This window comes from Melanerpes formicivorus, unplaced genomic scaffold (genome assembly GCF_026170545.1).
Source record: "Melanerpes formicivorus ecotype bairdi unplaced genomic scaffold, bMelFor1.0.p_v2 SCAF_111, whole genome shotgun sequence".
In the NCBI taxonomy this organism is placed as follows: domain Eukaryota; kingdom Metazoa; phylum Chordata; class Aves; order Piciformes; family Picidae; genus Melanerpes; species Melanerpes formicivorus.
Genome location: NW_027142463.1, coordinates 552,254 through 624,342, shown reverse-complemented (window position 1 = coordinate 624,342; position 72,089 = coordinate 552,254). Strand labels below are relative to the sequence as shown.

General features: G+C 41.1%; 1 protein-coding gene across 4 annotated transcripts; it reads right to left on the bottom strand.

Annotated features, from left to right (window-relative positions):
* Positions 1-32,377: 32,377 nt before the first annotated feature.
* On the bottom strand, positions 32,378-66,721 carry VSTM2A (V-set and transmembrane domain containing 2A). Of its 4 annotated transcripts, none has more exons than XM_068166923.1 (5): positions 66,086-66,715; positions 63,182-63,348; positions 62,279-62,329; positions 59,842-60,178; positions 32,378-45,173 (listed from the first exon to the last, which is right to left on the bottom strand). In XM_068166923.1, exons 1-5 carry the CDS (start codon positions 66,159-66,161, stop codon positions 45,085-45,087), a joined length of 720 nt encoding a protein of 239 aa, XP_068023024.1. In that variant the 5' UTR covers positions 66,162-66,715; the 3' UTR covers positions 32,378-45,084. The 4 variants fall into 4 exon arrangements, with proteins under 4 accessions (XP_068023024.1, XP_068023025.1, XP_068023026.1 ...); XM_068166924.1 differs by having other exon boundaries at positions 45,081-45,295; positions 66,086-66,721; XM_068166925.1 differs by lacking the exon at positions 32,378-45,173 and adding an exon at positions 45,302-45,433 and having other exon boundaries at positions 66,086-66,721.
* Positions 66,722-72,089: the final 5,368 nt, after the last annotated feature.

The window sequence follows — 72,089 nt, the reverse complement described above, 5'->3', positions numbered from 1 at the left end:
GAGTTTTTCTGTGCTGATGTGAGTCATTAGTCTTTCAGCCCATTATGTAGAATGCAGTAAGTAGAACCTCAAATTATTTTTAATTGGCAATGCTTCATCTGTGTCTTGTGCTATCCTACTTCTCAAGAACTTGCACAGATCTCCATTTAATTGCTGACGCTTCTTCGTGTTCTGTTTGGTGCTCCTCCTGTCTTAGGAGTCCAGGGAATGAGTTAGAGTTGCCAGCACCTCAGAAGTTTTGGCTTAAACTAATAGTTTTCATTTTCTGGATTAACCTTTTATTCCCTGGCAGTCATGTTGGTACTTAATTTTCAGTGCAAAAGTGTTGTACAAACCAATCTTACTTTGTTTTCCTTCTCAATTGAGAAAAACATCAGTAGCCAAATGCAGAGCCTGGATAACAGCTGATCAGTAGGGTTATGTCTTGCCAAACACTACCCCAAGCTTGATAGAGAACAGTTAATTAACACACACCTGTGAACAGATATTATCCATTTTCAGTGATCCAGACTGTAGGTTTGAACAGGTGAAGAAATAACAGAAATCATGGAATCATTGAATTGTTACAGTTAGAAGGGACCTCAAAGATCATCCAGTTCCAACCCCCCTGCCATGGGCAGGGACACCTCACACTACAGCAGGTTGCTCAGAGCCACATCCAGCCTGGCCTTAAACACCTCCAGGGATGAGGCTTCCACCACCTCCCTGGGCAACCTGTGCCAGTGTCTCACCACCCTCATGGGGAAGAACTTCTTCCTAACATCCAATCTGAATCTACCCATTTCTAGTTTTATTCCATTACCCCCAGTCCTATCACCACTGACAGCCTAAAATATCCCTCCCCAGCTTTCTTGTAGCCCCCTCCAGATACTGGAAAACCATAATTAGGTCTCCTCAGAGTCTTCTCTTCTGCAGACTGAACAATCCTCCAGCTCCAGCCCTCTGATCATCCTTGTGGCCCTTCTCTGGACACCTTCCAGCACCTCCAGATCCTTCCTGTAATGGAGGCTCCAGAACTGGACACAGTACTCCAGGTGGGGTCTCACCAGAGTAGAGGGGGAGAATCATGTCCCTTAACCTGCTGGCCTCACTTCTCTTGCTGCAGCCCAGGATGTGATTTGCTTTCTGGGCTGCAAGTGCACACTGATGGCTCTTACTGAGCTTCTCATCCACCAACACCCCCAAGGCCTTTTCTTCAGGGCTGCTTTCCAGCCAGTCCCTGCCCAACCTATATCGGAGCTTGGGATTGCCTCGACCCAGATGCAGGACCCTGCACTTGGTCTTGCTGAACCTCATGAGATTGTCATGGGCTCAGCTCTGCAGCCTGTCAAGGTCCCTCTGGACGGATCCTTCCCTCCAGTGTGTCTGCTGCACCACACAGCTTGGTGTCATCAGCAAACCTGCTGAGGGTGCACTCAATGCCACTGTCCATGGCACCCACAGAGATGTTGAACAAGCCTGGGCGCAGGACTGATCCCTGAGGGACTCCGCTTGTCCCTGGCCTCCACTGGGACATGGAGCCATTGACAGCCACTCTTTGGGTGCGGCCATCAAGCCAGTTCCTTATCCATCTAGTGGTCACCCATCACACCCATGTGTCACCAGTTTAGAGACCAGGATGTGGTGCAGGACAGTGTCGAAGGCTTTGCTCAGCTCCAGGTAAATGACATCAGTTGCTTGCCCCTCATCTATTGATGTTGTCACCTGCTCATAGAAGGCCACCAGGTTGGTCAGGCAGGATTTGACCTTGGCAAAGCCATGCTGACTGTTCCCAATCACCTCTTCACTATTCTTTTGAGTCAGCAGTGCCTCCAGGAGGATCTGCTCCGTGATCTTTCCAGGCACAGAGGTGAGACTGACTGGCCTGGAGTTCCCTGGTTCCTCCTTCTTACCCTTTGTGAAGATGGGGGCAATGTTTCCCCTTTTCCAGTCTGTGGGGACTGCCCCAGACTGCCATGACTTTTGAAATATAATAGAGAGGGGTTTAGCAACCTCCTCTGCCAGTTCTCTCAGTACCCCTGGGTGTATCCCGTCGGGTCCCATGGACTTGAACACTTTCAGGTTCTTCAGATGATCACGAACCTGATCTGCACTTACAATGGGCAGCTCTTCCTCCCCGTCCCTGGCTTTGACTTCCATAACATCAGGAGTGTGGCTAGAGGCCCTTGCAGTGAAGACTGAGGTAAAGAATTTATTGAGTACCTCAGCCTTTTCCTCATCACATGTGACCATGTCACCATTTTCCTTTCTGAGGGGGCCCACACCTTCCCTAGTCTTCTTCTTCCCATTCATATACCTGTAGAAATTCTCAGTGCTCCCTTTAATCTCCCTGGCTAGATTCAATTCAAACTCTGCTTTGGCTTTCCTAACCAGGTCTCTTGCTGCTCGGGCAGCTCCCTTATCTCCCCCCTGTTCTACCTGTCCTTCCCTCCACTTCCTGTAGAGTTTCCTTTTAAGTAATAGTGTGTCCAGCAGCTCCTTGCCCATCCAGGCAGGCCTCCTAGCATTCTTTCCTGCTTTTCTCTTTGTTGGTATACAGAGCTCCTGGACACAGAGGAGGTGGTCCTTGAATACTGACCAGCTGTCCTGGGTCCCTCTTCCCTCCAGGGCTTTGTCCCAACGTTCTTAAACTCAGTGAAGTTCTACCACCTGGTAGGCTGGCCTAACTAGTGATGAGCACAGAGCAGAATGACCTCCCTGCTCCTGCAGGCCACACTATTCCTGATCCAGGCCAGGATGCCATTAGCCTTCTTGGCCACCTGGGCACACTGCTGGCTCATGTTCATCTGCTGTCAACCAGTACCCCCGGGTCCCTCTCTGCCTGGCTGCTCTCAGCCGCTCTGACCCCAGCCTGTAGCACTGCCTGGGGTTGTTGTGGCCAATGTGCAGAACCTGGCACTTGAATGTGTTCAATCTCCTGCCCTTGGCCTCTGCCCATCTGTCCAGCCTGTCTAGTTCCTTCCGCAGAGCTCTCCTACCCTCTAACAGATCAACTCTTGCTCCCAGTTTGGTGTAATCTGCAAATTTACTGATGATGGCCTCTACTGATGATGTACTTTACCTTCTTTAACATGCATACTGATTTTACATAAATCCTAAGGAGAAAGAATGTCTTGAGTCTGAGGAGAAGCCATTCTGTTGGATTTTGCTGATTTAATATATAAAAAAAAACCCAAAGAAACAAACATTTAAACAACAACAGCAATACTAAAACAAAACAAACAACAAAACAACCCAAACAACAATGGTCAGAGCACTGTATATAGAGAATGAGTCTGTATTTCAGTCTGAGACTTCACAGGGCTTTTGACAGCAATATGAGACAGTCTGGTGCAAGGCCACCATAAAAAATACAATTGTTAGAAGCAGTTGTTAATTAATAAATTGTTACCAACATTTTATGCTTAAATGGAGGAGAAAATAAAAGGAGAGAAAGCAGGATGCTGCCTTCAGAAATGAATTCTACCTAAACTGAAATCTTTAACCTCTGAAACCTACCTTTTCAAAGTCTTCCATTGTAATCCATTCACTTTCATTCCACTTTGGTACCACAAAGATGTCTCAGGGGAGACCTTATTGTTGTCTATAACTACCTGAAGGGAGGTTGTAGCCAGGCAGGGGTTGGTCTCTTCTCCCAGGCAACCAGCACCAGAACAAGAGGACACAGTCTCAAGCTGCACCAGGGGAGGTTCAGGCTGGATATTAGGAAGAAGTTCTTCACAGAGAGAGTGATTTGCCATTGGAATGTGCTGCCCAGGGGGGTGGTGGAGTCACCATCCCTGGAGATCTTCAAGAAAAGCCTGGATGAGGCACTCAGTGCCATGGTCTGGTTGATTGAACAGGGCTGGGTGATAGTTGGACTGGATGATCTTGGAGGTCTCTTCCTACCTGATTGATTCCATGTTTCTATCCTATGAAATCTTACTGTTATCTCAAACTATTCTTTGTGACATTTTATTTTCATCAATGTTTCCTAATGGTTGACTTTGAGTATTCCAAGAGACACATCCCAGGTGGGAAATCTTAGACTAGTAGATTTGGGGTTAATCTGGAACAGATACATCCATCCTCATTGTTTCCAGCCTGCTCAGCACTTGCGCAACCATGTGACTTCTGGTCAGTCATCACACTGGGACCAGCCAGCAGTGGCTCTACAAGATGCTCTTGTTGAATCTTCTAGGCATGTTTCACCACTGAGCCTGAGCCTCTTCAGGCAAAATATAGTTTCCTTTACCCAAGAAGGAAGGGCAAGGAAGTCTGATCGCTCTGTGCAGTTAGTGAATCAGCTTCAGGAAGAAGACAGGTTAGGGTGCTCTGAACTGGTTTCTGAAGCAGTATCTTCAACAAAGATGTCTTGTCTCTGGAGTGGTGCCTGAGTGCTTTCTGTGGTTTGTAAGGCAGATGGTGTTTATCAGTCACACTATGTTTTGGAAGCTGCAGGAATTTTTGGACCTTGCTGGTTGCATGCAGCAGTCTGTTTTGGGACAACACTTGGATCTGTTTATGTAGCTTCTGCCACATTTATTCTCTTGGCAAAGGAGCTGGTTGATATGTGTCAGAAGGGGGGCCAGCTGAGCTGAACAGGAAGCTGGAAGTAGAATTGGAGAGATGTTTCTTAGGTCCTCTGCAGCTAGAATTCTGATGCAGTGTGCATATTTCTCTTACTTGCTGCTTATTAGAGCAACACCCTGTGTATGTGCCCTGCACTGGAATGTAAGCATACTTGACAGTCCTGTGAGGGGAGGTGTGCTACCGCTGCACATTATAATGAAATACAGTTACAAAACAATGCTTTTGCAAGCAGCTGTGACTGTACTACAGACTAGATTTTGAGGGTTCTAAAAATCTTTAATATCATTCTTACTCTGTGGTGTATTGTAAACGTTCTCAGCTTTCATGAAGATTCAGCTTTTCTGTCTCTTTGCTTTATGAGTAGACACAGAATGTCTATTTATTTTGCAGCAAGTATTTTAAGGCTTCTTACAGATTTACCTGATGATTCATCTCAGTTTTAACATTTTACTGAGTTAGCAGATCCAGTAAGGATCTGATAATCTGATTAATCAAAACCTAGAGTCTTTCAGATTTCTAGATTTCAGGTATCAGCCTGACCTCAGTGCCAGGCAGGATCATGGAACAGGTCATCTTGAGTGCAGTCACACAGCACTTACAGGATGGCCAAGGGATCAGGCCCAGCCAGCATGGATTGAGGAAGGGCAGGTCCTGCTTCACTAGCCTGATCTCCTTCTATGTCCAGGTGACTGCCTGGGGGATGTGGGGCAGGCTGTGGATGTAGTCTGCCTGGACTTCATCAAGGCCTTTGACACTGTCCCCCACAGCAAAGTCCTGGGCAAGCTGTCAGCCCCTGGCTTGGACAGCAGCACTCTGAGCTGGGTTAGGAACTGGCTGGAGGGCTGAGCCCAGAGAGTTGTGGTGAATGATGTCACATCCAGCTGGCAGCCAGGCACCAGTGGTGTCCCCCATGGATCAGTGCTGGGCCCCAACGTGTTCAATAACTTTATTGATGATCTGGATGAGGGCATTGAGTCCATCATCAGTAAATTTGCAGATGACATGTTAGGAGCAGGTGTTGATCTGTTAGAGGGTAGGAGAGCTCTGCAGAGGGACCTTGCCAGGCTGGACAGATGGGCAGGGTCTGAAAGCATGAGATTGAACACATCTAAGTGCGAGGTTCAACACATTGGCCACAACAACCCCAGGCAGTGCTACAGGATGGGGTCAGAGTGGCTGAGAGGGGCCAGTCAGAAAGGGACCTGGGGGTAATTGTTGATAGTAGGTGGAACATGAGCCAGCAGTGTGCCCAGGTGGCCATGAAGGCCAATGGCATCCTGGCCTGGATAAGGAATAGTGTGGCCTGCAGGAGCAGGGAAATCATTCTGCCCTGTACTCAACACTGATTTGGCCACACCTTGAGTCCTGTGTCCAGTTCTGGGCCCCTCAGTTTAGGAAGGATGTTGAGTTTCTGGAAGGTGTCCAGAGAAAGGCAACAAAGATGGGGAGGGGTCTGGAGCACAGCCCTGTGAGGAGAGGCTGAGGGAGCTGGGGTTGCTTAGCCTGGAGAAGAGGAGGCTCAGGGGAGACCTTCTTGCTCTCTCCAACTCCCTGAAGGGAGGTTGTAGCCAGGTGGGGCTTGGTCTCTTCTCCCAGGCAAGCAGCATTTGGATGAGTTCTTTTGAAATGTGTTACCTAGTGCTGGAATATTTGTAACTTGCTCTACCTATGGCCTGCTTGTTTAAAAAACAAAACTCCATACAAGGAATCATGTTCTATCTAGTATCTGCCAGCGGGTTTACATGGGACTGCTTCTCTGTGGGAAGCTTGCATGTTTTGGCAATCTGCGCAGTATGTTGTTTTACATCTTGTTGAAGGAGTATCTGCAAAAGTTTGACTAAATCTGTTGAAGTGGTTGGAGGCATTCTCTATAGTCACTAGCTTAGATATTAGTTGCAATAAGTAAAATTCCAGAGAGATTTGAGTAAAAGATAAATAATTCAGGGGCTGGATACAAAATGATAACAATAGATATGTTAATGCAATCCCATTGGTGCATTGAAAACCTTGCATCTTCCATCAGAGTTTGTTCTCTTTGCTGGCTTGCTCTTTGCTGCTCCACTTTGGCTTTGGGCTGTGTTATCCTGCCTCTGGCCTTGGGCTTCTCTATTTTGCATTTTTAAAGGCACAAGGGAGGTGCTGAGAGGGAGCCTGTGGTCTCTATAGCTGTCTTGGGGCCCTTAGTCCCCAGCAGGGGACAAAGACCTGAATCAAAGGTCCTGTGCTGTTGCTATGCTACGTAGACTCGTAGACTCAATCAATAAGGTTGGAGGAAACCTCAAAGATGCACACACACATGTATATATCTTTGTAGAAACACCCTCTGCACATGCTTATTGCTTTTTTATGCTATTATATTTACTCTCTTTTGTAAATACAATTTCATTTTAAATCCCAAGTTCTGACTGTGGTGAGATTTTGTCTCTGGGGCAGGTTCCCAAGAAGGAAGTTATTGGGGGGATCTCATTTAACCACTAACATTAGATTTTGGTGCCCAACACAGGGCTCGATTGGTTTTTTGTTGATTGATAGTCAGAATAAGGAAGTAAAAAATGGAATTGCTCTGGCTGTTATGGCCTGTGCTGACTTTGATTCTGACTTTACTGGTTTTATCAGTGTTTTACCTCCTCAGTACAGTTTCATATTTGTGCATTTCTTGCAGACAAAAAAAAAAAGTGCTTCAAGCCATGATGTGATCATTGTCACTGAGGGAGTGATGACCATAGAGACACACTAACATTTTAGCAGGCATTTTATGCTTCACTGTTTAAGGGGTATGTTCTCTATGTGAATAGATGCTCCAGATGGCTGGAAGTGAAAGGAAATCTTATAGAATAATAGAATCAACCAGGTTGGAAAAGACCTCAGAGATCATCAGGTCCAACCTGTCACCCAAGACCTCATGACTGCTAAACCATGGCACCAAGTGCCACATCCAATCCCCTCTTGAACCCCTCCAGGGATGGTGACTCCACTACCTCCCTGGGCAGCACATTCCAACAGCTAACAACTCTCTCTGTGAACAACTTGCTCCTCACCTCAAGCCTAAACTTGCCCTGGCACAGATTGAGACTGTGTCCTCTTGTTCTGGTGCTGGTTGCCTGGGAGAAGAGACCAACCCCCACTTGGCTCCAACCTCCCTTCAGGGAGTTGTAGACAGCAAGAAGGTCTCCCCTGAGCCTCCTCTTCTCCAGGCTAAGCAACCCCAGCTCCTCAGCCTCTGCTCATAGAGCTCGTGCTCGAGGCCTCTCATCAGTCTCATGGTCCTTCTCTGGACACATTCAGGATGAACATTAGGTTGTATGGGTTTTATTGAACTGAAATTTTACTTCCTAATGTTAAGACACTAAGAAATATTTCTATAGAATTTTGCAGGTGTCTAAACTGAAACTCATGTTACACTAGATGTCTTCTAAAGGACAAAAAGTAGACAAATCCTATATATGCAATGTAAACAGTTTCTTCTCTGTGCAATTGAAATCTCAACTGACTAAGTGAATAACCTTTACTGCTTCAAATTTGTTGCCGGAAAGTAAAGAAAAAGCAAACAAAAAATAAAATCTACAATAGTATTACAGTAAAATTACAAAAGCATAGACTTTGTATTATCAACACTTTTCTTTGCTGGTACACTCACCCTGCCACTGGTGGTGGAAGCCTCATCCCTGGAGGTTTTGAAGTCCAGGCTGGATGTGGCTGTGAGCAGCCTGCTGTAGTGTGAGGTGTCCCTGCCCATGGCAGGGGGGTTGGCACTAGGTGATCCTTGAGGTCCCTTCCAACACTAACAGTTCTGTGATTCTATGAGCATACATACTGTTGGGATCCTGAGTCCCTTGCTGGGAGCCATATGATGTTAATGCAAATTTCCTCCTCCTCACTGTAGGATCTGCTTAGAATAATTTTTATATGTTTAGTAACACATATTTCAAACTTGGCTCTGCCTCTGTGGGTTTGTAAGTCTATGTTAAAGCTGTATTTGTTAGACAGGAAGTGTATTGTGCGTGCTGGATACTTCTTATTGTTCTCTTTGTTATTCTTAGATGGTTTTGCCCAGCTCCAAGCCTGCACTCCTTTAACTGACCACAGGCTTACTTATAGCTCTGGGATCTCTAGAGCCATCTTGTGTCTCTTAGCATCTCATGCTTGTGTTCCTCTGCTTTGCACTCTAAGTGCCTGCTTTTAAAGCCTCCTCTGTTATATGAAGCCTGTATTTCTCTGCATTACACCATTGTGTTAAAGCCATGAATATTTAGCTCTGCACAGAATACTCAAGGAAAAGGCATGCAAAAAATCCCCAAGAAACTAGGCATAGCCAGCTGGGGGGGGGAAGCAATTATAGCTAACTAGGCTGAAACAAAATTCCAGCACAATGCATTTCTGAGGCCTTCCATATCATGAGAAAGCTCATGGACTATTGCTAGCAATGCTGTATTTATTGGACTGTGGAGCTATGCTGCCTTATTTCTAAGGGGGCTGTTCATGGAATCCAGTGAAGGATTCTCAGGTTGTTCTTCATCTGAAGAGACAGATGTCTTTTACACATTCTAAAACGTTGATTTTCTGAAGTGCAGGCATTTGCTGAACTTGTTCTGCTGGGATGGAATAAACTCATTACCAAGCAGGATTTGTTTCCTTAGCCATGAGTATTTGTATGCCTTACTTGATTCAGATCAGAATGGCTCTTGAATTTATAAAACTGTCATTTGTTGATGTATTTCATATGTAAAACAGTCTTTTGTGAAGTATCTTCTACATCATCCAAGCCACAGTAATAAATGCTTATATAAAATCTTCCTTATCTAAAATATCTTAGAAAATAAGCAAGGCAAAAGTTGGAAAGTTTTTGCTTTTAAAACATGTGATTGAACAATGTGTACTTACAAGCATGTGTAATTACTCTTACAGAAGTTTTAGTCAGTCTTTGAATGACATTACTTCAAACTCCATTAACTGACATGAAAAGTTTTTGCAGCATATGCACCAAGCATCTGAATCATAATACTCTCCAAGCTCTATGTTATAAGGGGCTAATATAATCCTCCCCTCCCTCTTCCCCCTCTCCTGTCTCTCTCCCCACCTGACAGGGAAATAACAGAAGGGAGGTAGAGTTTTAGTTGAGATCAGTGGGGGTTTAGCACTCTGTTGCAGGGACATCATGTTGCACCAAATGAGACAGGGGGAAAATAAAAGGAAAATACCCAACAGAACTCATACAGGTACCCACTCTAAGACCCCCACATGAAACTGAAACCAGAAAGAATCAGAACACCCAACCCTGGCAAAGGAACTTTATAAACTATATAACATGCCTTGAGTCTCATAAATCCTGCCAGGTCCCCATCCTGTAATGAAGCAAGCATTGCTCAGAATGGTGTAGGATATATATGTGATTCAGCTTAAAACAATACATTTTCCACTCTTAGCCTATACCACCTGAGCCATGCTCAGCAGCAATTACAAGTATATAACATAATTTACTGCATATTCTCACCCAAAGCAATTTTTCATTGGCCATTGGAATGTGCTGCCCAGGGAGGTGGTGGAGTCACCGTCCCTGGAGGTGTTCAAGAGGGGATTGGATGTGGCACTTGGAGCCATGGTCTAGTCATGGGGTCTGTGTTGATAGGCTGGACTCGATGATCCTCGAGGTCTCTTCCAACCTTAGTGATACTGTGATATTGTGGCACACAGTAAACTTCTCCATCTTTCTGCTTTACACAGCAGGTGCAGCCTGAATCACTCTTCTCTCCCTTTTTGAAAATGGGGGTTATGTTTCTCCCTTTCCAGTCTGTGGAGACTTCACCGGATTGCCAGGACTTCTGGAATATAATAGTGATTTAGTGACCTCATGGGCTAATTTCCTCAGTACCTGTGGATGCATCCTGTCAGGTCTCATGGGCTTGTACACTCTCAAATTCTTCACATGGTCACTGAGCTGATCTTCAAGTACAATTGGCAGTTACTTCTTCCAACCCCCTTCCAATATCTTCTGTGATTTCGGGAGTGTGGCTGGAGCCCTTGTCAGTGAAGACTGAGGTAAAGAATTCACTGAGAACCTCAGCCTTCTCCATGTCATTTGTCACCAGCTCACCTGTTTCCTTTCTGAAAGGGCCCACAAATTCCTTAGTCTTCCTTTTGCCATTAATGTACCTTTAGAAACTTCTACTCCCCTTGCACTCTCTGGCTAGATTTAATTCTAATTGAGCTTTATCTTTTCTAACCAGGTCTCTTGCTGCTCAGGCAGCTTCCTTACATGCCCCCATTCCAGCTGTCCTTTCTTTCACTCCTTGTAGAGTTTCTTTTTGTCTGACAGCGTGTCCAGGAGCTCCTTGCTCATCCAGGCAGGTCTCCTAGCATTCTTTCCTGCCTTCTTCTTTGTCAGGATACTTTGCTCCTGGACACAGAGAAAGTGATCCTTGAATATGGACCAGATGTCCTGGGCCCCTCTTCCCTCTAAGGCTTTGTCCCACAATACTTTGGCCAGCAGATCCCTGAAGCCATCAAAGTCTGCATGCCTAAAATCCAGGGTTGCAAGCCTGGGATACATCCTCCTAGTTGCCCTGAGGGTCTTAAATTCTATCACTTCATGGTCACTGCAGTCAGGGCTATCCCTGAGCCTCACATTGGTCACCAGCCCTTCCCTATTGGTGAGAACAAGGTCCAGGATAGCACCTTTTCTCTACAATTTGGAGGAGGAAGTTGTCATCTGTGCATTCCAGGAATGCTGATACCTAGCTGTGTTGTCCCTCCAGCAGATTTCAGGGTGGTTGAAATGCCCCATGAGGACCAGGGCCTGTGAGCATGAAGCCACTTCTGTCTGCTTTTGTAGGACCTGGTCTGCCTGGTTCTGCTGGTCAGGTGGCCTGTAGAAGACCCCTACTGTAGAGGGCATAGATAACTAATTCTGTTAGGTAGATCTACCACAGGAGCTGGAAGCAAACATATATTAAAAACTGAGACTTACTGAGTATTACTTTATCTAGCATTTAAACTAGTATTAGAACTTCTTGTCTGAAGGCCTAGACGACTTCTTAATCCTGCTCTTATGACTAATTTCATATCACATTCTTTACTCAGCATGCAATGAATTCAGTTCTGCATTGAATGCTTGCAGTCAGCTCATTATTACTTTTTTCTGAGTCTTGTTAGCACTCCTTAGGTATTCACATTGTTCACATCTATTCTTCTCCCTCTTATTCTTTTTTTATTGTTTCTCTCTTAAAAGAAAAATATTAACCCCTACAATCTTGCTTTGTAGGGTAGGAAAGTGAGGGCTTCCCCCCCCCCCCCCAATCTTTCCTGTAGTGCAGGAAAGCCAGCAGGTTGCAGCCTGTTAGACAGTATTTTATTATAGTTACCCTCAGAATATGAAGTACTACCTGGGGACATAAAAACACTCAATCAAAAAATTGTATTGGATGGGCTGTGGCAGCAAAATGACTGAAAAATACCTTGGAATCTGCAAAGTTAAACTGATCGTCACAGTGACAAATGACTGCTGTAAGGTCAATGAAAATTTTACCTTATTTAGGAGGCACAAGTGTGGGACTTAACGTTATGTCTTTGACCCAAAGTAAGTAACTACTCTCCCTCTCTATGTAAACTATTGACATAAGGCTAAATTCAGGATAATGGAGACTCCAGCACATCCATGGTGACAGAGGGTCAGAGGTTTTTCTTTTAACCTCTCTACATGCGTACTTATCAGTCAGTATCCAGACACAGCTGCAGAACAAGGGGACACAGTCTCAAGCTGGGCCAGGGGAGGTTTAGACTCGAGGTGAGGAGGAAGTTCTTCACCGAGCGAGTCATTCGTCATTGGAATGTGCTGCCCAGGGAGGTGGTGGAGTCACTGTCCCTGGAGGTGTTCAAGAGGGGATTGGATGTGGCACTTGGTGCCATGGTCTAGTCAAGGGGTCTGTGTTGATAGGTTGGACTTGATGATCCTCGAGGTCTCTTCCAACCTTAGTTATACTGTGATACTGTGAGCAGTACAATTCAGGGTTCCTTTGCCAAAGGGATGATGACCTACAAAAAAACACTGCTGGTTCAAAATGCTACTAAACGTCTGGCATCCAAACTTCAAATCCCCATGGAGTGACATGAATCCAAGGGAATGGGGTCCTGATAGGTGTGCACATCTCTCAGGCTGTTGGTGTCCTCAATCCTCTAAGCTATTTAAATTCTTAGTGCTCACTGATTTCATTGAAGGTTATTCTTTTACTATAACATGCTTTCAGTAAGCTCAGAGAAAACTATGTTATTAAAGTAAAAATTAAATTCCCTACATCTTTGGTTACAAGCAGTATACGCAAAACTTCATGTCCTGTTTACTATGCCTGTTTACTATGTGCAACCAGCAGCTGCTCATTAGTAGTCAGGTGGCTTCACTGGTTAATGTCTTTTGGGACAAAGACTGTAAAAATGTAAGTGAGCAGGCCCATTTTGCATTTTGGCTCTTCATTGTCCTCTACAAGCACTGTGTTCTACCTTAAACAGCTCTGCTTGCATGTTATGCATCGGAGGAGTCTATCCTGCCTGTATTCCAAATGCTATGTGCTGCACGATACTAACACTGCGAAAGCTGCTTGGAAAACTACACAAATATATTAATGAAGATTTTATGCTTTGCATTATGACTTTCAAAATGTTATTTATCAGCAGGCCACTGAACATTTTGTCCAAGTAGTAGATCCTATGATATCATATAAACTGAGGAAAGAATGCTTACAAAAACTTTTCTTATTCTTTAACTTGTACAACATTCTTCTTCTGCCATTTTCATGGCTCTGTAAATTCTGTCACTTACCACAGCGTTTTCTGCCAGGAAATGAAGTCAAACAAAGCTTATTTTTCATGTGATATAGAAGGAGCAGCATATTTTCTAAAACTCTTGTGAAAAGTATCATAATATAAGAGTGAAGTTTTTATCATATGGAAGTTTCTTAACATTTACATTGATGGAGTAGCCAGTCACTAATGGTGACCTGGGGGTACTGGCTGAGAGTAGGCTGAACATGAGCCAGCAGTGTGCCCAGGTGACCAAGGAGGCCAAGGGCATCCTGGCCTGCATCAGGAATAGTGTGGCCAGCAGGAGCAGAGATGTCATTGTGCCCCTGTACTCTGTACTGGTTAGGCCACACCTTGAGTCCTGTGTCCAGTTCCGGGCCCCTCAGTTTAGGAAGGAGGTTGAGACACTTGCATGTGTCCAGAGAAGGGCAACGAGGCTGGGGAGGGGTTTGGAGCACAGCCCTGTGAGGAGAGGTTGAGGGAACTGGATTTACTTAGCCTGGAGAAGAGGAGGCTCAGGGGAGACCTTCTTGCTGTCTACAGCTCTCTGAAGGGAGGTTGTAGCCAGGTGGGTCTTGGTCTCTTCTCCCAGGCAACCAGCACCAGGACAAGAGGACACAGTCTCAAGCTGCACCAGGGGAGGTTTAGACTCGAGGTGAGGAGAAAGTTCTTCACCGAGTGAGTCATTCGTCATTGGGGGATTGGATGTGGCACTTGGTGCCATGGTCTAGTCATGAGGTCTGTGGTGACAGGTTGGACTCAATGATCCTCGAGGTCTCTTCCAACCTTAGTTATACTGTGATACTGTGATACTGTGGATTTTGTTTGTTGTGGTTTTTTTCCTGTTTTTCTTTCTTCAGTTTTGTGATGATAGAGGTATGCACATTTTTCGACTAAGTAGTTACTATATAGTAGAAAACAAAAAATGGCCTTATAGATGACTTTCCATTACTCTATTAGGCACAAGGAATGTACATGCAAAAGAATCTAACGGAGGAAATGTGGTAAAAGTTCCTCTGCTTAGATAAATTACACGGGTGTCAGAGTCTATTTTGGCTTTTCCAAGAAGGCTAATACAGAACTGATACAAGAATTAAGACAACATTTTATTTACTAGAATGTTGTGTGAGCTGAAGGAAATGACTCCTTCACTGCAGGAGTGTTTAAATTTGTGTGTAATGCTTCCCAGACTGATGTTTTACAGAGGCAGTAAATTAAAACTGAACTCCTGCTTTGTGTATCGCAAATCATATAAAGATATTTTGACATTGTGTTTAGGAAGGGGCTTAAACATGCAAATCAATCTAAGGAGAGGTCACTTTGTTGAAGTAGTGGAAAAGAAAGCCTCATGAAAATTAGGCAATGTATTCATAGTCGTGTACTAGGACTAGTGCTTAGCTGTAGCAAGAACCTTTGATAAATTATGTTTAAAGGGATTAGGTAGAAAAAGTAACTGAGACCATTAGCAGAAAGGCTGTAATTATGCTTTATTTGTCTTTTCAGAGATGGTTCCCAAACCTGTACTTCATTCATATGCTGTCTCCTCTTGCTGTGTCATATATGTCTCTTTGTCTTGCACCCTTTGAAATGTATCAACTTTATCTGTGTCAAGGTTCACATAGTCCTTTCCTCTGATTAGCTTGTGCTTCCACTCACCATGGAAGACAAATCCTTCCTAGAAATGATCAGTAAAAAGCATTTCCGTCACATGGAAAGTACTGGGGGTTTTATCTGTTATTGTAGTCTCTTCTGTTCAAAAGTGATAGGACAGAGGCCCCCACCTTTGTTTTCACTTTTTAAGCAAAATGGTTTCAAATATATCTTAGTATACATAAGAATATTTTGCTTGAGTAGTATTAACATTACAGTGTATGTTTTCCTCTGGTGGCTGTTGAAGACACTCCTTCACACTTCCTGCTCTCTTTTACCCCAGCTAAATGGATACATTATACTGAACACATGCCAGTTGTTCATTTCACCCTGATTTTCTGGTGTGAAATATTCTGCAGAAATCCTCCTCTAGAAACCTCTTTCAAGTAATGGTTTTGGATGAAGCCACTTTTTATTTCAGGGGAATGTTTCATGAATGCAGTTTAGCTACAGTATTCAGAAATTCCTGTGAGTATTAAGAAAGGAAATAGATTCTCAAGTCTGTTTATGGCCCCTTGCCTTCACTGAGATTCTGTAAATGACTTTATTCAACCATAAATAACCAAAGGAACATTTTCCTACAGACACGTCTGTGCCACTGATGAGCCGTTAGTTTTTCCCCTCAGGCTTCTGTGGTGGTAGAAGGTATGTCGAGAGTGATGCAGCTGACCTTCATCACTCCAGATGAGTCCTGTACCAGCACTGGCCTCATTAAGGACCCAGAGTCATTATCATTACAGTGGCCATGGAACAGATTGTCAGATGAGGAATATGTGCTCTCTACAGCCCCATTTACACTGAGTGGAAATTGCGTACTATGATTGTAAATTAATTCCGAATCCTTATACATGTGAGACTTTCTAGCACACTCTGGAAAGTGTAGTTAATTTAATACTTACCTGCTCAGGACACTCTCAGTAAGAAAATCTGCCACTTCAGTGTTATCCCATGAATACTTGAGCATAATCATTCACATTTATTAGCAAAGACTGCTGCTCAATGGGGAGAATCAGTTCTTTTAATGAATAAATCTTTAGAGGAGAATGACAGTCAGGGTTTTGGCTGCCTCATGTGAGATTGACTCTGCTCACTTTTTGCAGGCCTTCCTGTCCTTCCGTCACTGTGATGCAGAGCAATATATGCTGAACCACTGTGCCAAGTGGCCCACAGCTGACTTTGCTGTCACTCCTTGTTCCCTATCACAATACTGAAACAGCCCTTCTCAGGTAAAAAAACCAACACAAATATCAACATGACTGACTGTGAAGCTCTCCAAAAAATAATACTTTTGAAATACTGTTTGTTATCCAATAAACTGTCATACTGAAGAATTCTGCTATTAGGTTTTACACAGTGGTCTTTGTTCTCTGCTCTTGCTGAATGCTGCCAGCTGTGCATTTTATAGCCTGGTAACAGCAGCCATTTCTTGGGTTTACACTGGGTAGATCCAGATGGGATCAAAAGCTGGGTACATAAGCCATCTTCTTTTTGCTCAAGGCAAGGCTGTCTGTGTAGTTTGTTTTTGAAAGTGTGTTAGTCATCTGCCCATTCACTACAGGAGTGACCTTCTAGGTTGCCAAGACTTATTCTGGCTGAACTGAGGTTTATTGATCCATACCTTTTTAGACTCTCAGTGATCCAGACCAGGTTATAATCTTTACTACCCACTCAGTAGTAGTGTAGTGATACATTTTAGAGTGGGAAAAGAACTTCTAGTTCAAAATGTCTCTGAGAATAAACAACCTCAAAACTCAATCTCTTCAGTTACAGGATTTTTTATGGTTTTCTTGGGGGAAAGGGATCAGAATCCTAACATTTTTCAAAACAATTTCTGAATCAAGATGAATAAAATACAAAAGATAGACAAATCAACAGTAGCCCTGAGAAACTGCTCTGCACTGGGATGAGAAAGGGATGTATGAGAGAGAAACATGGAGATAGTGTAATATCTGGGTTTTTTAGCTTAGAGAAGTCTCTGGGGTGACCTTGTAACATGCTTCCAGCACTTACAGGGAATGTGCAAGATAGGAGGGACTGTTCATCAGAGGCTGTTGTGAAAGGATGAGGAGGAATCATTTCAAACTGACAGAAAATACATTTAGATATGAGGACAGATACAAGATTTCATACATAAGGAAGACATTTTTTACTGTGAGGGTGATGAAGAGGTTGCCCATAGAAGCTGTGGATGCCCCCTCCCTGAAACTGTTCAAAGCCAGGTTAATGGGGTTCTGAGTAACGTGATCCAGTGGAAGGTATCTGCCGACAGCAGAGGGATCTTTCAGGTTCCTTCCAGCCTAAACCATTCTATGATTTTTCTGAATCTCAGACATTTTCTGACCATAAATGGCTTAATAAAATAGCTATTTTCATAAGACAGGGTGAAAAGAGATAGCAGGCAACTCATCTATCTCTCCAGATGCTGGAAATCCCACTTTTGTGCAGCACTGGATGGACCCCAGAGGGGTTTTCACAGTCTGTACAGATCTTGTCTGTAGTTGAATCACAGCTGCACACTGGGGAACCTGGCAAATGATCCTCCTCCAGTTCATAATATTCTGTGGCAGTATGATCTGCATAGTGGGAGCAATATAGCACACATCCACATGACAGAAGCTATTTAAACAGAAAAAGGTATGTTGACAATAGGCAGTTATGTTTGCTGACAGGGACAGCATCATACTTCCATTCAAAGTGAAAATTGTTTTGAACAGTGCTGCTGAAACCACACAGGGGAGATTTGTTTAGGGTTATATTGATTTAGGGTACTCAGAACAGGGCAGCATATTTTAATGAGAATTGCAAAGTGCTCTAAAGCCTCAGTTTCTGAGCCCAAATTATTTCCTTTTTTTATTTTTTTTTTCTTTCTATATCATATTAAATCCCAGCATTTATATTGTAGGCTGTTTTGCTCCAGAACTGCTTCTGCTGATGCTGGAGAACCTGTTGTGAGAATTGTGCTCCTTCTCAACATGAATAAAATCACACTGATGCTGCAAAGTATGCATGCTGGTTGACCAACGTCTGTGCATTCACTTTCACTTTAAACATGGACTCATTTTTGTTCTTTCCTTCCTATACATACATAGGTATGTACTGTTACTTGCACACAAGCCCCTCTGTGGTGATTGACATTGTGAGGATCTGAAATGTACAGAGGGATAACATCTGTTTTCCGTGCTGTGCATTAGGAAGGTTTCTAAATTAGACTAAATGATCACAGAAGTGCCATTTAGTCTTCATCAATAAGTAGCTGCTGTGTTATCTCCAGTTGACTTTTAATGCTGAAATTCACCTCACGTCCATAACAGCTTCATTTTTCTGCCCTTTAGGTTTTCACTGTTTTGTTAGAACGGGTAAAGTACTTGTGTTGAAGTTATCAAATAGTTCTGAACTTTTATAGATTGGATGCACTTGTAAAGTCTGAATACTTTCTGGAACTTAATTTCCATATGTAAATTCCACATTATATCAAATTACCAAATAATACTCTTCAGGAAATTTTACTGCTACTTTTTCACTATTCAGTACCCATAAGAAACATAAATCTTCTCCTGAGACTCACATGAGAAAGTCAATACCTTTAACTAGTTTGAATTTCCTTAGGTACGTCTTACTTGCAAGATATCTGTAGTTGTAGATCCTGAAATGGTGGCCCGGTTGCCTCTCCTAAAGCTTACTTCAGAAAAATTACTGACAGGTCATCTCATCCAATTCAGTGGACTGAAGAGGAAGGCAAATCTTTGTAATCTTGAGAATGGACAAACACTGCTTGGCAGGGCCACAACAACAGTAAGAGTCACTACAATGACTCTGAGGAACAATGAAAAAGTCCAGCTCAGTGGACAACAAGGACTGTCCATGCTCAGCAGGGACCAAAACAGGGTCAGAGTCACAACAATGAGCATGAGAAAAAATGCAAAGCAATTTATTGTTTTCTCTAAAAACTACCAACAGGTGTTGCAGATAAAAGCACTTTGGAAGAGGACTTCTTTCTTTATCAACTGCTTTAGAACAAACTAGAAAAGAGGAAAGAGAGGAGAGGGAAGGGGAGAGAAAGAGATTTCACCATCCTTGGATCCAGTGTTGTTGTCTTGATCTGGGCTCTTGATCAGCAAAGATAACAAAGGATCAACAAAGATAAACTCATGCCCTCACCTTTACATATATTAGTTGGTCCAGGACCATTTTCAGGATGGTAGCTGTCTTGTATCTCCATGGTTGAATGTTCAAGAGAGTTTGGTGAGGGATGACAGAGTAATAGATGTGAATCAAAACCAGGCCTGCCATGTCTGGGAATTGAAACTGAGCTAGAAATTTCAGGGAGGCAAGAGTAAAACCAAAGTCTGACCTGTCAGCCAGTGAGTGTTCAAACTGATGATTCACACCATGTGGGGGAGTGGGATAAAGAAAGGCAACTTGCCTCTCAGTCACAGGCTCAACCCATCTCTCTCCTAATTCCCTTCTTACAATGTTTACAGCTCAAGCTGTTTGAGACAAGACAGGACATGACTCTTCTCAGTCTCAGCTACAGGCACCACAGCTTATGGAAGGACGATCTGGTTAAGTATTGCTGTAGAAGCCTCTAAACAAAGCAAACAAACAGCTAAGTACTTTACTTCACCTATTGCAATAGAATATATGCTCCTTCAAATTCAGTGTAACTCTAGGTCCTGAACTGTTCATTATTAGTTAAAATAGAGGAACCTTGACAGGCTGGAGAGGTGGACCCAAGACAACCTCATGAGGTTCAGCAAGACCAAATGGAAGGTCCTGCAGCTGGGTCAGGGCAATCCCAAGCACCAATATAAGGAGGGAATTTTTAGGCTGTCAGGGACTGATAGGACTGAGGGGAATGGAGCAAAAAATACAAATGGGAAGATTCAGATTGGATGTTAGGAAGAAGTTCTTCCCTATGAGGGTGGTGAGAGACTGGCACAGGTTGCCCAGGGAGGTGGTGGAAGCCTCATCCCTGGAGGTTTTTAAGGCCACACTGGATGTGACTGTGAGCAACCTGCTGTAGTGTGAGGTGTCCCTGGCCATGGCAGCGGGGTTGGATCTAGATGATCCTTGAGGTCCCTTCCAACTCTAACAATTCTGTGATTCTATGAAAATCATATATTTAGAGTTCAGCGCAACAGCTGAGAAAATCTGGGGCTTTTTGCCAGTTGTGTTTATGCTCAGAAAATAACACACTGATTTTTACAGCCCATTTAGATTCTATTTCTGTATAAAGTAGAAAGCAGTAAAAGAATAATTACTTTACTATCAGAAAACAGTTGACTTAAATTATTATTGCATCATTCTTGGGGCTTTTAAATAAAAGAATAAAGAGCTCTTCATGATTTCACAAAGAGATACAGGAAGCTTTTGTGAATACACAGTGCACTTTGTGTCTCATTAACCTGTTCAGTAATAATCCTGAAATTCTAACTAATTATCAAAAGGCAGAATGAGGTACTGCTTGATAGTAGGCTGAACAAGAGCCAGCAGTGTGCCCAGGTGGCCAAGAAGGCCAATGGCATCCTGACCTGCGTCAGGAATAGTGTGGCCAGCAGGAGCAGGGAAGTCCTTCTGCCCTGTAGTCAGCACTGCTTAGGCCACACCTTGAGTCCTGTGTCCAGTTCTTTGCCCCTCCGTTTGCTGAGTTGCTGGAAGGTGTCCAGAGAAGGGCAACAAAGCTGGGGAGGGATTAGGAGCACAAGGCCTGAGAGGAGAAGCTGAGGCAGCTGGGGTTGCTTAGCCTGGAGAAGAGGAGGCTCAGGGGAGTCCTTATTGCTGTCTACAACTCCCTGAAGGGAGGTTGGAGCCAGGTGGGGGTTGGTCTCTTCTCCCAGGCAACCAGCACCAGAACAAGAGGACACAGTCTCAAGCTGTGCCAAGGGAGGTTTAGGCTGGATGTTAGGAAGAAGTTCTTCCCAGAAAGAGAGATTGGCCCTTGGGATGTGCTGCCCAGGGAGGTGGTGGAGACACCATCACTGTAGGTGTTTCAGAAGAGATGGATGGGGTGCTTGGTGCCATGGTTTAGTTGATGAGATGGTGTTGGGTGATAGGTTGGACTCAATGATCTCTAAAGTAACTTCCAGCCTGGTGAATTCTATTCTAATTGCTGCAATAACATTTGTTGAACTTCAAGAACACCAGAATATCATTCTTGATGTGCTTGACTGTATTAAATCAGATTTAGGAGAAAAATACAAATTTAATTAATCAAGCTAAAGTTAAAAGATACAAATTCAAGAAAGCAAAGCTATTTTTCTTCAAGCATTATATAAATGAGAGGAAAAAACCCCAACATTTATAGGAAGATATGATTGGAGAGGAGGTGTTATATATCTGGTGGCAGAACACACAAGTTATAGAGAACTCCTGCGAGTTAGGACATAGCATAAGATGAATAATATAAATTTAGTGACAGTAAAAGAATAATACCTACTGTGGTGGGTTGGAAATGCCCCCCAATACTGTACTGCCAAACCAGCCCAGTTGGAAGCAAATGAAGCTGTGTTTACATGCAAAACTACAATCTGCAGTGGAATGTGATGCATATGTAAAAAATACCCAGTATTTACAGGTATTTACAAACAGCACAAGAAATCCCCTAGCCAAAATCCAGGGGAGCTGCGAATAGATTCCCTCTCCCTGTCCCCCCTGGACACAAAGAAACAAGAGAAAAGATCAGTGACTTATCTTGTTAGATTGCTCAGCCAGAACAAACAACACTGCCAAGGTCAGCAAAGCCAGGCAGAAGTGAGTTAGTGTCTCCCAGAGCAAGGAAACCTGAGAGAAAGATAACACACCTGTCTGTGTTTTAGGGAAGAGATCTCTCCAATGGGACTGCTTGGCACTCATCGTTATTTCCCTTTTTACACCCAGTGGTGATGTATTTACATTTTACCACTTCCTGTTCAAGATCTGTGGAAAATTTTGGAGGTACAGCCTAAAACTACCACACCTGTATTTGTACCATGACAGAGAAAATGCACATTTAATAGTGAAGAATCTGGTGGGAGCTGTGTGAGATTATGAACGTCTGTGACTGGGTAAATCCTCCCCATGGTCCCAGCTTTGGAACGCACCGTCACAGTTAGGCTCAAAAACTGGCTTGGCTAATGCCAATACATGCAGCCAGGATTATCAAAATCTGGAGTGGCTGCAAAATCCAAATTATACAATTGAATTAAGGCAGGCCATTCTTCCAGTGATGATGTCAAACAAGCACATAGCTGTTGCAGATTTGTAACTACAGAAGTAGACACAGAAGCAAACCAGAGCTGGAAATCAGTCTTTAAGGTCAGAATCTTAGCTCTTGTTTGTTAAGAATGACACCCTGTAGTTGTGATTGTTCAAGACCTTTGACATGGTCCCCACACCATCCTACTCTGCATGCTGCTGAGATGCAGATTGTGATGCGTTGTCCAGTTCTGGGCTCCTCAATTTAAGAAGGACATTGAGGCACTTGAAGGTGGCCAGAGAAGGGCTGGGGAGAGGTCTGGAGCACAGCCCTATGAGGAGAGGCTGAGGGAGCTGGGGTTGCTTAGCCTGCAGAAGAGGAGGCTCAGGGGAGACCTTCTTGCTCTCTACAACTACCTGAAGGGAGACTGTAGCCAGGAGGGGGTTGGTCTCTTCTCCCAGGCAAGCAGCACCAGAACAAGAGGACACAGTCTCAAGCTGTGCCAGGGGAGGTTTAGGCTGGGTGTTAGGAAGAAGTTCTTCCCAGAAAGAGAGGTTGGCCTTTGGAATGTGCTGCCCAGGGAGGTGGTGGAGTCACCATCCCTGGAGGTGTTTAAGAAGAGCCTGGATGAGGCACTCAGTGCCATGGTTTAGTTGATGAGATGGTGTTGGGTGACAGGTTGGACTGGATGATCTTGGAGGTCTTTTCCAACCTGGTTAAGTCTATTCTATAAGGATGGTCTTCTTCAGAGGGTGGTGCTCAAGGGCTTGAAGTCCAGATGGAGAGCAGTGAGACATGGTGTCCCTCAGGGGTCCATTCTAGGACTGCTTAGTAGTTTTATCAATGCTATAGACAGCAGAATCAAGTGCACCATCAGCAAGTTTGCAGAGGACACCAAGCTGTGTGGTGTTGATGAGGGACAGGATGGCATCCAGAGGGACCTGGACAGCCTGGAGAAGTGGCCCAGATGAGCCTCATGAGGTTCAACAAGAGCAAGTGCAGGGTTCTGCACCTGGGCCTGAACAATCCTCACTATCACTACAGACTGGGGAATGAGGTGATAGACAGCAACTTTGCAGAAAAGGACTTGGGAGTACTGATGGATGAGAAGCTGGGCACGAGCAGACAGTGTGAGTTTGTAGAATAGAATAGAATAGAATAGAATAGAATGGAATGGAATGGAATGGAATGGAATGGAATGGAATGGAATGGAATGGAATGGAATGGAATGGAATGGAATAGACCAGACCAGGTTGGAAGAGACCCTCAAGAAGGCAAATCACATCCTGGGTTGCATCAAAAGTAGGGTGACCAACATATCAAAAGAGGTGGTTTCTGCTACTTTGCTCTGGTGAGACCTCACCTGGAGTACTGAGTCCAGATCTGAAGCTCTCAATACAGGAAGGACATGGACGTGGTGGAGAGGGTCCAGAGGAGGGCCACAAAAACGATCAGGAGTTGGAGCACCCCTGCTATGATGACAGGCTGAGGGAGCTGGGGGTGTCAGCCTGAAGAAGAGAAGGCCTACAAGAAGGATGGAGAAGGACTGTTTCCAAAGGCCTGCAGGGATAGGATGAGGTGCCGTGGATTCAAACTACAGAAGAGCAGGTTTAGATTTGATGTTAGGAACAAGTTCTTTGCCAGGATGGTGTTGGAACACTGGAACAGGTTTCCTGGGGAGGTGATTGGTGCCCCAACCCTGGAAATATTCAAGGTGATGCTTGACAGAGCTCTGTGCAACCTGATCTCGTTGAGGATGTTTGTGCTTACTGCAGAGGGGGTTGGGCTAGATGACCTTTGGAGGTCTCTTCCAACCCAGACCATTCTGTGATTGTATGATTTTATGAATGTATTCAGTTATTACTGCTGATGACTGAGGACTAGACTTGGGACTCACAGATCCCAGTATAAATTTGCCAAACCCCTGTTGGTTAAAACCCCAGGGGAAAAAGGAAAAAACAAAGTAAAAAAAACTGCAATTTTCTCTCTCAGTCCTACTGTGATCCAGTTGGTGACTTGGTGGAAGTTTTATTGCTTACATTAAATTGATGTTGTTTCCCTAAGTCAAGTCTGTCATTTGAGCATGATTGCAATTGGTGAGTGAGCCCTCACTGTCCTGTGTCTTAACCCTTGAACCTTTGCTTTTATTTTCTCCTCCCCAGCACACTGCAGGAGTGTAGGAGTGAGCAAGAGGCTGCATGGTGCTGTCTTGCTGAATGGGTAGGCTCAAACCAGAACATGATGTTACAGACCTCGTAAGGTAGAAATCACAACATTTAGACAGCAAGAGAACAATGATCTCTCTCTTTCTCATCAGTATGCTGCCTATAAAAGAATAATATCATTTCAGTCCAGTTTATAGAATTACGAGAGTGGTGGGAAGCTGCATAAGATAAAAGAAAGATTCGAATAGAAAGACATCTCTCCCTTGAATTCAAAGTTATTTCTGTTGAATATGGTCTTCTGAATATTATTTGGTTTCTCAAAGAGAATTCTCTGCATGTGATTTTCACCTGTTTAATTTCCTGTAATGTGACATATAGTAGGAAAACCATGAAGCTACTGATGGAAAATAAATATTCTGATAGCATTCAAAATGCTACTCTCGTTGTTCACAGTCAGTAAAGGTCAGTGAATGCCTCATTTGGAGAGTAAGAAATAATGATATATCTCCTAAAATGTTAGGATTAAAGGAAATGTTCAAGTTCTGGAAAATTTTGCTGAGATATGCTGTCAGGGATTGTATATAACTGTCATGCTGGCAGATGGTAACAAGAACATTCTCAGGAATGCTCTGCTGAACGATTGATATACTTGCCTGATTCTCCTCTCTTTGCAACTGTCTCAGTCCAGAGAGGGAAAGAGCCTCAGTTCTTTTGAACATTGCCCAGTTATGACATTGGAGGCACAAATAAAGTCAAAACACCAACAACCAAGCTATTTATTAACAGAATAAAGTGGACAGAACAGAAGAAGAGAGTGAGAGAGGGAAAAAATAGAGAGAGAGAAGAAGGAGTGAGAAGACGAACACCCCTCAAGATGGTTTGAGTCTGTGAAGGAAGGCTGCTGCCACTTTGGCTTGGAGGAGATGTCATGCTTGTTGGCTGTGCTGTCTTCTGCTGGAGGAGGGGAGGGAGAGATCCCAAAGTCCAAGACCAAGTCCTTCTCTGAGCAGCCTCTTCAGCTCCATGAGTTGCAGGAGGCGGAACTTAGGACACAGACAGAGGGTTCCTCCTGCTCTGCTGCCTCCAGGCTACATGGTGATGTCTTTTCTCCTGTGTCTGTCCTTTTCTCTCCTTGTACTTTCTTCTCTGTTTTTCTTCTCCTGAGCAGGCACTGCTCAGGTCTTTTATACAATTTTTTAGTGGCAGGTTTTTTTAGGTATGTGTCCAGGTGGTGAATCCATTGTCCTTTTCACCATCCTCCCTTCCCAGGGTAGCTGATGGGTAGAGATGATCTTGTCTGTGCACATTCCAGAGAGTCCTTATCCAGTGTCGTCTTCTACATTACACATTTCTGTTGCCAGAGGGTCTTTTCATCCCACCCCCACCCCTTGGCATCTATTGTCTGGGTAAGGAACAAAGGTGATTTTATCTTTGTTGATTCACATCAAGAGAGAGATTTAGCCTCTTATAGCACCCTTATCTGTTCCACTTTTCTCCAGATGCATGTCCAAATGACTATAAAATGTTCTATGAAATGCTGGAATTTATTTCTCACAGCACTCAAAGATGATGTGCAGCAGACAGATACAAACTGCCACTCAGCACTACAGGGACAGTTCTCTCTGGTGATCTTTGGCAGAATGTTAGCACGGGTGAGGAGCAGGGGACATTAGTCATGGAATCATAGAATCAATAAGGTTGGAAAAGACCTCAGAAATCATCAAGTCCAACCTAGTCACATGAAGAAATGTTGCTGGGTTAAAAATAAAAGTTCATTTTACTTCCAGAAGAACAGAAGAGGAAAGCATGCCTTTCCCACCTCCATGTGGTTGTGTAAAGAAAACATCTGCAGAAGCTTTCTCCTTTCATGTGTTGAATAGCTGAGCAAATATGGAAGGTGATAGTGGGAATATTGGATTTAGATGGAATTCCTAAAGTTAGCCATGCTATGCTATTTTCCTTTGGCAGATGGATGTCCTGACACCTCAAATAGTATCAAGTTTATAAGCTAGTGAAGATAACTTTCATTAAAAAAGAGAAAGAAGCACAGTATTATAAAGTGTTGAAGCAATGAAAAAAATCTCCTTTATTTGCCCGTGGTAAAGCAGTGGTCTTTAACTGAACAACTCTGTGGAACAGCATAGCATAGCATAGCATAGCATAGCATAGCATAGCATAGCATAGCATAGCATAGCATAACATAGCATAACATAGCATAGCACAGCATAGCATAGCATAGCATAGCATAGCATAGCATAGCATAGCATAGCATAGCATAGCATAGCATAGCATAGAATAAATCAAGTGGGAAAAGACCTTTGAGACTATCCAGTCCAACCTATCACCCAACACCATCTGATCAACTAAACCATGGCACCAAGTGCCCCAGCCAGTCTCTTTGTAAACACCTCCAGGGATGGTGACTCCACCACCTCCCTGGGCAGCACGTTCCAATGGCCAGTCTCTCTTTCTGGAAAGAGCTTCCTAGCAGCCAGCCTAAACTTCCCCTGGTGCAGCTTGAGATTGTGTCCTCTTGTTCTGGTGCTGGTTGCCTGGGAGAAGAGATTATGTCATTGGCTTAACAGAGCAGGTTTCAGTAATATACTGTGTATTGGAAGAGACTTGTAAATGTGAAAGGGATAAGTGACTGATTAGGTGAACTTGGTTAATACTCAGGTGCAAATAGGAGAAATATGCTCTCCATACCACTGGTGAATAGGATTTTTTAAATGTTTTTTCCCTGTAAAAATGAGCCCAGCAGGCAGGCATACACTGAAGGGAGGTAACAATGTGCCTGAATCTGAGTAGGTTACAGATTGTTAGAGTATGGGGAGTTTTAAACAGTATAATGTTTGTACTGAGTTGCATTGCTTTGGTTTTGGGTTTTTTTCTGTACTGTTGGTAGATGTAGCATTGTCTGTAGACATACAAGTCTGACAGCTGTCTAGGTTCCTGTAATGCTTACAGGTGAAGTGACCCTTACTTTCTTTGAAGAGAAGGAAGTAATAAAAGAAGGCTGTGAAAATCCTATTAGAAACCTCCCATCAACAAATTTCTTGATCCCTCTGAAGCCTTTCTGGTTTTGAAACTGTAGGTTTTGAATGCCTTTTGTGTTTTCCTAACACTTTTTAAACTGAAAAGAGGCTGCAGCAAGGTGGAGATATCTTCTCCCAAGTAACAGGTGATAGGACAATTGGAAAGAGCTTCAAGTTGCACCAGGGGAGGTTTAGGTTGGATCTTAGGATAAGTTTTTTTCTCTGAAAGGGTTGGAAAACATTTGAACAGCCCAGGTGGAGTCATTGTTCCTGGAGATATTTAAAAGATGTGTAGATGGTGCTCAGAGACACGGTTTAGTGGTGACCTAGCAGTGCCAGGTTAACAATTGGACATAATAAACCTTTAGAATAAACCTTTATTAGAATAAACCAAACCAGGTTGGAAGAGACCTTCAAGATCATCGTGTCCAACCCATCAACCAATCCAACCCACTCAAACAGCTAACCCATGGCACCAATGATCTTGATAAGGATCTTGAAGGTCTCTTCCAATTAAAACAATTCTGTGATTATGCACTTAAGAGTTAAAACCTATTGCTATTCTAAGTATTCTACCTTTTATATGAGTTCAGATCTTCCTGCATTTAGTCACACAGTTCTTTGCATGTGGAGAAATGGTGGGGGGAACTGAAACCAAATGATGCTAAAACTTCAAACATCCTTTTGGCAATTATAGAATGGGCTATGATGATAACGCATCTAAAAACATGTGGTCGCAGAAAAACAGACAGGGCAATGTGGTGCTCCCTTCATAAAACCAGAGGCAAAGGAAAAATGTGTATCTAAGAGACAGGGAGGTAGATTAAAAAGTTAGCAGAGTCAGCAGAGAAAGAAGCCAAGAAAAACAGATGCCAGATGTAAATACCAATTCCATAAGGGCTGAATCAGTTATTCAGCAGCCATATATTGACTGCCTTCAATAACATGGGTACAATGCTGCTGTCTGCTTGGGAAAGAATTTTTGTATAGTCAGAGATTGAAATTATTCAGAGAGGTCAAAAATGGCTGTGAAATGAACTCTCTATTTTTTGTTCATAAAGATATTATAATGATCCAGATGTCTGCCCTTCAATAAATCACTAGGCAGCTCTCTAAGCTGTAAACACAGTGTTCAAAACATATTTGACAACTTGGATTACACGTTGCTGCCTGATGCTCTGTAATGTGTGTATGTGCCCAAATACATTTTAAAATGCATTTGCAATATCACCTTTGTGATGACTTATGGTAAAGTAATAAACAAGCAAAATACAAGTGGTAAATGTTTGCTCTTAATTTGCCTTAATTATTTGTTTAATATATTGTAAATGTACTTCTATATAAAATGTCAAATGAAATGACAAATTCTATTACTGATGAATAACTTTTCCTTGGTGCTCTCAGTAAGAGTAAATGTTGTGCACTGACCATTACTTTGATTTAGCTGCTTGCTTTGTGTGCATTTGAGAATTCATTATTACATTTTCACTTTAATGTGTTGATCCCTTCTGTTTTAAGATGCTGTGAAGGTGTTGCAGAATGTTACTGGAGAGTTAAGTTTCAGCTGAGATGTGAGTAAAATCCAGTGTAGGATAAAGGGTTTGTAGTGTATCATTTGTACCATTAGGTCTGCATAAAACAAAGGACTATATGCATATAAATCACAATTATCATTAATAGGAAGCAGTATTAGCAAAGGAAGAAGTGATATGTGGCCAATGACAAACTACAAAATAGCCAAATCACAGAATCACAGAATCACCAAGGTTGGCAGGGACCTCAAAGATCATCAGATACTAAAGTGGAATTACCACACTGGAAAGCAAACAAAGGTAGGTCATGATCTTGTTCAGTGGAAAGACTTGTGTTTCTTTATCTCATCAAGGCATAGAGAAGTAATTGTATGAAGGAATTGTGTGAGAAATTAAATGGAAGGGATGGGAGATTCACACAGTTATACACAGTAATTTTACAATTAAGGAATTGATATTGCTCCTCTGTGCATAAAAATGGAAGCTTATAATGGTGTCTACATGAACAGTTTAACTGGATTGCCACTGCTCAGTAAAGTGGGTTTAGACTGTAGATTCCTTACAGCAAGGCTGATGAGACACTGGAACAAGTTGCCCAGAGAGGTAGTGCATGACTCCTTCCAGTCTGGAGGCCAGGCTGGATGAGGCCTTGAACATCCTGGTCTAGTGGAACATGTTCCTGCCTATGGCAGGGGGGTTGGAATTAGATGCTCCTTAAGATTCTTTCCAACCCAGAGCATTGTATGAAGCTATGAATATCTTCTAAACAAATCACGTGCAGCAAACTGGTCACTGTTGAGAGACAAACCTATGGAGATGCTTTTTAAATGTATCTGTATAATTTTCCAGGGGTCAGCAAATCTTTAAAATACTTTTCTAATTTTTGCTGCCTTTGCAGAGATTGCCTTGCTTCTCCTCTGTTATTTACCTAAAACATATTCTGAGTCATTCAGGGAACAGGATTAAAAGTAGAATTTGAATCCAAGAAAAACAGTTCACAAAGGAAAGTTGATACCTGAGTGGAAAAGCATTGAAAATTTTCAGCTTACAGGTAGAATTAAAAAGAACAGAATGAGATTCCAGCACCACTGTGAATGCAGGACAGAATCTCTGGGAAGATGAGAGTGGTAGGGATAACAGACATGGAAAGTTTTCTCATGAGAGACAGGCAGGAGAAAATGTGGTTCTGGACAGTACATCAAAAAAGCAATAGCTAAATAAATCCATGTCTTTTATGAAAGTGATAGGAGCAAAAGGAAATGTTTCAGGTAATTAAAAATGTCTTAAGAATCCCTGTGACTGCTATTTAGACCACATGGAGTTAACAGAGTCAAATAACTTGACAGATTTTACAGTTTTAGTTGGAGCCATCAGAGGGTGATGACAGAGAACAATACAGATTTAACAGCTGCAGTGGCTCAAGCAAAAGGGCAAGCTGTGTATTGTGTCCAAAATCATCAAAAAGTAAACATCTCAGAAAAAGGAAGACTACAACAAAGTTATAATATGATCACTCTGGCTAATGTTAATTTCAGCCTACAGCCTGTCTCTGTGTGCTTCTGTGTGTTTGTAAATCATAGCAAATTTCTCTTCTCTAAAACTTTTCAGTCTCCCAATCAGCTTTGTGCACTTCTGGGATTCACATCACTTTTTGGCAAGGTCTTTGACAAGGTTCTGAAGCATGTTCATATCGGTTTATTTGGACACCTTCTGCTTTCCTCACTAAAAAAGAAAGTGAACAATTTCAGTCCATCTTATGTCATGCCATGTGAGTTTTATTTCCCTTTGTCATGTCTCCCCTCATTTTTCCCTTTTCCATAGGGAAAAACACAAGTGACTTTAGAGTTTAGTATACAGAAATCATACATAAACACATTTTCTAAAGAGATAACAATACATTAACAAAGCAATAAAGCTTTCTACTATGTGTGTAAATTTAAAGTACAATGAGTTCTATTATGTGCTTTACAATGTAGCATGTACCAAAGCAAATGGAGACAGATGTAACAGAGAATTATAATAAATAATATAATATAATATAATATAATATAATATAATATAATATAATATAATATAATATAATATAATATAATATAATATAATATAATATAATATAATATAATATAATATAATATAAAGAAATTATCTGGATGAGGGGATTTAGTCCCTCATCAGTAAATTTGCAGGTGACACCAAGCTGGGGGCAGGAGTTGATCTGTTGGAGGGCAGGAGAGCTCTGCAGAGGGACCTTGACAGTTTGGACAGATGGGCAGAGTACAAGGGGATGAGATTGAACACATCCAAGTGCCAGGTTCTACACATTGGCCACAAGAACCCCAGGCAGTGCTACAGGATGGGGTCAGAGTGGCTGGAGAGCAGCCAAGCAGAAAGGGACCTGGGGGTGCTGGTTGATAGTAGGCGGAACATGAGCCAGCAGTGTGCCCAGGTGGCCATAAGACCAATCCTGGCCTGCATCAGGAACAGTGTGGCCGGCAGGAGCAGGGAAGTCATTCTGCCCTGTACTCAACTCTGGTTAGGCCACACCTAGAGTCCTGTGTCCAGCTCTGGGCCCTCAGTTTAGGAAAGATGTTGAGTTTCTGGAAGGTGTCCAGAGAAGGGCAACAAAGCTGGGGAGGGGTTTGGAGCACAGCCCTGTGAGGAGAGGCTGAGGGAGCTGGGGTTGCTTAGCCTGGAGAAGAGGAAGCTCAGGGAAGACCTTATTGCTCTCTATAACTCGTGAAGGGAGGTTGTAGCCTGGAAGGGGTTGGTCTCTTCTCCCAGGCACCCAGCACCAGAACAAGAGGACACAGTCTCAAGCTGTGCCAAGGGAGATTTAGGCTGGATGTTAGGAAGAAGTTCTTCCCAGAAAGAGAGATTGCCCATTGGAATGTGCTACCCAGGGAGGTGGTGGAATCACCATCACTGTAGGTGTTTAGGAAGAGATGAATGGGGTACTTGGTGCCATGGTTTAGTTTGATTAGATGGTGTTGGATTATAGGTTGGACTCAATGATCCCTGAGGTCTTTTCCAACCTTGTTAATTCTATTCTATTCTATTCTATTCTATTCTATTCTATTCTATTCTATTCTATTCTATTCTATTCTATTCTATTCTATTCTATTCTATTCTATTCCATTCCATTCCATTCCATTCCATTCCATTCCATTCCATTCCATTCCATCATATTATATATCATATTATATTGCATTACATTATATTATAAAATATATTTGAATAGAATATATTCAAATAGAATAGAATAGAATAGAATAGAATAGAATAGAATAGAATAGAATAGAATAGAATAGAATAGAATAGAATAGAATAGAATAGAATAGAATAGAATAGGAGTAGAGTAGAGTAGAGTAGAGTAGAGTAGAGTAGAATAGAATAGAATAGAATAGAATAGAATTAACAAGGTTGGAAGAGACCTTCGAGATCATCACGTCCAACCCATCAACCAATCCAATCCACCTAAACAACTAACCCATGGCACCAAGCACCCCATCAAGTCTCCTCCTGAAGTAATATAATGTAACATAATGTAATCTGATGTTATGTAATGTAGTGTAATATAATGTAATGTAATATAATGTAATACAAATATGTATCAAGTTGACTATACCTGTGTTGATTCCATAGGTATTATGTGGAGTTTTGTGCACTAATTTTTGCTCCTTTTATCATGCAGACCTGAGCAAGTGCTGAAGATTGCTTTCTCTATTTCCACCTTCCTTTGTGCGTTGTGTAGCTTAAGCCATGCCACAGAGCTGTGTTAAATACATTGGCAATGGATTGTTGAACTAATCAAATTTCTCCTAAGATGAATGGAATGTTCTGGATTTCATTTTTCTTCTGCTCCAAGCCTTTTGGTAACAGGTTTATAGTCACCAGAATTTTCCTACTCGTCTGCTCTTCTTGCCCTTCACTGCAGAACTACCACTCTTTTTTTTTTCCTTTCTTCCTTCTCCCCCTACCTGTCAGAACTCCTTTCTTTTATACATTATCACTGTTGTCTCTATGAGGCCATTTGAGTGATTTTCCCCATGCTCTCTGTGTCACTGTTCAGAATGACTCTGAATAAAATTTGAACATCATACTATGTCACTATGGAAAGCCATTCACAATGCTGGCCATTTCTCACCAGGTATCACCAGAATATCACTTTCAGAATAGATTTTCAGACAAAATTTTGAACTGAAAAATGTCCTAGCAACTAAAAAATTGTTTATTACCATTGAAGAAAAGCTGGGGCCCAAATATCCAGTCACTGAAAGTCCTGAGAATTTGAGTTTTGAAGAATAAATTCTAAATATAACCAATTTTCTATTTCTTCTAAATGCCCTTTTTGTCCACTGATATTTTTGGGGTTTAGTAATTATTTAATATGATTTCCGTGTTATTTGAAAGACTTCAAATGTCATTCCTCTTTTCCATATCTTTCCTCTTCTCACAATGACTTGTGAAAGGATTGGTTTATATTGACAATATTCCTTCACTGATAAAAACCTCCAGCCTCTGCCTGGCTTTAGAGCTCCCTGTTCTCCAAACCTTAGTCCTTGTGAGGCTTGTAGGCAACTTTAATACTGCTGTTCTCTCAGTCTTAAAAGGCAGCTTTCTAAGGAAAGATATTAAAGTCATCCAGACACCATCCCATGTATTCTGCAATAGTGATAATTAGTGATAATTGGTCTGCTTTTTTCCCCTTCTTCTTTCACTCTTTTCTTTTTCCAGAACAATGGGGGGAACTGTGATAGGTTGTTCTCAACTGGCAATCAATCTCCCACTCAGTCATTCTCTGGTTCCCTCTACTCAGTGGGACAGGGTAAGAAGAGGAAAAAGATGAATGAGAAACATTTTGGATCAAGAAGAAGACAGGATCATTCATCAATTACCATTGTAGACAAAACAGACTTGATTTGGGATAATAATTTATTGACAATCAAAATAAATATGTAATTGCTGATTTGAGTTCCAGAACGAAAAGGGAAATAAACCAAACCTTTAAATATTTAGGCAAACACCTTTCCTTCTCTTCCACACTCAGCCTTTCCAGATTCCTCTCCTTCCTCCTTGTCACCGCTGTAGGCTGCACAATCCCTTTAGTAAGGCAACACACCATGAAGAATTATTGAGTTCTGGGAGATGTCACAGTGAGTACACAATGGTTCCTCTCTGCCACTCCTTACTTCTCACTCTTCTGTGCTCTGATGTGAATTCTCCAAGAGAAGTCCCTTTAGGGGTCAGGATCAGTTCTTAAATGGAGCACCTCCTTCTCTGACCTTAATGACACTGTTGATGTTACTGAATATTTTGTTCCATCGTCCTTTTTCTCCTCAGCACAGTCTGACTTTTTCAAAGTGGTGAGTTCAGTGTTGGGGGACCAGTTGTAGAGCCAGATGGAACTGGCTGTGTCCAGCACAGGGAAATACCCAACCTCTTTCCACAGAGAACTCCACTGCAGCTTCCAGACCACTAAAACTTTGTCATTTACACCACAGCAAGGGAGGCAATGTCTTCACATGTAATAAAAAGATGTTCTTTATGAAAGAGATATTAGGGGGGAAAGTGTACCCTAGGAGTTTACCATTCTGCTTTGCCCTCGCTGTTAGCAGCAGTGATTTCAGTTTTCCCACCTTCCCTTTCTTTCCTTATGCAGAATGAAGCTTGTTTTCAAAAGTAAATGGAGCTTGTTCTTAGTTTTAGTGAGTGCTATGCTGGTGATGTTTTAACTAATCTGATCTTTTACAACAGAAATAATGTTTTGGTAAATTCTAAACAGGTCTCTCACAACTGGCCCAACAAAAGTAGAGTACTATGTTAGATTTTGCTTTGTTTTCTTCTTGATATCAGTCCTCTGTAATCTGCACAAATAAATCCTCTTGCTGTGTGACTTTATGAGCAGTTTCAACAGACAGTATGTTTTTTTGTGCCAGTGCAGCAGAGGAGAGCATTTGAGTTTTACGTTCTTTGTACCAGGGTAGCAGAGGAGAGCATCTGGTTTGCACTGAACTACTTTCACTCTTCTTTTTGCCTTTTCTTTTTTTGTAATGGAATGTGTCTTACAGTTTGAGGATGCTTAGAATTCTAGCCTGGTACTTCAGTGATAAAAGTCAACAGGATATGACTGATACAGGAATCAGCTATTTTTGTATAAAGCTCCTGAAGTATGATCTAATCCTAAGTATTCCTCTCCATTTTATTTCTGAAGCTGCTTGTCAGACTTGAATAATACATGATTAATAATTTGCCACATTATATTTATGCACTCTTTTACAATAGATGCATGAAAAGGAAACAGAAAAGGAAGGGAGCAGGAGAGGAAAAGAATCAGAATACAGAATTAACCAGGTTGAAAAGGACCTTGAAGATCATTGAGTCCAACCTATCACCTAACACCATCTCAACCATGGCACCAAATGCCTCCTCCAGGCTTTTTTCAAACACTTCCAGGGATGGTGATTCCACCACCTCCCTGGGCAGCACATTCCAATGGCAAATCAGCAGCTTGAGATACATAGAAGCAAAAGTGTGCTTCCATGGCAGACACTGCAATAAAGGCATGAACTGCTAGCGATGGTAATTTCTCTGCTAACCTACCTCCATGTAACATGTATGTAGTAATTTCTGTATTCCTCCATTTTCTTCTACCACCTCCCTGGGCAACCTGTGCCAGTGTCTCACCACCCTCATGGGGAAGAACTTCCTAACATCCCATCTGAATCTACCCATTTTTAGTTTTGTTCCATTCTCCCTAGTCCTGTTATCACCTGACACCCTAAAAAGTGCCTCCTCAGCTTTCTTGTAGCTCCCTCAAGATACTAGGAGGCCACAATTAGCTCTCCTCAAAGCCTTCTCTTCTCCAGACTGAACAGCCCCAACTCCCTCAGTCTGTCCTCACAGGAGAGGTGCTCCAGCCCTCTGCTCATCCTCCTGGCCCTTCTCTGGAAGGGCGTGTTTCTCCCAGGTAGGATAAAATATAGTGAGCAGTATGGATCAATGCCTTCGGCTGAGCTGGAACTTCTGTTTTCTTGGCATTGTTTATATTTGCTTCCAACTGGAACAAAATAATACTATCAATCAACTTGATTACGTCTTGCAAATTTAAAGTCTTGGTTAAGCTCCCTTGAAGTGCTAGTTTTAGTTCTGTACTTGTGACATATTGAAGCAGCCACCACATCTAGCTTCTATCCCACTAAGGATTTCTGGCAGTAAATTATCTCTAATTATCTCTGGCAGTAAATTATATCTAATTTTTTTTTCTGGCAGTAAATGATCTCTAATATTTTTTTCCTAATATCCAGTCTAAACCTCTCTTGGTGTAACTTGAGGTTGTTTCCTCTCATACTATTTCATGCTCCTTGAAAACGAGAGTGATTCCCACCTACCTATTCCACTCTGGTGAGACCCCACCTGGAGTATTGCATCCAGTTCTGGAGCCTCTGTGCCAGGAAGGATCTGGAGGTGCTGGAAGGTGTCCAGAGATGGGCCATGAGGATGATCAGAGGGCTGGAGCTGCTCTGCTATGGAGACAAACTGGGGGAGTTGGGTCTATGTAGTATGGAGAAGAGAAGGCACCAAGGCAACCTGTTCCAGTATTTCACTACCCTCATTGTAAAGAACTTATTAATCTACCCTGCTCTAGTTAAAACCATTGCCCCTCATCTTCTCATTATATGTCCTTGTAAAAACAAAATCCCTCCCTAACTTTCTTGTAGGTTCCCTTTCACATACTGAAATGATGCTATAAATTCTTCCCAGAGACTTCTCCAGGCTGAACAACCACAAGTCTCCCAGCCTGTCTTCATGTGAGAGGTGTTCCAGGTTCTTCTTAGTGTTAGATCCCTCGAAACTGACCTGGAGATACAGATTGTGCAAGTGCTTCTCATCCACTTCAGCAATGTTGTATGGTTTAGTAGATTGAATTGCTGAAATAGAGTACAGAAAACTACAGAGAAATCCACAGTGAGGATAAACAGAGCATTTTAGAATTTTGCAGTGAGACTGTTTCAAACAGAGCCTTCAGTGTTGCACAGGCAATGGCAAAGCTTTCTGAGCTCTCAAACGTGACTTGTTGTTACAGAGGCACCCACAAAATAGACAACAAGAGCTACCCAAAAATGTGGATTTATTGTGAACAAAATTACTTGGCAGTCCTTCCAATACAATTGAATTACAAGTTTGGATGTCAGTAGGGAATGTACTACTACACAATCAATTAACCTTTACTCTTAAGCTTTAAGGAATATTCTTCCTAGAAAGATGAACCAAAATGTGCTTGCACTCGCTCAGAAAGGGGAAACCTCCCACTCAAGGGTACCCAAAATATGCATTCACCAAAAAGAAGGGTGAGGACTCATTCAATCCCTGGGAGTATGCTTAGATGGCATTCCATTCTATGGCAGAGAAGATCTGACTGCAAGGCCTCTTGCTTCGAGGGCAATCCACTCAAAATGGCTCTGTAGGAGGACTCCATTTATTCTCTAGGTTGAGTGTGTGCTGTGATCATTTCAAATTTGTTGGTGGGCAGAGCTCATACAAGCACACAAAACAAAAAGAAAAGGAAGGAAGGAAGGAAGGAAGGAAGGAAGGAAGGAAGGAAGGAAGGAAGGAAGGAAGGAAGGAAGGAAGGAAGGAAGGAGGGAAGGAAGGAAGGAAGGAAGGGAGGAAGGGAGGAAGGGAGGAAGGGAGGAAGGGAGGAAGGGAGGAAGGGAGGGAGGGAGGGAAAGGAAGGAAGATTAGCCACTGCTTTTTTATGTGTCTAGGGTAGATTGATATTACAGGCAGCAACTACTGGTGAGAAGAAGTGGGAAGACAGCACATCATCCACCACCTTCATTCATCTACTGAGAACATGAACTCTATTGCCATTAGCAGGTCTGACTATAATTCTGCATATTCTGTGTACATCCTCCTGACAACTGTCTTAGATGACTATATTATTTAAGCATGGCAGATAACATTTCATTTACCAAAATACCAGCGACATTAAGGTCATTATTTTGTTAAGCAAATGAATAACAGAGCATAGATCCCCAGATGTCTCCTTAAGGTTCATAATAATAAATCAGTGACAATGTGTTTAATAAAATAATTTGTTTTAGTAATAGATACACTTGAAAGTTTATCTTTCTTATTGTTTAGGGTGATTCTTTTGGCTCAATGTGCTACTTTTGTTTCACTTTATTTGCTTATATTGTCTTTAACTGGTGATAAAACTTTTTGAAGTAAAAGACCTAAAGTTGAGCTGGAAACTTCAGATCAAGCTACTCTTTAATTCCATCTGTGGAGACTATTGCTGAAGAGAGCAGTTTTCTTGAACTTCCATATTAGAAGTGTTGATCACAAAGAAAATGAGGATGACATAAAAGGAATTTTGTTCAATATCCTTTATTTTTCAGTATTCTATTTGTCCTGGGGGTTAGGAGCCTTAGAATGGGAACAACTTTTGTAGTTAGACAAATCTCATTCGGAGGCAGGAGCAGCCTATATCTAAACACCTCCTTCCGTGATGTGTGATGCGGTCTCCAGTGCATTCCAGGTGTTCTGCACTTCCAGAGCCCAGGCAGTGCCAGACATCCTGCCTGTGTGCACAGAGCCCCTGTGTAAACTCAGCAGCTCCTCAGCAGTATTGTGTACAGCTATTTCCTGTCCTGTTTGTCAGTGCACAGCCCCATTAAGAGGAGCTGCATATGGACCAAAGATACCTTGTGTCTGATTCACCAAAGGAAAAAACATTGAGGTGGTTTAGTAAATATGATAGCATCTATTTTTAGTGAAGTATGAATTCCTCTTTTTTTCTTGTTATGATGAATAAGCAACATTTTGGAAACCTAAACCAAAGTTGATTAACGTCCAAACCCTGAAGTTGATAAGAAAATTTGGCACTTATTTTGTAAAGACCTATAGTTACCAAGCATTTGAAGGGCCTGTCAATTTGATATTAAAAACAATCATCAGCAATTAACATTATCTTCTATCAGAAGCAGTAAAAAATCCCCCAACTCACCATCTTCTTGGTTCTGAATTTTATACACAGGGGTTTCCTATATATTATATATAAATCTACTCCAAAACCATACATAAATTAAATAGTCATAATTATACAAGTTTTAACAGAGGTTTTTTGAGACTTTGCTTCTTCAAAGAGTAACACTAAGTAGTTTATTTTAAGCAGCTAGTTGTCAAACCCAGCCTTCTCTATTGATTTTCAAGTTCATGATATTCAAAAAGAGGAAGGAAATTAATAATCTGCTACGTACACTTTGGGTTCCTTATGAGCTATCACTGAGAATAGTCCTGTGTACACATAAGACCTCATTCTATGATGCAACATTTATATAAAGGAGGTTTTCAATAAGTGAAAATTTAATTTAGCAGTTGCTATTGCTTGTAACATTTATAACTATATGGAAAAAGTATTCTTGAGCTGTAAGTCTTACTCCAAGTAATCTATCACTGGGAATCTATACAGGGAAAATCACTGTGTTTGTGAAACTTACAGAAGAGTCCTGCCCTTAGCTCTAGGATGACAATTAACAGAGAATACTCTTAGAGCTGGGAAGTCAAGCTGAAGTACAAAACACCATCCCTGTTGCTCCTTCCTGATAAAGCCAGGAGAAAAGATAGCTTGATGCAAGTAGGACACTGTAAACATTTAAATTAAATGACTAATTTCTGTGTAGCCTCAGCTTGCTTCAGAACAAAGACAGCTAATTTGTTTTACTGTCACCTCGTAAAGAGTAGTAAGAAATACACTATTGTCTTCTTTCTTAGACAAAAGAGTTGGCAAAAAAAAAACAATAACATAAAAGGGAGAAAATTAATCAAAATTGTCAATATACCCAAGTCTCAGGAAAGAACATTTCTTTTTGCAGTGTTGCAAGTAACTCCATGAACAGATTGTGATTCATTAGTAGAGACAAATTTAAGCTTCTTCTTTGCTATTGTCTTGCTGTATTGTTTAGATTGAGACCACTACAAAAAGTATGCATGAACTTTCAAATAAGCAAACATGTCTCCAAACTTTATGGCTGTGAAATCAAACAACTAATCCTACAAGAAGCTCATAACAAAAGCCTGAAGCTATTCATGGTGACTTGCATTGAGCAATTTACTTTGTGCTTTGTATTGTTTAGCCAATTTACTTTGTGCTCTATAGTGTTTAGACAAGATAATCACGGAAGATTAACCTTTAAAAATTTATATTGCAAAGTATATTGATCCAATTGTTGACTCTTAATGCTTTTAGCTCTATAAACAACAGTTGACATTTACCAATAAAAAAATTAAGTTTCTTCTTTGTTATTGTATTCTCACAAATGTTCCCCTACCCTAGGGGGGGGCAGGGGAAAGGTTTGCACTGTTGTTTTAGTGGGTTGGTTGATTTTTGTTTTGGTTTGGGGGGGGGGGGTGTCTCATTTTTTTTGTTTGGTTTTTGGTTTGGTGTGGTTTGGGTTTGGTTTGGGTTTGTTTGGGGGGTTTTTATTTGATTTGGTTTGTTTTTTTTCTTAATGGTGAAATAAATTACAACATCAGTGCAGGCAGCATTAGAAGTTAAATGTTTCACACTGAGAACTTTCAGGCAGACATTCAGATTTTTGCACTGGCCACTGTTTTATCATTTTTATTGAGTAAGACAAAAACATGTTAAAGAATTAATATAAAAAAAATGATTCTAGAGTGTGTCTGATCCTAATCACAGCAGCACTGAATTCCATGTGTAGGTATTACTCTCCAAGTGGTCCCATTACTTTTACTGTGATGCCTCATGTATTTATACCTCCTTCTGACATTTGCCTTCAGGTAATGCTGTAATAGACTTAGGGTTTACCATTCACATTTTTTAGCACCTTTCTTGACAGCAGTTCTGAGATACAGAGCCCATCTTCAATTATTGTGACAAGATTTAAAACCAAATGGCTATGGCCCCAGCACCATTCCTGCTCTGTAGATTTTGCTGAAGAATCTACAAAAGGCCTTTAAGAAAGTTCATTCATATTGTGCAGCAACTTGCATGCATGAAGTTACAGAGATTAAAAGAATATTGGTAACCATTGGAAAGGAGGAGAATGCACAGGACAGGCTCTGCAGCAGTACTAATCCTTCACAGTAGTACAAAAGTGCTACAGCATTTTTATTTTCTTTCCATGTAATACAAAATACATCTCTTACTGTCCTGGACACTAAAATATGGTGTCATGGACACTAAAAAATGGAATTAGAATATGTTTCAGCTTCACATGCCATAACACCTCAAAGTGCCTGAGTTGTATTTAGATGGCATATACCTTAAAGTACAAAAGAAGTGCATACTCACCCATGGTTACTCTTCTGTTAAAACCCAAAGCTTTTGGAGCTATCTGAAGACAAAGTCACAGACACAACGAGGCCTTGGGGATGCCTTGAGAAGCAGGAGTCATGTAAATGACCACCTCAAAACTAGAACATTTTTGAGAATAGTTAAGGACATAGGATTTTGAGAGATTTTGGCTTCTGCTACATATAAGTTGCCCTTCTAGAACCATAACACAATGGATCTTTCCAGGATATAATTAAGCCAGATTTTCCTCTATTCACGTTAAATCCAAAATAGAACTGAGCCAGGGCAGAAAATGACAGTAGTTCCATTCTTCTATCAAATTTCCTTAATTAATTCCTAGGAAAAAGTGTGCTAATGGAGCTTAACTTCCATTCTGAGAATTTCTTGAAGCTTCAGAAAAGCTTGTGACACACCAAAAAGTTTAGGAAATTTAGGAATACAGCATTTGCTCCTGGTAGAAGGCATTTCTGCTGCATCCACTCGAGATCTGCAATGAGAAAGTCTGGACAAGCCTCATTAGAAAAATATGAGTTTATTATCACAGGGACAAGGGAAGGAGGACAGCTGCTCTCTCACCTTAGTATCTCATACAAGATTCAAGTGCTTTTGAAAAGTCCTTGTGCTGGGTTACACCACCCTGGGGTTGGATTGCAATAGCTCTGCTTCCCCTGGGGGACAAAAGAAACCTGCTCCAGGTGGACATGGTTTCTCCCTCCTGGCAGGAGGGGTCCCCTGGATCTAAATTGGTCTGTTCTGCCCCTCTTTCCTGTCCAGCAAGACTATAAGGTGTGTGTGGGGGGTGGGAATGGCAGCCATCTGCCTCGCCTGTTTGAAAGGACCAACAGCTCCTGGCCTCCTGGTTCTGCCATGTGATGGGGCCTGATCTTCTTCCTGCCGCATCCAGGCTTCCCCAAAGGACTGGAATCCACATACATCGAGGGAGATACAAGGCCATCCACATTTGGTTTTGTGTATTCTCCTACTCATTCCTTACCCTTGTAAACCTTCTCTGTTATTGCTATATATTATTAAAAAAATTATTTCTCCTACTTCCAAACCAACTCCAGATAATTATTTTGGTAGATTGAATTCCAGTTGAGGCTCAAACCACCACAGTCCTACAGATATCTTTTGTCCTGTTTTTACTAACACTGTTGAAGAATAGCAGCGGATCGCAGGATACAGGCTTTTCCTTGATGCTGTCCTCAGAGTTGTTGTATCATAGTAGTCTGAGTGGTCTAGAATTCTGTATTTAATTTCATGTGTTTTTTAAATCTTACTTCCTAGTAGTTGATTTATATCTAAGCAGCTAACAGCATCAATAAAAACCACAGCATCAATTTAATATAGTAATCAGAGGCCAATTTTAACAATGTAAGGCTAAGTTGCCTTTCTGTGTGTCACTGCAGATTGTCTCTATGACTAGGTACATACACAGAATATTCATACCAGATATGTGTACACAGTAGACATATGAAACACATGTGTTGTTAAACGTTTGGGTTCAGGTAAAACCAATGGAAACTGAGGTTTCTGAGCTCCACAAGAGAGATTAGGACTGCATCCAGCCACAGATACCTATTTCATGGGGGAAATGCAGCCTTTTCTCCAGAGCTCAGAAAGTTTGGTTCTGTTGGTGTGTTGAGAAAATGGGATTTCTAAAACCTCTTAATTAGTTTTTGTTTACTTCCTCTTCGATCCACAACATTTGCCTTTGCTCAGAGCATTTTCATGGGGACTGTTTCTATTTTCTTTGCCAGTAGGCTGATAAACTCCTATATTATGGAGCAAAACCTGTTCAATATAAAACACTCCCAGTGAGTCATTCATTTGGTGTTAAATAAAACTTTTTACTTTTTCTCCTCAGGTTTATGCCTGATTTGTCTATATTAGATAAAACTTCTACTGTCTTTTTTACTGCTAAAATCAAAGAAAAAATACTAGTCCCAGTCAAGGTTGTAGTGCAGGATGTATGATAATGGGAAACAAGATTTAGACAAATCCTCCTCCAAAGCATCACTGATTCAATGCTACTATTTGTTTTTTATGCTTTGAAATCATTGAGAAAATACTTCAGAATTATGGGCATTTGGAAATGAATTATTAGGCTGTTAGGCCATGGACTAGTGAGATCTCAAACAGAATTTCTTACTTCCTTCTCATTACTTACAAAATGAGGAGAAATCACACAGCTGACCACGCTGCAGCTACTTAATGCTGCTGTAAATAGATCATAATGAGCATGCAGTATACTTGATTGTGCTGACAAATGACAGGGTGTAGATTGTTCAATGCTGGAGGAAGGAGGGGAAAAAGAAAACAACCTTCCTGATTGCAGATGCAAATGGTAGCAAATTTTCATTCCTGCATTAATGAATGTAATTCATGTAATGCATATTACTTCATTCTCATGTTCAGTTCACAGACATAAAGTATTTTAATTCGAGAACAATGACAATTTACTTCAAGAGAAAGCAATGAAAGACACTTCTTTGGCCATGTAGAAGGAGCTGTGATGCAAATACAGTCTTTCAGTATAATAAATCCATTCTGTTAAAACTCTTCACCCAAAGAGTATGCTTAGAGCCATTTGTCTGTTTCTCCCTTCTAACCTTCCTTTACATGTAGCATTTGACTGCAAACCAGCACTTTACAGTCTCTAATGTTCAAGTCACCTCTTCTATAAGCATTACAAATTAAAAGAGCTTTCAGTATCTGAATTCCAGCACATCATACACAAACCAAAAATAATTAATTGTCTGGAGACCATAACAAATTTTAATGTGCATTGGCAGAGTAATCAGGGGTCTGCATGGAGTCAAACCAGTGGTAGTGAGGGAATGTATTACAAAATCCACACAGTGCTGAAGAGTGGTGTTCTGTCAAAAAAAAAACCAAAACAGAAAGAAAGAAAGAAAAAAAGGCAGTATAGATGTCTACTGGTCATATGGCATACAGATCATATCAAAAACTGGCTTGCATGGGGACCAAAGTATGCCCACTCTGAAGTTGTATCACGCAGATTGTAAGCAGTTTACAGAATTTAAGTTAATTTTGCATATACAGGAGTTGCAATGTCAGAGAAAACACACTGAGATACAGAATGCACATACACACACACACCAAAAAAAAAGTATATATATATATATATAAACACCTCTACAGGATCATCAGGGGTTGGCCAAATCTGTAACTGTCACCAGTGAAGAAGAAACAAACAAAATGTGACAGGGGAAAAAAAACCCACAACACCAACAAACAAAAAACCCATCAAAAACCCAGGGGAAAAGAAAAATATTCCCCCATACAACTGATGAGAAAAATATCTTCTTTTCTTTTCCAGGAGAAAGTCTGCTTATCTGCTTTGTAGAACCTTTCTTAGTCCTCCCTATTCCTCATAAAAAAAAGAAAAAAAAAAAAAAGAGAGAGAAAAGAAAACAAGAAATGTCCTTTTTAACAAAGTCTGTGGGGTATTTTGTTTGGGTTGATGTTAAATCACTATGTTTGCTTCCAGGCTGGAATGGTTCTTTCAGCACAGGAAACCAAATGTCATCCTTGGTTAATTCTGTAATACTGATGACTCGCAGGCCAGCCCCTGAGCAGTCAAGGATGAGGCTTCTCCTTGCTGAAAGAAAACTGGGGTGTGCTGTTACAAAACTTCTGATTACATCACACCAATTCTCTTCAAATGAAAGATAAGTGAAATGCCAAAGAAAACGAGATATAGAAGGAAAACATGTGGCATCCTCTTCTTTTTATATTATATTCTATTGTATTATAGTAATCATTTATTTTCATGTTTTTGTTTGTACTTCCTGAAGAAGGTGCTCCTTTGTGTAGAGATTTAGAGTACACTGGGTGCAGAGTGGTGGTTGGAGGTTAGGGTCAACTTTGCTGTCCGCTCCGTGGATTTTACAGGCGATTTGCTCTTTGCTTTAAGAAGAGAAAGTGATATTGGAAAATGTCAGCACTTTTAGATTAAAGCAAAGCACCGTTCACAAAGCCACAAACAAGAAGCAGGACAGAAAGTCCATGGCTTGTAGCTATCCTCGCACCTGCGGAAGAAGTTATAAGATATTCGCTCATCTTGAAGATTTCCAATGCTCCTTATAAGGCTGTTTTAAACACATACATTTATATACTTAATTATCTCGCCAGGTTGGCTCTGGTGCCCATGAATGTCTTGGCATGCACTGCAAACAACAACACATACAAAGTATTTCAGTCCCAGGGAGGTGAGTATTTTTTGTTTTGCTTTGCTTTTGATTCTTTTTTGTCTTTTTAAACGACATCATCCAGTGAAGCCACAGACCAAAAGGAACAAACTGGAACACTTTCCACCTCAGAGTGTCTTTTACAAAACCATTTCCAGCCCCACACCTTTGACCTCAAAAAATTAATCTAGTAGCTAAGGCGTGTTTCCTTGCAAAACAGAGGAGATACTGGCAAATGTCGGTGCTATTTAAAGCACAGGGAATAAAATGCTGAAAGTTTGGAAGTATTTGGCTGTGAGCAGTTATTTTTTCCTACATTCCATTTTCTTTTCAAAGATCTATGAAAGTAATGGTACACATCATTATTCCTAAAACCTTTTGAAGTATTTAAGTATGCTATCTGAATAACAGCATTCAGAACCAGACCCAACCGAAATGTTTGCACACCAAGTACATGAATATGCAGATTTCTTACATACCCAGTCTCAGTGTTTGATAATTCTCTATTTCATAAAGACTTACATTCAGGATTTGAAACATATTATTTGAGGTGAAAAACATAAATTTAACTTAGCTGCACTGTAAATAAAATGTCCAATCATAACAGGTTTATTCATGATTAATAGATTTTAATAGATGTGTTGTGTACTAGAAGAGTATATATGTTATTGATGGATACAGACATCAGCAACAAAGCAATATTGGTATTATAAGTGGTCCATAATAATGTTGGATGTTTAATAACTCTTTGGATTGGCTTTGTTCATTTGGTTGGTTTTGTTTGCTTTGTCGCTTGGTTTGTTTGTTTCTGTGTTTGTTTTTAATCTATTAACCATGTATAAGCTATTTTTTGTGAAGAATTTAATATGAAGCTGAATGCTGGATTTTGTCATAGCCCATCTGAACGTTTCTCATCCAGAATACACACAATGAAAGCAAAAACTCAAGGCAAATGTTATGTTTAGTTTTCAAACATTTACCGATAAAATATTTCTCAGTATCTAGTAATTATGTTTGTAAGCATAGAAAGAAGTATTTCTGTTCCTCCTTAGTAAATTTTTCCCTTCAAAAATGGGGATTAAACTTAGTCCCATATCTCTGAGCACTGCTTCTTTCTGTAAATACATGGTGTGAAATGCTATATACATAGTAGTTACCAGAAAAGATTCTTAGGTCCTTGTCACATACATAGAACTTCCAGATAAAAGTGATATTTAAATTTTTCCATATGTGAATTTACTTTCTAAATCAATATTCACATTTAAATAGAAGCAAGTCTCAAAGACTTTACCAAGATTTTCAAAGACATTCCAGAGAACTCTTACCCTAGTTCCTACTGAACCTAGGCAGGAGTGCCAAACCTGCTTTTCCCCATCCGACAGCGGTAGCCTACCTGTACTACATTGTAGTAGTTTGCTGGGCTTCTCAAAACACTTGCTCTGTATGTGGAAACAGCAAGCACACAAGCAAATTCGCTGCAGTTTCTTCCTGTGTGTTGTTCTCCCATAGGTATTATTTGAAAGCTTGTGCCCAAGGAGCAAATTCAGTTTCTGGTTTTGGTTTTATTGCAGCATGGCTTGGTTCTCTCTATTTGATAAGGTGTAAAATCTGTCTTTGGACAGACTTTCTATCAGGTGTCCCTGCCCATGGCAGGGGGGTTGGAACTAGATGATCCTTGTGGTCCCTTCCAACCCTGAATGATACTATGATACTATTTGCTTTCCCTGACAAAAAGTTAATTAGGAGCTTTTTTGGCTTTAGACCATTTAATGATTTTTTTTTTTTTTTTTGCTTGTTTTATTTAATTTAAATATTCTTTCAATTTAACTAGAGAAACACCCAGCTCAAGACAAATTTAAATAGGTCTTTGGAATACATTGCTTCTCCTTAAAATATTTGCAATGCAAATAAGAGTAAATACCCAGAAGAATCTCATAGAAGTTTTTCTTTTTAAGAGCTTTTTTAACACTAAATCGCATAATTTGGCAATTTGAAAGCTGTCATATGTTGAAGGAAAACAATATGATGCAAAATAGATTTGACAAACCATTTCATGGTGGAAAAAAATAGCACTGTAATATTTGTAGGCAAAGCATTCTTTGATTTTTGTTTTGCTTGTTTCTTCCAAGATGAAAATCTATAGATCCCCAAATATGTATATTTCATACATATGTTGCATATGTATTGATAATCTTTCTATTCATAGTGTCCAGTCTCTGTATAAACCACAGCCTCCCTCCAATTTATGTCATGTTTCACATGAATGTTCTTCGGAAGCAGGTGGGTGTTTCTTTATCTTACAGAGGGTTTAGGTTAGAGCACATGCAGCAAGTACAAAACAATGCTGAATACACAGGACAAATTTAGGTGAAATACAGCTAAAACAATTTCAGCTTCAAAGTGAAGAAAGAAGTTCTTAGGACTGTAAATCACTGTCAGAGACAGTATCTTCTGTATTGTTTTGGGAACTAATTAGTATATCCTAGTGTCATTTCAGGTCTCTCTTTACTGGCTTAATTTTAACACATATTGTCTAACCCAAATTGCTACATTTTCACTGATGTAGCACCTCAAATAAAATTGACTTGCAGTACATAGTGGCATATACAACTATTAGGTGCACTCTGATCCTTTCAGTCATCCCTGTGAAATACAACTGAAGTTTAAATATATGCAGGATTTTTTTTTCATGAAGATGTGTAAAAGAACAGTACTTTTTTTCCTCTCATGAATTCCAGTGTTTATATTTGGAAGGGTAAAAGCTGAAAATTTAGTGTAACAACATTGCAAACCCAAAGCCAGCTTTTCTGGATTTTTTTCCCCCCTTTTCCTGTTCTGTCACATTTGCTCATATTCTACCATTTGGGTTTCCATGATAATAAAGGACAAGCAAACAGAAGCAGTCAGAAATTTCCATTTTGACTGGGGAATTAAATCATAGAGTGTTCAAGTCAGAGATTTACTTTCACTATTTTCAGACTTAAGTCAGAGGTAAAGTACAGCTTAGAATCAAAATCCAGATGTCTCAAAAATACAGAGTACACAAATTCAAAGTTTTCATGCAGAAGTACAGTTCTGACAGGACTCAGTAGTATCCCTGGAACTGTGAGCATGGTACTATAAGTAAAAATGTATCAATATGACTTTAAATTTGCTAAACCCATCACTCATTTTCCTGCCATTTCTAAAATTATTGTCTACTTAACATAATTAAAGCTTAAACAAATGTCATTCAAGTTCAATAACACTGGACCAAACTGGATTAGAATTGTGTTAATCTTCAAAGACCTGGAATAAGAATGGTAGCATATGTGGATATATTATGTCTCATATATTAGTTATATTTGGTGCCTGGTTCTCATTCTTTGCCCTATTAGCTGCTGGGATCCAATGAAATCCTTGAGCTGTAAGTCTCACTCCTGTGAAAAGCCCATGCACTGTCTTTGGTCTCCTGCCACTGACATATTCCCAAAGAAGCAAATGCCCATGGAACACTTAGCCTTTTGTCCACAAATGCTGTCTTCCGAACGTGGTCGTAAGATTCTGTGTAACACCATGAAAGAGTAATTTACGTCATTGTGCTCTTTCAAACTGTGATTTATTCAAGCATGTGGTTATCTTATATGTCAGGGAAACAGAGAAAAAAAATATTGATAATTTATTCTGAACTTAGTGTTCAAAATAGCAAAACAATCTCTGCCATAAATGCCCAACCATGGCTCATGGCTCATGGTGCATGGACCAAAGAGCTAAATGTCAATTTTGTTCTGTGAGTGAGATTCATTTTAGAGCATCTAAGTATAAAATAAAGCCAGCAGAAGTTGTAAATCACTAGCAAACCTTAACTAATCCATAAAGTAGTCATTCATTGCATGCCCAAATTGCATGTCCCTTGCTTTCACTAAGATATTGATCAGACAAAATTTGTTCAAAAACACATGACATTTTGGGAAGCAAGAAGCAAAAAGCAAATGCTGATTTCATAATATCATCCATTCATTTTCCACAGATGAACAATGCACTGATTTGTAAACTCAGAGGCTGCCTCAGAGCCTGCAGTCCTATTGTGTCCTATCTGTAAGAATACCTTATGGAGTTTACCACCTTGAGTCTCAAGCATTTTTCATATACAAGACTTGAAATTTAGTTTTGTGTTTCCTCAGGTTTGGGAGGTCTTTGGGATGTAACAGCCTCCTGCACTCTGAAGCTCAGTACCTGTCAGAGCCTCTGAAACGCGGATTCTTAGAGTCACATTTACAATGAGTAATGGACTGTCATATAAATAAGAGAATGAATCCATTAATTCATCAGCACTGCTTTAATATTTTACTAAACACAAAAGTTCACTGAGGGTATCCTTGAGTTTGATTTAATTAGTAAGCCACTACTAATGCCTGAGTAGACTGCTGGGGTTTTGTTGACTGCTCCAGGAGAAGTACAGTCACACAGAAATCCATCTTTGATTCTCTGCATGTACTATGTGATGCTAAAATAGACCTGTATATAGATGAAGAATATAGATTCAGTCTGTACTGAATATGAATTAACTTTTTTGCACTGCTGGGTTCTGAAATCACAGAAGTGTTGAACCTTTGGAAGCTTCATTTTGCAGAAATTTTTGCCAATATTTTCCATCCTTAAATGCCTGGTTTGCTGTAGTGCAACAATTGGCTTTGCCTTATAGTGTCAGCTTTGAAGTAGCCTTGTCAGCCTCAGCTGAAACCATATAAAATCATAATTTTGCATTACTTACATGTAAAGTAAACAAAAGTTCCTTAGAAATCTTCCTTAACTTTACTGGAGATATGAATGAACTACGAATATTTTGGAAAAAGTTTGCATTTTTACATCCATTAACACAGGTGCAACCACATATGGCTTTTGCTTCCTGGAAACTTATTTTGACCTGAAAGAAAATCTAAGTGTCTGGACAGACCACCTCATAAAAGTAAAACCAAAAGGATTTAAAAAGCTTCTGAGCTTTTACTTTCCTTAGCATGTTCATGTGATACACTCATAAAGAAGTTCAGAGTAGTAAAGTAGCAGTATACCTATCTAGTGAAATGAAGTGTACATTAATTTTCTCTGCAGGTGGTAAGTGAGGCAGAGCCTGTTGTAGTCAAAAGGGCTCACACACCTTTCAGCTAGACATCTCCTGAAGCATATTTCTCATTCCATCAGCATAAAGCACTTGGTTTTGTTTTGTTTTGTTTTGTTTCTGTCTCAGCCACACCTTAAATTTCCTTTGTTCAACCAAGGGTATAGTGAGTTCTTGATGATCCTGAATTGTTTACTAGCTATATAACTAGCTTCCATTTGTATGTAAGCAGCACTTCCATTTGTATGTAAGTAGCAGGTAATGTAATTCTCTTCCTTCCCTTAGCTGGTATTTTTGGTAGCTGTGCCTTCCAAGTTTTAAAGTATTTTTGTTTGTGGGTTGGGTTGTGGTTTGTATTTGCATTGAATATGTCTTCACATGTATAAGTAATTCATTGACTTCAGCTGTTTCTATTTGAGAGAGGTTTGCAGATCGTTTGTGCAACACCAGCTTTAGCTATTTAAATAAAAGGCCAGAGGCAGCCCAATATCCAGTACCCATTGCAACAGTTAAAAGCTGGCAGGGAGGGAGGATAGGGGGAGGGAGGTGCAAATTCAAACAAATGGAAGCCCTGAATGGGTTAATTGGCACTTTTTCAGAACCACTGGCAGCATGGTTTATGTCTGTTCTTACCAGCACTCAAGACCTTTCTTCCTCATCCGTCCCTGAAAACCATGCATGTAAAATGTCTTACAAGTTTTTAGAGTGTGACAGAGAAGTGTACAAACCAGTGCATTTCTATTTACTTGTGTGGAATGACTGATTCCAAAGCAAATGCCTGTTTCCATGGCTTTCTTGTGGTAACCCTTTCTCATCTATTTGCTTGCATATAGTTATGCTCCATTGCAAGTGAAGGCAGAAACTAAACTAAAATTCTTCTTGATTTGGTTTGATTCTTCTGCTATTGAAATTAAATATGGCTTCAGTACCAGCTGCTCATCGTTTTTAAAATGTATAGCAATGGGTGTGTATATTTTATATAAGCCACATTATAGGGAATCTCTAAACTGAAGAAGCTGTGAAAGATACCGTGGTGTTGCAGTGGGAGACCTAGCTGAAGAAATGTAGACCTGAACTTGTCTTTTTCTTCCTGCACCTTTTGTATCCTGTTCTTCCTGTCTTCAGTGAGAAAAAAAAATCTTAAGTGGAATGGTAATATTACTCTGTCATCTTTAACGGCACCATCACATCAAGAAAAGTATCTACAAAGGGGCTTATTATAACAGACATAAGAAAAAATGCCTTTCTCCGTAAATATTTCATTGTGAGAGATTCAGTTTCTTGTCTTGCTTTTCACACCTGACAATGCCTAGGTTTATGTTTAAGGTACAGTCAACCCGATCTCCTTCTATTTATGTTGTTTATGTAAGAGCTATTTGCTTAGAACTCACATAAACTCTCTTTTATCTGTACCCGTCAAACTGGATGAGTCTCTTTTCTTGTCAGATTCCTAGATGCTAAGTGTTTTCAGGCAGGGAGCCTATTTTGCCTGCTGGATAATGCAGTTGTTCCAGAGATTAGTACAGTGCCTCTGACTAACAGAACATACCTCTGTCTAAGGGCTATGACTCACAAGCTCTTAATGGTTTTAACTGGAACAGCTTAAGATGATAGCGTCTCTGTCTCTCTACCTCCCACTCTTATGGAAATTAACATTTCCAGTAGTAGGAGTCATGCAAGCAAACTCTGAGCCATTTCTTCATCTCTATTAGTTTAGCAATGCAATACTTTATCAGCTGTTACAAAGGCTTTATTTCATTCTCAACACTGTAAGCTAGGAGAGCTGAGGGACAGGCACCTCTTTCCTTCTTCCATCCAGGTGGGGAGCAATAAGAGACATGGAGTGGAAATATTTTAAACTGTAAGACCTAAATTAGAATTAAAAAGGCAAAGCTGTCACTCCTGTAATTTCTGGAATATAAATGAAATACAACAACATTATCATGTATCAGTGTAACAATTTGAAAGTGGTTTATTGTGAGAAAGAAGCCTGAAGTAATGGTGCCAAAGCCTGTATAAATTCTCTCTTCTTTGCATTCTATATTGTTGGAATTTTGTACTTTCACTTCAGATGTACTTTTTTTTACCTTTCTTATTACACTTCTGAGATGTGGAATCAGTCATAAGGATGCAATGTCATTAATCATTATTCAAAGACTCTTCAAGTATAAGAAGGTCACTAATCAGTATGCATTGTATGCATGTCAAGAATTCAGCAGACTACAAGATGGGTAATCATCCTGGGGTTTTTTTTTGGCAGAGTTTTCAAGAGGCACAATGCCACGTAACCATATTCTTAGACAAGCAAGGTGGATGAGGCTGGAGCACCCACACACAGACAGCAAGTTGCGCTGCTGAAAGGGTGATGGCAAATCCCTTATGATAAGGTGAAACGAAGGGTTTGGGGCAGAGTCCTCTCGTTATGAGGCCATCAGAAATATCAGCTTCTCATCAAATAACATCCAGCTTTATCATCAATAAAACATTATTACTGTAACTGTAAAGAAGTTTATGTGTCTGAATTATCTTTGAAGCTCATGGATTATTTAATCAAATGGAAAAGTTTTGTCCAAACAATAAGAAAATACTAAGAATGCCAAGCATTCTAGCTAGCCCAGTCCAAGAATTCAAAGATAAACACTGGGGGGAAAAATGATAGAATTTACACAAAAAAAATCTCAAGCAACAAAACCCACCACCAAGAAAACTCCTTTCTCCTGAATCCAAATGAGCTAAGAACAGAAGTTTTGCTCCCAGACTGGCCTAAACTTTTATAGGTGGTACAAGCTGGGTAAAAATTAAACTTATTTTATAATTCACTCTCACTTCATGAGTAGAGGAGAATTCATCTTCATCCTCAGGCTTGAGCCAATCTTTCTGCTATTGTAAATTCATATCATTCTTTTAGTGTCAGCAGTGTCAGCAGTAGACAGGAAATACCCTGTTTCTTATCTTGAACAAACAAAAATGTCCACTGCACTGCTGTGTAAGTGTCAAGTACCAAATAGGTTGTGCTTCGAAGCAAGGAAATACCATCAGTTGTTTCAAAAGCAGGCACTGTCACATCTGCTGCAATCTCTGCTGCCTGAATGTAAGAGTCCTGATTGTGTAGCAATGAAAAGCAATTTGAGTGAGGTGACAAAAAAAAGCATTTATCTCTGCCCCCCTGCTTCTCTTTTCTTTCTTAATTTTTCTCTCTCTTTTCTTTCTCTTTGTTTGTTTGTTTGTTTGTTTGTTTGTTTGTTTGTTTGTTTGTTTTTGAGGTGTGTGTAGCCCATCTGCAAACTTTTCAGTGGTTAATTATGAAACAAAGTTATATCAGACATGCAGAAAGAAATGACTGTGATTCTGTCGCTCAGAGAACTCCTGTAGGGTCACCTGACAGTTCTTTGCACATCAGTTTTGTTCTAGACACTAGGTGAGTCTGAAAGGTTCATTTTTAAATGGCTAAAAGAAAGGAAGAGATGTGATTAAGTGCATGAGAAGTAATGATAAATGGACAGAGAAATATACTGGTAAGGTTGCTAGCAGAGTAAGAAGGAACTCAGCGTACATTTGTGTAGACAAACAACACTGTAGATGAAGAAAGTGCAAAATGAGTTTCTTAAATTTTGTGAATTGAATTCCTGCTGTTTCTGTCCTCATTGTTTCTGGACTGGCTGATTGGCTTCATATGAGGCAAATATGTAGTGCAGCATCCAAAAATAGTTTTCCATGTTTTCATTGCTTATAATATGAAAAGTATCTGAAAAAAAACAACTGTTCAAGTGTAGTACAGGCTTCTTTTTTTTTTTTTTTAATAAAAAGTGGGGATCTGTCGTGGAGTCCTCTCTCCTATAGTCTACTCTACCTAATCTTCCATTATCCACTTTCTCAAGTTCCCTCTTACCCCTATTTGTGATTAGCTAAGTTCATTTAACATTTCTTTCTAGACACCATCACTTCTACAGGAATACATATTAAGTGGAGATGTCATATGTTTAAGCATAAAATCTATTATCTCAACCAACTTGAGAAGACCATGATTTCCTTCTGGGATCCAGTATTAGTGTTTAACAATGGGCATAACTGAAGATGCAAGTAGTATCTCTGATTCCAGAGAGTATATGTTTGAGGTTAGCATACCCAGTGCTCAGTCTGGCATGGGCATGGGGGATTGACTAACCACTAAAACTTCTAGACCAACAAAAATGAACACATTTTGTTTGGCTAATGCTTTCTTTTCTTAGTTCCTGAACTTGTGTGTTTTTGCAAGAGGAATAAAAATTCATAGAAAGTTGACAGTGGTACAGTATCAGAAAGTGGCAATGACAGTGAGGGATGATTACAAAAAGTAGAATTTCAGACCCAGAATTATCACTGGATTCAGCTGGACTAGGGTCTAGGGACAGGAGTTTAAATACTTGCCTTCATTTGGATCTATCAACTCATATGTGCACATAAGAAATTAGGGCGTAAAGAAACCAAAGGCAGTAGTGAGTTCATTCTGCATTGGAAATACTGACCTGAATAAAGGCTTCAGCTGCTGTTAAGATCTTGCTTTGTCAATGAAGTTATTTGGAATGGATTATCATTTCTCAGAAGATGCTTTCAGTGTCAGGGTCAACAGTTAACATGGATAGAATTTATTCCATTATTTCAGAGACGTGCAGTGGATTCATTTCAGAAAGAGAGAACCAAGGTAGAAGTTTTGACTTGAAGTGGAGATTACATCATATACCGGTGTAAAATGCAATAGTCACTGCATCACCTTTGTGTAAGAATTTCCAAGAATGGCTGAACAAGGTTCAGAGCAAAACTCTCATTGACATTTGCGTTACTGCAGTCCTAAGGAAACAGATTTTTGCTGTGCAACAATCACAGTAAACGCTGGTGCCTCACAACCTCATGCATGCTCATGTTTTCTAAAACAGCAGCCACAAAAGCCAAAGTCCTTCCCTTAGTGAATAAAGCAGTAATGCTGGCTGTCACCACGGTGGAGGCTAGAGCATGCTTTTTTGTCCAAGAAGATTCCAGATTTTTATATCCAAGGAGATTCCAAACTGGAAACAAAATCTGTGCTAACAATAGGTTGACAATAAAAGATTCCTGGATTTTTGTAGCTAAAAAGGAGACAAAGAAATGTTATCCCTTTAGTAGCATCAACAGGTTGAAGAAATATGTTTCCATCGTTTTTCTTCTTCTTTCATTCCTGATCAACATTTTTTCCCTGGTGATAAACTTCTCAGTGTGATTTATGATGCCAAGAGTCCAGATCATTCTGTCTCAGACAAGGAACACCTTCTTCTTCATGCTCTTTTTCAAGTCAGTCACTGGATCTCTGCCATCCTCACAGGAGCAGTTTCAGTATGGAGTTAGGATAATAGTTGAATTTGTTACTTCATGAAAGAACAACAATATCAACAAAAGTGCTAGAAATGTGTAGTCAGCATGTAAGTATTCAGAAAATTGACTTAATCTCACTTCTTCATTTGTAGTTACTCCCTCTTGAGTTCTCTCAGCCTGATCCTCTCCAGTCTGAAAACAAACGATGTCTCGGAGTGCTTTAACACAGCATTGGCAGAGCAGGAAGAGTTTGGGGGAATATACAAGTTCTCAGCACAGCAAATTTTGCAGCGTTGCTATAAATGTGATTTGATTGTAGACAAAAAGTTTCTCTAGATTTATATCCATGGAACAGTGAGACTTGGTGAAGCCCGTGGATAATGTAGCTTCCTTTTACCTCGATTAATTGCAGCTCTTTTACTTCATCTAACTGCAACATTGCTCAGAGTTACAAGGCTCTGGGATCATTTAATATTCTTACCATTGAATTAAGATGCATTGTCATGAACTGTGTAGCAAATCAATGGCTGTCACTACACCTGCATGAGACACTTTCTGGATTAGCCTGTCAGATTATTCAAATTCCTGTTAAATTGTGGTTTACTTAATCTTCTGCAGCTCATGAATACAAAATGCAGGGTCAAGCTGTGTTAGATTTGACTTTTGCTTTCCTGACTGTTTTGACATTGAAGTAGACCTTTAGTGCTTCTCAGTACTATTATCTGAAGACTGTCTGGGGATAATGTTCTCTTTCTTTCTTTCTTCCTACATTGATTCTGCACTTTACTAACAATAACAAACATCTTTACACTCACATAGCATTTTTCAGAGCAGTGTGAAATGCTGAATGGATCCCCTATTACTTTAATTTGTCTGCCCGTGCTGTATGTATCCCTCATAGCTAACACCGATACTTTTAATTTTGAGTAAAAGAGGGGAAATGTAGAAATATCTCTTCTAAATAGGCAGTGACTCTAAACTGCTTCTCTAGGGCTACCTATTAAACATCCATTTTTAAGAAACACATGCAGCTTTGCAATGTACTTCAGTATAGAAAGAGTTTAAAAGTGCTATCTATCTTTCAACAGTAAATTTTGGGGACTCAATGTTTGTATAACAAGAGGCTGTATTTCTTACAGGCCAAGATCTTCAGAAATAACTGAATATAGATTTCTCAGTCATTTTGTGGTGTCATGTTTCCTTCTGATATAAAAATGTTTCTCATTAGTCTGCAAGCCTGACAGTAAAACTTATTGCTTGGCAATAACTATGCACTCACTCTCAAACATTGCAAACTATTTGATGCAGTATGATGCAACAAGGTATGGTTAGTAGTACATCTCTTTCCCAACAGTATTGCTGAAGTCAATGTATTTCTCAACATGAACAAACATATCAGAGTCACTCCAAATGTCTTTCAAATACAAACGTGGCTAACAATAATGTTTGTATTAGGCTATGTTTCTGTGCTCTAGACTGGGCAGATCACTTACACCTAATCACACAGCAGTCTTGCACATGAATGTGTAGTTTAGTATGATGTTGAAGAAGAGCTTCTAATGCAACAGTGTAAGGAAATTGTGGTGATTTGTTATCACATAAAGAAAATTACTGTCTATGACGCCTGTCTTCTGCTTTTCTGAGGTTTCACAGCTGTTGTCTTCCCTTCCTCAGCTGAAGCTTCTCCTCAAAAATACATAGAACTGAAAACTTCCACTGGCTTGTGTTCCTGTGGATATTTCTGTTAGTGTAGGGTGGGTATGAAAAGGAGTGAAAATGAAACTCACAGCTGGAAAATCAGGCTCAGAGTTTCTCAAGTAAAGGAAAGTAAATCTCGATTATGAAGAGTTAAACTGATATTCATCAAAAGCATCACTGTGTAGCAAGTAACCATCACAATTTAATTTAAGCCTAATACAGATTCTTGGTACTCCTTGATTCTTTGGTAGACAAGTGTCACATGTGATTAATATAGTATTAATCTGTACCTAATTGTAAAGTAAATGAATTAATAAACCAAATTTTATTTCAGTCTGACTAAGTTTGAAAATATTTATAATTGAGGCTGTCTGTAGTTTATCTGCAGCAATCTTTGCTCCAGGAAAAAAAATAGAGATTAAGTTTTTCTATGTTTCCATGCAATAACCTACTAGCTCTCCAATACCAAATATCCAAATGTCCAGTAGTCAGGTAAGATATTGCTTGGAATAAATACATAAACAATGTTATGTATCAAATCATTTATCCAAAGAGATTTATTAGTTTAGGTGTTCTGTGTATTCTTTGGCTGCAATGCAGTGTAGTCTGTAGTTACATATTTCATAGACCTGTTAACATACAACCAAAGAGAAACCACACTAAGGACAAGTTGACCACTTTGAAATTTGTGATTACAAGGGAATGTTGGAATGAGGATTTAATATAAATTAAAATATTTATTTTCTTCTAACAGCTTTTCAGAAGAGATAAAAACTGAAAAATACTCCTCCTCTGGCAAAAAGAATTGAGGAGAAAGTTCTTCACGGGAAGAATAATTGGCCATTGGGATGTGCTACCCAGGGAGGTGGTGGAGTCACCGTCCCTAGAGGTGTTCAAAAAAGGATTGGATGTGGCACTTGAAGCCATGGTTTAGTTGTCAGGAGGTGTTAGGTATTAGGTAATCAGATGGACTTGATGAATTCTGAGGTCTTTTCTGACATGGTTGGTTCTCTGATTCTATTCTATTCTATTAATATAACATTTAAATTGATTAAAAAATTATAAGAGCTAAAATGGTGGTATGTACATCACCATTTCCACTTGAAGTAAGATGAATAATCATTTTGCCCTGTATGTTCTACGTATTCTATGTTGTTCTATATTGGTTTATAGTCTATATTTTTCTGTATCGCTCTATGATAAATAATAATATTGCTATAATCTGTAATGAAATGTACTTTCCCTATCAAAATGTTTTTCTAATAGGAAGACTATAACATGGAAGTGATTTCACAGCACATGGCATTTGCTGTGAGAGAAATGATGCATCACAGAAAAGTAAAGTGGCTTCCATTACGTATTTTCTGGTAGGTTGTGATATCCTGCTCTATATTGGGCTCTCAGTTTAAATAGAAGTAACTCAGGGATGCTTAAACTCAGTTTGTTTTCCAACAGATTTTTAGTCTTTTACAGCATGTCTGAATTTTTATGTAGTAGTCAGCACCAGCCTCTATAGTCATGTACTTCTATATAACTGTGAATTTTACTGTATCAATGTAGATAATGCAGAGTTTTATTGCTTATTTATACAGTGCTATAAAAACTCTCCCAAACATATCTAGTATGTTAATTTCTACATGACAGGAAACTGTAGCATTGCCATTTTAATGCTGATTCAAAGCCAGTGGTGAAGCAAATGAAGATGACAAATCCACATTCTCTGACAAACCCATGGCCATTCTAATGGAGGAACAATGTGTTACATCTAAGGTCCGCTTAGATTTAGGAGACAAGGTCCTGATGAAAATAAGATTGACACTAAATGTCAGGGATATAAAAGTTAGGCGGCTGGTGTAAAGTAACTTAGGAAGAAATGTTTCTGGATGGGTGTTTGGTTCAATATACTCATATTCAGATGAGATGAGTCATTTCCTGGTATTCCTGCTCTGTCCACATGCTACAGGGCAAGCTAAGCTTTGATTAGGGACCTATCCTTGGGAGGATAATGTCAGTATAGGGATTGAATAGAATGTGGATTTGTTTTATTCACATATAGAGATTTAAGGCTTTTTGCTTCTTCTGTCCAGAAACTTATCCTTCAGCTTTTAGAAAGTAAGAAGTTGGCAGGAGGAACAGAGCCGGAACAAGGGAGGAGTAAATGAGCACCACACTTTTCCTAGTCACAATTGCTGGTTACCTTGTTGAGTTAGCCTCATTTTACATACTGGCAAGCAATCAAATGAAAGCTCAAAATGCTTTACCATACCTGATTGTGGACTTTTGTTGGGGATTTTGGCTGCTGCTTCAGGGCTAGAGGTGGCATGCACACGCTGACTGGCAGAGTTATGGATGCTACTTGGAACAGCTGCTGAGATGTTTTTGCGCGGTTTTGTGTCTTGCAACCACATCGGAGATGCCTCGAAGGCTTGCATTCGCCGGGAATGGCTGTTAGCATTGACTTTGAGAAATGCCTGGGCCTTGTATTCCTGAAGGTCTCCATAGTTGGCATCAGTCACCCTGCACTGATAGAAGCCTTCATCCTTTTTTCTCACTTTTGAAATCTGCAGCTTGTGGGAGATGTCATTCCCTTGTACTTTCACTGTCTGCAGATTTGTCAGGAAAAATAGACAAAGAAGCATATTATCAGATATCACTGCCTCTCTGGGGAAACTCTGCTAATGTAGAGTCTGTCCAGAGAAGTCAAGTGCCAAATTAATCAATGGTGTGATTGTGCTTAATACAGGGAATCTGCATCAAGGACAAGTACGGCACCTTCTTTCCACAACTGCTTAGGTGGTTTGCTCTGAAGCACTAGTTGTCTGATGAACGGAAGAACAACTCTTGTGAATACATTAGTGCTCTAAGTTACTGGGTGGACTTAACAGCCTGTTGTGTTCTACCCAGCTCTGACTTTATATTTGTAAAATTGAGTTGAAAGTAAGGGTTGCACACTTTCAAGCATGACATATGCAATATTAATCACACAGAAAGTGCTGCACAGTTATTCAAACCATATTCAGTCATAATAAGTCTACTGAACAACTCATATTCAGCAAAAAGATTAAAGATGTTTCATATGAATTCACAGAGTATCTGTGTGTCATAGTTTGCCTTCTTTTACTCCCATGCAATAGCTGCAAAGTGAACAGTGTGGCATACCACTAGTGACAATAATGGAATGTGGTTTGGGTTTAGCATTTGAAATTTAGAAATTGTTGCTGTCAGCATGTATCCATGGCTTCAACTTGTGCTCATTGTCTTTTAAAACAGCAGAAATGGTGAATTTAAACTGATTAAACAAACAAATGAACAAAAACCTGCAACGCAGCATTTAGTGTATTGCACCATTTCTTTAATGCCCTTAAAAGCTTACTCTCTATTTCATGAAGATACTGTCTATATACTGTTCTGATGGAATAGTATCCAAAGACCACAGGTGAGCCTCATTTGAAAGATAGTCTACAACTGTAACTGAAGATATGGTCTATGGTGCAACTGATATGGTCCCTGGAGAAATATAATGAGAAATGTAAGTATGGCTAGAATATAAATATGTGGAATAGAATGTGTCTGTATCCTCATCTCTGAATGTCTTTCAAGTATACCTAGCTGCACTTGGACGTGGTTACTTGGTTAGCTGCTTGCATGCATCAAAGAAAAGCCAAGTAAAGGATTTAATGGAAGTTATTCACCTTTATCTGTTGCTGGTTTAAACTCTGCTAGTACTTAGAAGCCTTGTCTGCAGCTAAAAGGCATTTCTGAGGGGATTGTGTCTGAGAACAGGGAAATATCTTGAGCTCATGAGGCACACTCATGCCACAGCATCTGCTCAGCATCTGTGTCTTTCCACTGCAGTGAGCACCACACCATAGCTCCACCCCCATACATTTCTTGGGATACTGAGGAAGGAGGATCTGAATTCTTCTGAGGTCAGGGGATGTGGCTGTATCAGACTCAGGATATGGGTCTCTTGAGGAAGGCATCCTGTCCCTGGACAAGAGCTGGAAAACTGTTGCTGATAATTTTGTTGAGACGATGTTCTGGATGGTCTCCAAATGGCAGATTGATAACTGAATCAGACACCCACTCTCCTAAGAAATTCTCAATGACCAAGAGTGGAGATTGCTCCCAACAGGGAGCTCTTCTCCAAAAGGTTTCTTTTTTTCTTTTTTTTCCTCAGCCAGCAGATATAAGTTTGCAAAAGCAGCCATGTAAATTGTTTCACACTGCACTTGAAGGAAAGTGCAGCTTCACAGCCAAATTTCAGCCTTAAAACTAGCTTTGGAGCCCTATGACAGACCCAGCAGTTGTCCAGGGGAAATGAAAGCAAGAGGTGCAAGGATGGGTGCAGATATCTGCTTCTTGGGATGGAACAGGGTCTGCCTGTCTACGACCCGGGCCTCGCTGGCTGATGCCCTTTGTACCCAGATGTTCCCAGGGCTGCAGGCTGCGTGGGGCAGAGCTGGCCTGGCACCCTCTGCCAAGGCTGGCGAGGAAGCAGCTGCGTGCTGCGGCCAGCTGGACACTTCAGCTTGCGGTGCGGATGGGGGAGGGATGCGGGCGGGGTGACAGCCTCGCCGTCCGCCACCGTGCCCCGCCGTGCCTGCTGCGAGGTGGCTGCCGGCAGCTCCCTGGCTGGGCTCTGGCTTGGGAAGGACCCTCCCGGCCGGCGGCGGCTGCCGGCGCCGTGCAGCGCCACTTACACTGATCTTCGTGCCGTCGCTATCCAGGTCTCGTTCGGGCAGGAGCTCCACCTGCAAGGAAAGGAGCGCTGCCGTGGGTCGCCGGCCCCGGCCCGCCCCTCCGCCGCTGGTGTTCCACCTGTGCCCCGCGGCCGAGACCCGTGAGCAGCGCTCCGCCTGTGCCACCTGCGGGCAGCGCCGGGGAAAGTCGGCAGCTGTCGCGGGGCATTGCCCTACGAACCCGGCGCCCCCCGCCTCGCACGAACATCTTTTCGAGGTGGTGGAACGCCGAGACTGGTGCGGCGGTGGCAGCGCCGGAGGGCATGGGCGTCCCTGGATGACAATGTGAGTGGGCATGCCCCAATCTGTCCTGCTGAAATGTTGCTGTTGTATGAGTTTTTTAATTTCCTTTTGCTTTTTTTTGAGGCATTGGTTTCCCCCTGCATCCCCCCTCTAAGAGTGTGCCCTCCTGTGGCAGCTGCACGCAGAGTTGAGGCTGCCAACGTGACTGCAAGAGCTGTAAATGGGAGGGTATGTGTAGAAACTTGACATTTGGGAAATTAAACATTCCCACAAGAGCAGCCCCTGAACAACTGCTTTTCAAAGGGAAAATGAGAAAAGAAAGAAAAAGAAGAAAAAAAAACAAACAACAAACAAACACCACCCTAAACCAACCAACCAACAAAAACCATTTTTGGAAAGCCAAGTGGTTTTGTGAACCTGGGAGCAACATGCACCAAAATCATCCCTTGAGGTGGGCAATTTTCTCTGCAGGTTACTGCACTGTTATTTCATGGTCAAAATTAAGCCCCCAGGGAGATCCACAACATTTTTCTGCTCCCTCCCTCTCCCCTTCTTTTCTCCTTCCCTCTCTTCCTCTCAGTTCCAGGGTGGTTTGGGGACCTTGTGGTGGAGGATCAGTACCTGCGTGCCTGTCACCTCAGCTTCAGCCTCTTGGTCCTCATCTGCCCGCAGAAACCACCACTGGATTTCGAGGTATACCGAAGTGGAACCACTTTGGAAAGCACAAGACATCTCCACATTCTGCCCTTCACTGGCTGTGACATTTCGGGGAAACTCAGTGAATTTTGCTGCAAAACAAACAATCTTCTGTTACCTACTCATTGTTTATTCTCTGCTTTTAGAATCATAGAACCACAGAATTGTTTTGGTTGGAAAAGAGCTCTAAGGCCATTGAGTCCAACCATCATGTTGCCTTTTTAATTCTGTCTTTCTCTTTTTTTCATTTCTCTTTTCTTTTCTCACTTCCCCTTTTCCCTGGTTTTCCAGTTTCCTCACACATTATCTCCCTCAGTTTCTCTCACACCTAGGAATGCCTTTCTTCCCTTATGCACAAATTTGTCTTCTTTACACTGCCAGCTCATGAGAAAGTCTATAAACCCCCTTGCTTGCTGCCATGGGTTATTAAAGTTTCATGTAATGAGTTCCAAATACCCTCAGGCAGATTGCCATATTTCACCAGATTCACTGAGGGATTTTGTTCAAGACCAGTTTGGTAGAGGGAAAAAACCAACCCCAGACTGATTTGTTATATTTCACAGAACTGAGCTGGAGAAGTGTAAATTGCTAAACCTTCCATTGGCAGCTGGAGCAGCTATTGGAAAGGGAATTCTTCTGAGGTACAGGTTATGACCACTCATCAAAATGCCTATTTCAAAGGCTTCACCTGAGTTAGTTACTCTTTCTGAAAGCCTCTGCTTACATAACTAGACCAAGAAACAGTACCTCTTCTGTTTCTCAGCTTTGACAAATGCTTTCAAGCCCTAACCTTCGCCTTGGCATCCCACTCCTCTAACAAACAGGATCTGTCTGTTTCAGTGTACCACTGCTAGATTAACAAACTAATCCTGATGGACATAATCCAAGGCACCAGCCCTTAAAGTCTCAGTCTTTACTTCTCTCTCACCCTTTCCTATAGTGTACTTCAAAAATGTTATAACATAATGAGGTATAACAGCCAAGGGACACACACACACACTCTATGTAATAAATAAACCCTATGTTTCTAGAAGATGAAATTTTGTCTGGCCCTGAAGTGTTGCTTTGTGTTATGCATTGCTGCATAGACTGGAGCACATTATGATGCCACAGAAATGTTGCCTGCTTCCTTCTCTATCCAGTCTTCCTAGTTAACACAGAATTGATGGGAGAATATAGTAGTACACTCAACCAGTGTTAGATTTTTCCCCTTTTACTTTTGTGCCCAACAATAAATACAAAAAGCTACTGGCTTCACATTTCACAGTGTCTTTGGCTAGTGAAAGTGACAAAAGGGCTCTGCATTTTTTACATTTGGGGCTCACAAACTAGTTTGGGGTTGTTTTACTTTTCTTTTTCTTGTTTGCTTGTTCCCTCCTTCCTGGTCAGATCGTTTGAGCAGTATGGGGATGCAAAGGGGAATACTGCCAGCCTTACACCCAGTCTCACTGCCAAGCACAAGCTGGCACAGGCTCGCCGGCAGGGAGCTGCAAGCAAGGAACAGCGGATAGCGGGAGCGGGCAGCAGGCGGAGGCAGTGGGCAGCAGGAGGGGGCAGCGAGCAGCAATCACGACAGTGGGCAGCAGGTAGCAGGCAGCAGGAGAGGGCAGTGGTCATCAGTCAGCAAGCGACGACAACGGGCAGCGGACGGTAGGCAGCGGACTGCAGGCGGGAACGATGGGCAGCGGGCAGCAGGCAGTCAGCGGACAGCGGGCGGGGACGATGGGCAGTGGGCAGCAGGCAGTCAGCGGACAGCGGGCGGGGACGATGGGCAGTGGGCAGCAGGCAGTCAGCGGACAGCGGGCGGGGACGATGGGCAGTGGGCAGCAGGCAGTCCGCGGACAGCGGGCGGGGACGATGGGCAGTGGGCAGCAGGCAGTCAGCGGACAGCGGGCGGGGACGATGGGCAGTGGGCAGCAGGCAGTCAGCGGACAGCGGGCGGGGATGATGGGCAGTGGGCAGCAGGCAGTCAGCGGAGAGCGGGCGGGGACGATGGGCAGTGGGCAGCAGGCAGTCCGCGGACAGCGGGCGGGGACGATGGGCAGTGGGCAGCAGGCAGTCCGCGGACAGCGGGCGGGGGCAGGGGGGGCAGGGGCGGCTCCGCGCGATCTGTCCATGGTGCTGACAGCGTCGCTGCAGCCTCGAGGTCCCAAACAACTGACTTCTGCAGAGCCGCGGCTGCTTGAAATGCAAGGCGCGCCTTCAGGCGGGAGGAAGAAGGCGCAAGGGTAGGGGAGAGCTCTTTACAGACCTTTTGGTTTTTTTGTTTTCAGTCACCGAAGGGGCAGAAATACACAAAATAGAAATGAATGCCTGACTGTGAGGATTTCAGGATAATAGGAGAGGCAAGGGGTCACAACATGAAAGGAGACTGCACTGCCTTAAGAAAGGCAGTAGATTTCGCCATCTAGTACTTGGTATGAATGCAATAATTATGCAGGCACGGGTAGGTGTTTACTGGCTGTGTACATGCATACACACAAACGTGCACAAACACATAGATGGATGTCCATTCACCATCACCCCATCACTCTTCTGCAAGGTGCCTGCTATGTGTCTCTTTGAAATCAGGTAAAGGAAACCTTTCTTTAATTTCCACTTTGGGGAAACCTCTCACTTCTGTTTACAAGCAAATTTTAAGCTAAGCATAAACCTGATGTTTAGTATTCTCATCTCCTATCCATTGTGCTTGGTTTCCATTTTTTGATTCACTCCTTCATTCCCCCTCCCCCTCCCTCTCCCCCCCCCCCCCCCCCCCCCCCCCTTCAGTTCCCAGTCTGTTTTAGCATATAAAAACACACACACATATTTGATAATAAGTGATCTTACCTTGGGTAGAAAGTCCTTGCTGGATATACATTACTGAAAAGAAAATGAATCCAAAATAAACCAGAAAGATTCCCATCGTTGCAAGACGAAGAAGTCACATCAGGCTAACACAAGCCAAAGGTGCCCTCCAAAAGCAGAACTGATATGTCAGTGCAGGTATGTGTTTCTAAACATATGAACAGAAAGATATTTCAAAATGTTATGGAAAGATTCTGTATTCTAGCCCTAGCTGCAACGTTGGCAGCATTCTGCTACTCAGAGGAGTCTTTTTCCTTGAGAAGAGTGAGCATTGCAACACAGTGTGGTTCGGAGGAGCTGTCTCAGGCGCTCTGCTGCTTGAAGTCCAGATTCAGACTGGGGAAAAAAAAAAAAAAAAAAAAAAAAAGAAAAGAAAAAAGGCAAACCCCCAAAAAAGTGGCTGTCAGCTGCCTCCTGTGCCTTTATTTGAGATACCTGACAGCTTCATCCAGCATCAGCTCTTGCTGCTCAGGATGGCATGATGACTGCCCTCCCTACACACTGATCCAGCCTGGGAAGAGGGGAGTGGGAGAAAGAGGGGGAAGAGAGAGAGAGGGAGAGCAAAGACTACTGTGCTTGTATTGCTTCAACTTTTCCCTCTAATGGCTGCAATAATGCTTTTAACCCTTCCCTATCTGCCTGTTCTCTGCACCTCTACCTGTTTTGCCTCTCCCCTGGTTCTGATGCTGGGGTAAAGCTGCTATTTTGTTTCTTTTTTTCTTTCTTTTTTCTTTTTTCCCCTCTTTGGTATGGTGCAAAGCTTGTGAGTGTAAGAGACATGTAAGAGAGGGGTTGGAGCCTTTATTGTACTGATGTAATCTTCGGTCTTACATCCCAAAACATGAGGGCAATGCAGTGGTTTGATTTTTGGTGAGTTAAGCTGTTTGTTTTCTCCTTTTTGTCGCCCATTTGCAGGGTCTGAGGAGAAAATCCTTACTTATTAATCCTATTGTACTCACTGTTACCAGCTCCAAATAACTAGACTTCTAGCATCTTACATTAAAACATTCATTTTTGTCTTTAAGCTATACTTAGGATGTGCTTATGATGAATGTATTGATATAGACTTCTATGGAAAAAAAATAGCTAGATAAAAATAGATTTTGATATCCTACAGATCACTCACAGTAATATATACATTGATGTACACCATAGAATGTGTTTACATCATAATAAAGAATGTTTCTTCCTGCAGTGAATGTTTCCTTCTCTCTTCTGTTTTCTGCCTATGTTTATTAATAATGTTTAGGCAAGAGACTAACCTTGGCAGTATTAGGCATTCAAAACATCCTGCATAACATCTGCACTGAGGGAAGTTCTCTGGCTAAAATCATCATGATGCTTGTTGTAAGAAGCCATCTAGAAAGTGTTTCTTGTACTAAGCAAACATGAAATACCTTTATAAGATTGAGACAAGGAATAAATACAATGTTCAATAGCACTGATAATCAATCAGGCTGAGCAGAGCTGTGAATTGTAGACTAAAATTTATATAAACTATACTGACCTAAAGAGAGTTTCATCTTCATGGACAAACATTTTTCTTTTGGATGAAGAACTGGACAGATTCTGTCATTCCTGACCATGGAAGTGCAGCAGCTCCACAGTGGTATAAGATGCAACTTTACTTACTGCACTATCCAGATTACTACATGTGTACAAGACATCTGACATAGCTGCAGATAGCTCTTTCACAGAAGCAATCTGTCTGGAGAACCATCCTTTTGCCTACATTTTAGCATTCGTTTAATAATTGCATGAGTTCCCATGATTATATATCAAGAGAAGGAAGGAATTTCCCCATGGTAATGGTTTATGCCATTGATAACAAATCTTAAGCATAGGGATAATTCTGAATAAAACCCAAGTACAATAAATGAAATATAATGCACATTATTTAAATTACCACCCAACAGGAAAACAGTTATGTTGCCTGAAAGATTTTCCATTACCCAAGAATTTTGGTTGCTTTAAAGGAGGTTGTGATAGATATATTCAAAACCAAAGAAAACCTGCACAAGTCATTAAAGGCAGTGGATCTAAATTATCTGAAGTAGCCAAAGACTGTGAGTGGTTCAGTCATTAGACACACATTAGAGGAGTCTTTATAGGTTCGTATGGTGATTGTTTCAATAATGAGTATAAAAGAAATCATATCCTTTTCAAATGGGCAGCCAGTATCCTAAGTCACTCCTGAAAATGAAGGCTGATTACAAGATTCACTTCAAATGCATGTACGTCATCAGCAATCAGCAGAAATTATAAATTAGAGATGTATTATCATCAGCCAAGTTAAATATAAATTAGGCAGGAGGAAAAGGAATCTGAGGAGCATCACCTGGTTTAGACAGAAAGTGGAAAGCAAAAATAGATATGTTTGCTTTTCTCCTTTTTTCCCTACTCCAATTCAAGACAGGTAAGTTTATCTGTTTGTAATTTAGAAACAAGAGTAACTCTCCCAAATACCTTATAGTCAACGGGACTAATGAAGTCTTGAATTGCTGTGTAGGGAGGTATGATGCAATATTTATGGTTATTACATATTTGTTATGTTTGCTTTATTGATGTGCTGCAACAAGCCATAGGATTCTGTCAAATACTGCAAGCTGAAACCAGAAATAATCTGACTCATGCTATCAGTGCTAAATTTCACCCCATGGACATGGCTTGTCTACACTCAGTGATGCTGTATGAATCTGGGCAATGAGTGCACCTAGTTACTTTGTAGGAAATCTCATCCCTTTGTGCTGTAGAAAGAGTACTCATGTAGTCTAATTTAAAAGCAGGAATGAGATGGCTTATCTGAGGCTTTTGTTGACATTTTTTCCTCCTTTCAGTGATTGTAACAGATGAGTCATCACTGGACTCTCTCCCAGGTCATAGCCAGTATGTAAATGCACAGGGGAATGGATTCTCAACTTTACAAATATGTCAAAGAAATCTAATAATGGAAGAGCCATTTATGCTTCTTTGAAACTGAATTGTGTAGTTAATCCTATGCCTTCTTACTATTTCAGTATATATTCAAGACCATGGGTTCCTTCAAAACCACAGAGTCATGCAAATTCATCACTCTGCTCAGCTTAGAGATCCAAGGTCTATGCATCCATTTCAATGACTAAGGAAAAAAGTAGCTATGGAGATTATGATTCCAAGTTCAATAAAGGTTAGAAATGAAAGCTATTGTGCTGCCAGGTTGGGATGCTCTGGTCCCAGATAGACATAAGCTGGTATGGATTTCCTTACTCTGCAGGAACCTGGTCAGTTGAGAACTTACCTCTCTGTGTCTGAATGTTGCTATCCAACAAATTGAGTTAAAATAATAATGTATATATTTGTCAAATCCAATCACATCTCTATACAGTTTAAGGAGGAACAGAATTACCAATATTCTGGACAGTGGGAGCCCCAGCTATGTTCAAAGAATTTGCAATATTTGAAGAAGAGAGAAAAGCTAAGCAAGCCTGCATGGTTGAAGCACCTCTGGGACAAGAATTTCTCATGTCTGTGTATGACATCACCATGGGCTCTCAGAAATGATAAAGTAACTCACAGCTATATCACATTGAATTGAACACCACAACATGACAGAGAATAAAGACAGAACCTCCAAAACTGGTTGCACTGGGGACACTTTCCCGTCTGAAGAATACTTAGATTTCCTGTTACTGTTCAGCATAAACACCAGCCACATGCTCCATGGTTGGAGTTTGCAAATGTGTAATGTTGTGCAACTAAGCATTTGGCCACTGATGTTTCCATGTTAGCTATGTCTTTCAGGGTTTGAGGTGGTGGTGGCCAGGTTTTTTGTTCTTTTTTTCCTACTTTTATTCACATTCATATTAACTACCTATTAAACCAGGTAAACAATGGAGGAGAAGGGATTATAATAAGAGTTATAAATAGCACTGCTTTACCCTTGAGATCTTTTATTTGAAATACCTCACATTCTGGTTTTCAGGTCAGGGACATGATATTTTGCAGGTATCTTTGGACATTGTACCTTTTCCACTCTTACAATATTTTTTTATATATATATTTTAATGTTTGTCCATATTCTAAGGTCTGAAAAATATGGGTTGCATATATTCAACAAGAGCTTGTATGCTCATTCATTCTGCTTAAATTCTTCACAGTCTTTAATGCTGACTAAGTGCATATACAGCATCTTCACAGAGTGACTAGCTGCAAAAACCCTTTTGTAGTTTTAGGCTATCCCTTTAAAATTTTTAACAGATCCTGAGCAGAAAAGTAGTTAAATGTAAATAAATCATTACTGGGTGTAAAAGGGAAAACAAAGATAATTCTTAACAATCCCAATGGAGAGATATCTACCATAAGGCTGCTTGTACCAAAACAATTCTCCTCTTCTCTCTTCTTCACTCTGGAGAGATACTAACTTGCTTCTGCTTGACTCTGGCTGCATTGTTTTGGTTAAGTCTAACAGCAAATTTCTCTACTCCTTTCTCCCTTTTGCACAGGGGGGTCTGGGTAGGCAGAAAAGGAGAAGCTAGTAGCTTCCCCTGGTCTTTGACTAGGGGAAGTTTGACCAGGGGAGTTGTTCTACTGTTTGTTAATTGCAAATATTGTAAATCCTGTGTATTTTGTACCTATTCATTACATTCCATTGTTGATTGTAGTTCTGCTTGTAAATACAGCTTGCATTTGCTTCCAGCTGGACTGGCACAACTAATATGGTGTGTGTGTGTATAAATTTCAACCCACCACTAAACTCCACACCTATAGCTAGAATCTGGAGAAACAGGAGGAATGCAAGAGAAAAAGAAAGCTGAAACAAGGAGCTGATGCACCAGAACCAGATAAAATTCAGAAAATGTCTTAGTGAAGTTTGTCTATTACCTTAGTTAATCCCTTTCATTTTTAACCTCATACTTCAGTCAGTAGACAAAATTATCCTTGTCCAAGATTGGCTTCCTGATTAGGCCCAGGAAATAAAAAATTCCACTGTACATGGTACTTCTCCTTTACTTTTTACAACTATTGGATGAGAAAGGATGCCTCCCACTCAGGGCAGCTGAGTTCTGGCTTGCAGAAGCAGAGTCCATCTCTGACTGTTAGAGTTCCTGAATGATGCTGCACAGTCCTTACATCAGATGTTTCACAGAAGGTCAGTAAAGAGTGCTTCTCTTTTCTGAATGCCCACTTCAAGATCTTGAAGTCTGAGATGCACTGAGCAGTCTCAGCTGCAATTAAAGTGAATGGGTGCTGTACTTGATCATCCTTCTCTCTAAACTGGAGAGATATGGATTTGATGGTTGGATGAGGACTTGTCTGGATGGTTGCAATGGGTAGTCATCAATAGCTCAATGCCCAGATGGAGATGGGTGACAAGAGGTATCCCTCATGGGTCTGTAGTGGGACCAATGCTGTTCTATATCTTCATCAATCGTCAAGACAGAGTACACCCTTAGCAAGTTTGCAGATGATACTAAGATGACTGGTGTGGCTGATGTGACTTGAGGGACAATATGTCATCCAGAGGGACCTAGACAAGCTAGAAAAGTGGGCTCTGTGAATCTTATGAGGTTCAATAAGGTGAAGTGCAAGGTCCTGCACCTGGGTAAAGGCAGTCCTTGGTACCAATAAAGGCTAAGAAATTACAAAATTGAGAGCAACCCTGAAGAAAAGGCCTTGGGGATACTGGTGGATGAGAAGCTGGATATGAGCCAGCAATGTGCACTTGTAGCCCACATGGCAAACTGTATCCTGGGTTGCATCAAAAGTAGTGTGGCCAGCAGGTCAAGAGAACTGATTCTGCCCCTCCACTGGTCAGACATCACCTGGAGTACTGTGTCCATCTCTAGAGTCCTCAAGACAGGAAGAATATAGACCTGCTGGAGCACATCCAGAGAAAGGCAGTGAAGATGATCAGAAGGCTGGAACACCTCTCCTACCAACACAGACTGAGAGTTGGGTCTTCTCAGACTGGAGAAGAGAAGGCTTCAGGGAGCAGCCTTCTGGTAAT

Bases quoted from the DNA above. Each gene is read 5' to 3' on its own strand.
- VSTM2A (XM_068166923.1), bottom strand. From the start codon at position 66,161: ATGGGAATCTTTCTGGTTTATTTTGGATTCATTTTCTTTTCAGTAATG. The intron at 63,349-66,085 runs GTAAGATCACTT...TTTGTTTTGCAG, and splicing joins GCAAGGACTTTCTACCCAAG to CAAAATTCACTGAGTTTCCC. The intron at 45,174-59,841 runs GTATGGTAAAGC...CTCTTCTTAAAG, and splicing joins CAACAAAAGTCCACAATCAG to CAAAGAGCAAATCGCCTGTA.